General features: G+C 35.0%; 2 protein-coding genes and 1 pseudogene across 3 annotated transcripts; 2 read left to right on the forward strand and 1 right to left on the reverse strand.

Moving 5' to 3' along the window:
• The first annotated feature begins 32,819 nt into the window (after positions 1–32,819).
• LOC113318095 (cystathionine gamma-synthase 1, chloroplastic-like) lies at positions 32,820–37,179 on the forward strand. Its single transcript, XM_026566220.1, has 11 exons — positions 32,820–33,366; positions 33,566–33,669; positions 34,373–34,446; positions 34,547–34,718; positions 34,999–35,058; positions 35,152–35,355; positions 35,455–35,541; positions 35,811–35,918; positions 36,028–36,123; positions 36,229–36,347; positions 36,845–37,179. The coding sequence occupies exons 1-11, from the start codon at positions 32,904–32,906 to the stop codon at positions 36,966–36,968; spliced, it is 1,611 nt and encodes a 536-aa protein (XP_026422005.1). The 5' UTR covers positions 32,820–32,903; the 3' UTR covers positions 36,969–37,179.
• Positions 37,180–51,454: 14,275 nt separating this feature from the next.
• LOC113319552 (ribokinase-like) lies at positions 51,455–55,935 on the reverse strand. Of its 2 annotated transcripts, XM_026567808.1 has the most exons (12): positions 55,635–55,933; positions 55,464–55,553; positions 54,507–54,584; positions 54,249–54,323; positions 53,925–53,977; positions 53,584–53,734; positions 53,315–53,425; positions 52,929–53,055; positions 52,698–52,798; positions 52,160–52,298; positions 51,891–51,943; positions 51,455–51,772 (listed from the first exon to the last, which is right to left on the reverse strand). In XM_026567808.1, the coding sequence occupies exons 1-12, from the start codon at positions 55,833–55,835 to the stop codon at positions 51,689–51,691; spliced, it is 1,263 nt and encodes a 420-aa protein (XP_026423593.1). In that variant the 5' UTR covers positions 55,836–55,933; the 3' UTR covers positions 51,455–51,688. The 2 variants fall into 2 exon arrangements, with proteins under 2 accessions (XP_026423593.1, XP_026423594.1); XM_026567809.1 differs by lacking the exon at positions 52,160–52,298 and having other exon boundaries at positions 55,635–55,935.
• An 11,705-nt stretch (positions 55,936–67,640) lies between these two features.
• LOC113315881 overlaps positions 67,641–72,089 on the forward strand; it is a 4,898-nt pseudogene continuing 449 nt past the window's right edge.

Below are 72,089 nucleotides of genomic sequence, written 5' to 3' on the forward strand. Positions count from 1 at the left end.
AAATCAATTTGAGTTTTTTAGAAAAAATAATTGATTACAATAAATTTTCAAAACAATTATTTTTTGTTTATGAAAATAATATATTTTTTCAATTATGATTAAAATAAATAATTATTATAATGATTATCAAATGCATATAAAATCCATTATAATTTGCGTAATAAATTATAGACTGACAATCAATTAAAATAATAATTACTAAACAGTCCCGTAAAAATTGTCTATTTTACTGATTACTACCTAATAATAAACAAAGCTAGCCACTGATGACGGTCCCTAATTTATACTTAAGCTCGCCCGATCGACCTTTTGGTTAAAGGTCGTTTTCTAGATTAAGACAAGTGCCCCCCAGTCTAGGTCCACTGGAATCTCCCTTTAAAAAAAAAAAGATAGATATTGTTGGCCATAAGAGAAGTAGTGAGCATAGAGCAGTGGTCACTTAATGAAGCAACTCAAAAACGTCCTTAATTTGATTTCATCAAACCAAAGTGGTCCTTTGGCAAACCAACAAGGCAACAACCACTTGTGTCTAAAAATTGCTTTAATTTATTGATTCAAATGATGGTACCTAAAAGAGACACATACATTGTTTATAGTAAATGTATATTTGGTGGTTGTAGTCTGGTAGATGAATCTCCATTAAAAAAAAGGGAATAAATAGCAATATTGTTTAAATAACAATTTCTTTGCTTACTTATAACTTTTTTTTAATGATAAGAAAGAAAGATTTGATCTCTCATTGTTTTTGCCACTCCCCGCATTATCCAGAATTGTCACTCACGGAGAAAAAGACCGCACTTCCTTGATACGGAATTAAGCCAATTCTGGCCAGTAGGGGCTGCACTAGCCAAGAGATGACACTAATAAACCCATAGCTCTTCCGTGGGTTTTCGGATGGGGTTTATGGTGCAGTCTTGTTCATCCCTGTATCAGCTCTTGTGTTTTTTCTAACCTTTGGCCCTATCTCTTCTGTGAGATGGAGTCTTTTCATTTTTTTAATTATTAATTCTTTCCTATAGTATAGAAACTTTATACTTTCGGAAAAAAATTAATATTAAAATAATGGAGACTTTATCTCTTCTATGAGATGGAGTTTAATGGAGTCTCTTATTGTAACTCTAATGGAGTCTCTTTTTGTTGTTGTATTGATCAAGAAGGAAAAAAAACTTAGTTTCCATAAAGTAATATTTCTTTTGATTCTTTAAATAAAAGGATGGTATAAAAATGGAAACGTTCATCTGTTCTGTGAGATGGAGTCTCTTATTGTAACTCTTCCGTGAGACAGAGTCTAATGGAGTCTCTTATTGTAACTCTTCCGTGAGATGGAGTCTCTTATTGTAACTCTTCCGTGAGATGGAGTCTAATAATTAATCTATATATATATATTTGTTGTTGAAAAAAAATTCAGTTTCCGTAAAGTAATACTCCTTTTGATTTTTTAAAGAAAAGGATGGTATAAAAAAGCCTTGTTAAATTGGGATTTACTGTGATTAATTTGGTCCTACTATTACAAGACAAAAAAGAATAATTTGAAGTAACATGAATAACCCCTTATCCAATTATTTTACTAAATGGCAAAACTATCACTGATTGATCAGTGATAATTTGGGGGATTAAATGATGTTTAATTAAGTTAACCCTAAAATCAACTACCATTAGTTCATCATCAAAAATTTGAATTTTTTTTTTTCAAAACTCGATCCATAATCGGTCTATGTTAGTACAGTTGTAAACCGATTCTGGGTTGAGTTTTTTCAAAGGATGAAGTAAACCCAGAATCGGGTTTTTTCAATACCAAAATAAACTGATTATGGGAGTCGATGTTTACAAATGCCCACATAATTCGATTATGCCTTACTTTCAGAAACAAAATATTCATTACAAAGTTTAGAAAATTAGCGCATTACACATATATGAAATGATATAGTATGGGTATTATAGAATTTGACACATCAAATGTTCGTCAATAAACCTTCGAGCACGTCGGTACAACGTCGTATATTCTCTATGGTGGATGAACTTAGTTTCCGCATTACGAATTCTCCATAGCCCATTGAAACGTTCCAGTTGAAATTCAATGAATTCTTGAATGTTAGTATGCGAACTTTTAACGATGACATAATTATAAATATTATCGGATTGCTCATTTTTTCTCTAAGAGGAGCTTGTGGATGATGTTGGTACACCATATTTCTAACTTTAACATACTTTCGCATTGCACTTTTATATAGTTGAATCGGAATGCCAGGTCTTTCCATTTGCGGTTATTGGGATTCCTGGTACGCCCGTAAAAGAACTCTTTAAGTCTCTTCCAAAACATTAAATAAATTTCATTTGGACGTTCACGGAACGTATTAGCAAACGATAACGAGAAACAAATCTTCGTGCGGTTCCCACTCCATTTTCTAGGCAGGGGTAGTTTGGTCTAAGTCATGAGAATATATTAACCAGGTCATTATAGTGAGTTCACTACGATTTTTGCTCTCCTCAAATCACTTTTTCCTCTCCCTCTAACAAAAATCTTCAAAAAATGAAAAAAAAAGAAAGAGAAGAATTAGAGAAGACTCAGTTTATGAGGAGATGAAAATGAAAATTTGATTTTGTTTTTAAGTTATACTCCCTCCGTCCTAAATTATTAGTCCGCTTTGACTAAGTCAAGATATTAAGGAGGCCGTAGGAGTGTACAAAACTACCCCTATTATATGGTACATTTTTACTAACACCATGTTTGTTTACTCCTGACTCATCTGAGTCGTCTGGATCTGAATCATCTGGATCTGAGTGAAATCACCTGACTCATCTGGATCTGAGTCGATATGTTTGTTTTGAGTCAGATCTGACTCATCTGACTCGGAAATAAGTGAGTCAGTGGTTTGGTCCCATGAGTCAGGGGTATTTTGTTACCTGACTCAAATGAGTCCGAGTCAGGGGTTATGTCTGAGTCATACGTCGAGTCAGATCTGACTCAAAATGGAAAACAAACGGTCTGACTGCTGACTCGGTCCGAGTCAGGGGTTGACTCAGATTCAGACGCCGAGTCAGCTGCAAACAAACAAGTTCTAAAATTAAAAGGAGTATATGGAGTATGTAAGAAAAATACATTGGTAATTATAATATATATAGAAATATTTAAATAGAAGATAAAAATAAAAATCTTTATGGATTGATTTATTAGATTTGTTTCCCTATTGAGAAAGATATCATTTAATATTTAGATCCGTGATATTTAAAATAATTTTATAATTTTAAAAGTTTGAAGGATATATTTGAGAGTTTTACTAAAAAATATGACTATAAACGGAAGCTGGACAGTATTTTAGGACAGACGAAAATAGAATAGAGGACAGAAATTTTAGGACAGAGGGAGTATTATTAAGAGTTAATGGGGGTAAATTGGTAGTGTTAATATTTTTAAGGGGATAAATTGATAATTTCATCAAATTTAGACACTCCTTATTATTTCTTCCTATTAGATAGATGAAGTAATTCATAGACCCAAATTAGTCACGGTAAGTCCCAATTAGCCGGTTAAAAAAGAAGGGAGTATTAGAGCAACCACAATCATAAACGGGACTAAAGACCAAACGCCATACCAAAAGCTAAATTTATTTGGCATTTTCAGAGGTCAAGCGTAGTGGTGAAAGACTAAAATTTAGTCAGGCGAACAAAATAACAACGTATGAAATGGAACGGATATACAATGAGCGTACAATGGTCAGGCGTTGGTATTGTGGGCGTATGTATGGGACGAATGTATTTTGAACGCCTGGTGTTGGGCGTGAGTATTACTAACGCCTGGCAACAGACGGAAATGAAAGACTACGCCCAATCAGCAGACGGAAATGAAATACTACGCCCGATCAGCAGGCGGACTTATAGCAAACGTCTTGTTGGGGGAGTAATTATTGTATATGTTGGGCGGTGATAGTATATGCGCTTGATGTGAGGCGCTAATAATACTCTCGCCCCAATCAGGCGCTGATAATACTCTCGCCTCAATCAAGCTCCCTTTATATCACCGCCCCATCTCAAGCGCCCTTTTAATAAACGCCCCACTGTCAAGCGGCCCTTATACTTACGCTTAAACCATACGCTCATTATATCTTCGTCCCACTATACTTGGGTTTGGTCTGGGTTGACGACTAGTTTTAGTCTCAAACCCTAAAAATCCAGACCAAATATGCTTATAGTCTGTTCCACTACGCTTCCAATCCTGACCAAATTTGGGTATAGTCCCTAATTATGATCGTGATTGTGGATGCTCTTAGGTTTCATCATTGGTTTTTAAACTTTTAATCACCATAAAAGCACCGTAGTGTTCAAATTTTTGTTTATCACATGGACGTTTAGACCATGTCAGATTCAGTTGATATTTTCCTTTCCCTAAATAAAAGATTTGATCTCTCGTTCAGTCATTTGCACGTGGTGTTGACGTGTATTCAGAATTTCTGATCCTTTAGCTGCAAGAGACGATAAGAGCATACGACGGTTTACAATATTTTTTTTTTCTTTTGTAAAAATGTCGGTATGATTTTATAAAATATTAGAGTGCCATAACATGATTGTGTCCTCATAATGGAGAAAGAAACGAAACCGTTTCCGTACGTGTTGATGATTTTCTTTTAATGTGTCGGATTACTTTGTCTTTTCTGTTTTTTATTCAATATTCAGCTAATAAATATGATTTCTGTCAGAACCCAATAGAATTTTGGCACGTACAATCGTACTAAGCCTTTCAACTGTCCACTTACAATCAGGTGGTTCAGAGACATGTATAAGCTTGGACCTTGTTGTGATCGGAAGGTATTGATCTTTGATGGGGCCACCTGCACAGCATCCCAGATTTCTGTTACCCTCCCTTGTTCGTGTGAGTGCATGAGGTGAGATTATGACTTGAGTCACACCCTCGTCCAGATTACTTCTTTTGCCGTCTTCTTATTCGATGGAGTCACTTAATATAATTTAATTAGAAAAGGTGAGTCTGTTTGATCCTATATGGCTTCTATCTGCCGCAAAGTTTGCTATATATTATTGTCTGACAAATATTATACCAGTATAGAGGTTAAGGAAACACTTAAATTTTGGGAAACTTATCGGTAAAAAATCCTCGTAAAAAATAACGAGAAATTTCCATGAATAACCTGATCTGAGTTGATAATTATGACCTGGATTCCACTAATTTAGGTATTAATTGATTATGAATTAATCAATAATTAATACTGTAAAATTATATTTCCTTTTAAATCAAATCCTGTCGTTTTAAAACAATACAAGAAATTTAATATACTGCAGTATCCAATGGTTATGGCATAAACCCCTACTAGTGTCGTGATAACTTATGTAGCAAGAAGTCTATTTTGCACCCAATCTTTATTGATGCAATAAGAGATTACACCTTTTTGCCACACTCTTTTCATATTGTTACTACAGTTGTGTGGCAAAAGTTTCATTTTGCAGCAGTAAATTTTAGCTTTTAGCTGTAGCAAAAAAGTACTGTGGCTAGATATTTGCATTCGCAACACCTATATTGAAGATGTGACAATATATGGTGTAGCAACAGTTAGATTTTGTTGTAGTGTTTTTATATAACGGTCCACGAGTTATAACCCCAGAGGTGTCACCATCCTTCCACAAAAAACCCATCAAAATAAAGGTAACACAAAAACCCCACCAAAACAAAATTAACACAAAAACCCCATATTTAAATGTTGGTTTCATCAAATTTTATTTTGGTTTCATCTATTAATTTTTAAAAATTTGGAGTTTTTGTATCAATTTTGTTTACCATGGAGTTTCAATGGATCCCAACATTTGAGTGGGGTTTTTGTACCACAAGTTCGGTCACCTTGGATTTTTATGACTAGTTTTGTTTATATAATTATATATTCTTTTTCATGCCTTTTATTCTTCATTGGCTTGATTAATGGCCGAACCTTAAAATCTAGTACCAAAATTTCCATCATACAGCGGAAGTCCTTTATAAGCGGCATGCATTTGATCGAGTATCCTATATTATTGACAAAAATGAATCAAAAAGTATGGATCAAAAAAAATTGTTGTAACTAACTTTGATCCTAAATTGATAAGTAAGAATACAAGTTTTAAGAATACGGAGATACTACATATGTATACAGTCAAGATAACAAGACCCATTGGAAAACAGAGACAAGGTTTTCAAGCCCTAAATTTCAGTTATCTTAAACTTTCAATCTTAATGGAGTTATCATAACCGATCAGGAAAAAAAAATGGAGTTTTACATCCAAAAAATAAAAAACCACCCAATTTTCATGGAAATTTCAATTTTTTGGCTGCATTGAAATTTCGTCGACATCGATCGGTAGTAGTAATATGAAAAGATACAGATGAAACTATACTACAGATTTGTAATATAAAATAATTTAATTAAATAGTTAAACAAATCTTTGAATTATTTTGGAACAATGACATTAGGGTGTTACAGTAATGATAAAAATGGAGAAGAAGAAGATGAAACACGAAGATGAACGTGAGGAAAGTTAAAGTAAGCTAAGTACGTGATTAACAAAGAATAAGGGCAATAGTGGAATTCAAATCTCTCAGATAAAGAGAATTACACTATTATTGTTCCAACAACTGGTTACTATTTCCTATGTGAATATCGGACAAATATACCCTTATTAACGTGTATACGGATATACACGTTAACAGGACGCAGAAAAGAATATAGCGCTCACTCTTAGTGTTACTTGTAGAAACTAGAGAGCTTGCTACGTTTTCCCGTTTTAGTCTAGACTCAAGAGAAACATGTGATCCGAGCGTTTGAATCTTGGTAAGAAATGCAATGACATGTTTCCAGTCAGGGGCACCAAAATTTTCCAGGCTGGGGTGCAAAATTTTGATTTGGTTTTAAGGAGTGCAAAGTAGTAAATTTAGGCATGTGAATTATTCATTTGGGCCCATAAAAAATTTGGGAGCACGCTGGGCTTGGGGTGCAAGTACACACCCTTGCACTGGATTAGCTCCATCTTTGGTTCTAATACAAGTGCCACTGGTTTTCCAAATATTTCAAAATTTGTCCTAATGTACATCATTTGTTGTTTAATAAAAATTCAGTTGACATGATAAATTTTGGATATATATCGATATACAAGCTGGAACGCATAACCAATGCGTAGCTATCATCTGTAACCTTTTGATGGTAGCTTCTGCGAGACCATTTTGGGTGTGTACATGGGGTTCATGATGCTCTACGTCAATTCCATTAGACATACAGAAATCATCAAATCCTTTAGATGTGAATTCTCCAGCATTATCAAGTATGACTTGATCGGATGATCAGGGTGGTGAGCCCTTAGTCGTATAATTTTTGCTATGAGCTTTGGAAATGCAGCATTTCTTGTGGACAATAATGCAACGTGTGACTAACGAGTCGAAGCATCAATCAGAACCATAAAATACCTGAATGGTCCGCATTCTGGATGTATGGGTCACAAATGTGACCTTGTATTCTATGTAAAAATGGAATATTTTGTTTGTTATCTTTAGCATATGATGGAGACCATCCTGTCTTTGTCGAAGAACAAGCTTTGCAAAATGAGCGATGTGCCTTCGATAAGGACATTGAAGAAGAATGAGACAGGGGGTGCGCTTCAATTACTTTGGAAGACGAAGGTTGTGCTTTTCTTACTTTAGAAGGCATAGATTGCGTATCATTTACTTTAGATAGCACAATGTTACGCTGCATTGTAATAATATGTTTACCCATTTTCTTTTTCATTCGAAAGAAGGGATCTCCGTGTGAGTTCTTTAAAACACGGATCATCATATCACGACCTGGGTTCCCTAGTCGATCGTGCCAAAGCTTATATAATTCACTGGCCAACAGTTCATCATTGGTAACAACATGGGATTCAATAATCCTAATAATGGTTATGTACAATCCACTAGATTGACTCATTAGTTTCTCTAAGATGCGCTTCCTTCCGCATTCACTAGAGGTCACGCATATGTACTCTATTCCATTTTCACAGTGAGTTTCCAGGTGATAACCATTTGCACGGATACCTTTGGAACTCAACAAAGTGCGGTGAACTCTTGGTGCATATAGAGCTTCTGTGACTTTAATCATCGTACCGTTTGGCAATAAAAATTGAGCAGTACCTCGCCCAATGATTACTTGTGATGACCCAATCATCGTAGTCACATATGTATTATAAGGAATAAAATCAACAAATAATTGTCTATTTCTTAGGATAGTGTGGGTGGTTGCACTATCATCTAGACATTCAATTTCTCCCTGAGATATTCCTACAAGTACATTAGGCAGGAAGGTTATTAAAATGAACAGTTTATCTCATTTTCTTTTGAGAAACCTGTTCCACTATAATCACATCCTTTTCATTCTAATATACATGTTAAATAATAGATTATCATAAAAGGAAGTAAAATTCTATTGAACATAATAGAAAACAAATACTCATAGATAATCCACACACATACCATAAAGATGGCAAGAACATGTTTAACAACAACACCACTTACTCAAACCATTAAACAAACGATATACTAAGAAAACATAAAGTACCTCAAAGCATCTAACAACCTATTAAAATAACATAGTCTAGCAAGGCAAGAAACTAAAAGTTTAGGCACGGGAAAAGTCAGGAACATCCGTTTTTGGGGCAAAGTCCTCGTTTCCCAGGAAGTCTGAGATTGTGAGGTTGACGTCAGGGGCTACATCATTTTCTTCCACATAGTTATCCTATTGTTCGAAAGTTTCCCGGTACTCTTTGTAACTCGCATCTACATTGGCACTAGCCTTGCAATGCTTGTACCAATGTCCGGTAAATCCACACCTAAAACAAGGTGCATCTTCGTCTACGACCTTTTTGTTAGCGGTATTTTTAGATGTTTTCTCGAACTTAGGATCATCATCACTATGGAAAGAAGTTCCTTCTCTATGCCAGATATTATAGTGACCTTTACGTCCTCGACCTCGATTATGTCCCTTATGTCCTCTTTCAAGAAAGGTGTTATCTCCACGTGGGTATGGATCATGGTAATGTGAGTTAGAATGTCGACCATCTTTACTTTGGGGGTTCTTTCCTCTATTGACCTTGCCATGGTTAGCTTCGGGAACTTTTTTTTCTCCGACAGCTCTGGCATTGTTATTGACAAGAATCTCATTGTGCCTTTCGGCCACTTGCAGTAAGTTTATCAACCTGCTGAATGTGGTGATTCTTTTTTTACCCACCTCTAAATGATACTGATTCACTAGTATCATGGACGAGGTGGGAAAGGTCGATAGGGTTTTCTGAATCATTTCTTCATCAGTTAATTTCTTTCCACAAAGGTCCATACGTGCCTGAATTTGCAGCATGTCTTTTTGGAAATCATTCACTTTTACATAATCGAGGAAGCGGATTTCTTTCCACATGAAGTTCAATTGTGGTATTAAGGAATCATTAATGTTCCCAAAATGGCTATCTAGGGCATCTCATAGCTGTTTTGGTGTCTTCAAGTGATGATAGCCCAGCGTAGGTTAGGATCGATGTGCCTCTTGAGGAACATAAGAGCATGAGCTTTATCTTTTTCAGTTGCCGGAGGAGCGTCGTCAGATGGCTTGATTGTGGACGTGTAGTCCTTTGCCACAAAGGTGGTTTCCACATCAGATACCTAACAGTGGTACTCAAGTCCTGCAGAGTCCAAAAGTTCGATTTCTGGTCGAATTGGGTCTATCTACATAGCCAAAGTAAAGGACATTAGTATGGTGCTCAAATCCTTCTGAGTCCATAAACATGACAAATTCTGATACCATTTCTCATGACCAAATTTCTTTATGGCCAAGATGAATACACCAAATTTCTTTATGGTTGTATAGGTAACATGAATATGTCATAGTCCAATTTATGGCCATACCCCGTCAACAAAATTGTCTAACCAAATTTCTTTATGGTTAACAAAACAATCAACCAAAAAATAGGCTTGTTAAAAAAAATATAGGCCCATTTATCATTTTTATATGCATATAAAATTATTGGAATTTAAGTCGCAATTCGTTTGCGGAATAAGAATAAATTTTAATTAATATTTGTGACATGCATGAGTAATATCAAACTAAAATATACTATAAGCATAAAGTATATGTCAAAAATTTACAATTTTGAGGAAGGTCTAAAAAATAGTATAACATACAATAAAAATATGTGTGGTAAATTATAAAATTTGATGGGATAACATCATGAATGCATACATATATAATGGATATTTGATAAAAATAAAATACTAGAATACTCATGGCTTAAAAGAAAAATGATTAACATACATATGTATGCATCATGGGTATAATATATTTGCTAACAAGTAGAAACAAATAAGCTATAGTTAAAAATAAACCATACTTCTGTGTATCACATGGTTTCAATTAGTTAAACTATAGATAAAAATGTCACTTTCAAGTTAGAAGACAAGAATGTGATCATAAAGAAACAAATAAGCTATCACTATCAAGTTGAAAAAACAACTAGTAAAAATCAAATGTAATATTTTCTTTTAGCTTTTGTTGTAACTAAAATAAAGAATAAAAGCTAATATTATCATGTCATGTGATAAATGAGACAAATATATCACTTTCAATAATAGTAAATAGGTACATGATAATAAAATGAGTGGATTAGTTATACCTTCTTTTGGAAAAGTCCTACTTGTTTTGAGAATGAAGCTGATAGACGCATTTATGTGTCTAATATAGCCCAATTGTATATAGTATTAGTACCCATTTTTGTATTTATTATGTTATTTTATTTATTTGTAGGAGTTTTTGAAAAAATAAAGTTTTGTGGCGAAATTGGCTAAAAATGCGGCGTTCGGAGCTCCGTTGATAGCGTACCGGAAGTACCCCGGAGGTGTACCGGAGGAATCCCGAAAAAGTGCGGAAAATATCCCGGGAAGAATTGCTAAAGGCACCCCTTGGTTGGATAAGGGCACCCATGGCTGTTTACACCCCAAAAATGATGTTTCCACCCAAATTGCTAAGGGGACACCACTGTTTGCTAAAGGGGACACCACCTTCACGAGTTCAAAAAATGAAATTGGCGGGAATTTTCCATGCATGTCTACATGATTTTGATTTGATTTCTGGGCAGCTTTAAGCGAGATTCAATCGCTGGAAATTATTAGACTAAGCCTGTTAAGGCTAAACAGGCCGAATGCAAGTGATTTTAGCGATCAAGTTGGGCTGGAATGACCGGGAGAGAAGATCAAAGTCCAAACAGGGGAGCTGTTTTCACGGGAGAATATTTTGGAAAATATTGGATTCTGTTGGAGGATATACGTGCGTTATCTCATGGGATTCGAATATATCTAAGCTAGGAAAGATTGAGAGAGCCTTTGGAAGAGTTTAGAAGCCAAGAGAAGCGAAAGAAAATCAAAACAACGTGAAAGTTCTGCTGCTGCGTTCTCTAAAGAACACTAAGAACAGTCCCGCGAAGACAGTCGTTCTCTAACAGTGAGAACGACACAGCGTTGTGGGTCGCAGGGTGAACAGTGTTTGCGGTGGAAAAGCACAGCAGACTTATTTTCTGCAGCGTCAGCGACATTTGTCATTTGTCGTTTTCTGTAATTTCAATAATTTTTCATACTTTCATCATTTGTAAACTATCTTTGGGCATAAATGAAATCAACTTTTGAGCATATTCCAACATGATGAGAGGCTAAATTCTCGCGCAACCAGGCAATGGATGAAGCTATTCACACATGAGTAATGGGTAACTGTTTCATTTTCTCTAATATTTAATTATAATTCACTCAATCACTGTTTTTTCAGAGTTCTTAAAAGTTTACATAATTTTCCTAATTAATTGTACTCCCTATGCATAGATTAGAAGCCAACAACTTTCTTTTGGTTTGAGTTTGAAGGATTGATACTCAAATGGTTAGGCAAGGTGCTGATAACGTGTTTAAGTTTGTTGTATGGAGAGACAAAAGAGAAGGAGGAGAATTAGATGTGTTTCATTCATTGATTAATCTCATATAAATACAAGAGGGAGATAAATCTAGCTATTACATGTATTAGCTTGCATGTGAGATGGTATTACATGTGTCTAGAAGAAGGGAGGTGCATAACATGTGTCCAAGGAGAAGTAAGGTGCTTGACATGTGTTGATTGAGTTAGAGGAAATGTTACATGTGTCTAGCATGGAGAGAAGTTTCCCATGCATAGTGACACATGAGGGTGGTCAACCACACTACCAATAATATTTCTACAACATAACTCAATTTAACGAATTAATATGAATTAATTCAATTCATAAACAGTCAATTAGTATGCGTTTTTCTTAGTTAATAAAATATTGTGTGTCATGCAATTATTTTACTTTAAATTTTTTCATTGAAATTATTTTTATTTTATAATTTAGTAATTGTACTTATACCTTAATCCCACTTGGTAACGATCCCATGGTTAGTTCGATTTAGAACTTTGACTATTTACCAAGTATGTCTTGTTGAAATGATTTTTTGACAATTATTGTTTCTGTAAGATTATACAAGGTATGTTTGTATATATTGATATTAAAAATATTATGGTGTACTCGTTACCCTCGTCATTTCGTATGTATTTATCTTTTTTAGGCACAATATTCGATAAATGGAGTCAGAAGATAAAGAGAACAGATTAATAAAGTTGTCAACCAAAGAAATTTGAGCTCTATCATATAAGAGAAGAAAATAAAATAAAGGCACCTCATTTTTTTTCATTACTAAGTACGATGAAATTATACGACATTCACATAATTTAATATGTTTTTGATCTATTACAGAAGATACACATCCTTATTAACTACAATGCAGGCATATTAATATAAAAACACATTATACAATGATATACATAAAATAGATGATGTAAAGTGAACCTTATTATTGTAATATAGTAATGTAACAAAATGTAACAAACACAACAAAAAAGAAATACCAAACTTCAAATTAATCTTAGAACAAAGAAGATACAAAATATTAGGTTCTTCTCTATAATATTTAAGATTTTTTTACCCAAATATTACTTATAAGTCACAAGATTAAAAAGTCATTTCTTCACATCACCTCCGTTCCGACAAAAGGGTAGAATGGAAGAAGGTTGAACCTTTTCTCTCTAAAAAAAACTAAAAACGAGTAAATCTAAGACTTAAATACATATAATTAAAAATAAAAAGACAGAACAAGAAATAAACCAAATAAAGAGGGGCTAAAGAGAGAACAGGACATATAAGGCCAAAAATGGTACTCGATGAATGCCATTATGCATTATGAATGCCACTATGCATCATTTGATAACGATTATATATATATATATATATTATCTTTTTCAAATGTTTTTCTAAGGATTAATGACTATATGAAAGTATATCTATAACACACTGTATTATTAGTACACATAAGAAACATTTTTATATTCAAATATTAATGTATAATTTATTGAAGCAGATGTATAACCAAAGATATGAGGTTTTAGAGGAGAAGTTTAGAATCCTGAAACGATTTAACTGGCGTTTCCCAAGTATTACAAGCGGGTATATTATACAAATATACAAGATAGGAAACAAAAAAAAGGACAATTGAAAAAGAAGTGGTAGAATATAAGCTTATGCCCTCACCTCCATTCAAAAATTGATTGTGGTTTCTTGCTACTTTAGCTCTTGATTGGACATAGAGCAGAAAAATGTACATGTTTTTTTTTGGTCAATAAACAATTTCAATTTATTCAAATCAAAATGTGATTATATGATCGCTTACAAGAATAACAAAAACATCAATTACAAGATAATAAGAACCCTAATATAAATGAAGATATCAATTACAAGTACATCGCAAAGAGAAAGAGCCATATACCGTAAAGATACCCAGTTTTTGTAAATGTAGTAGGTTTTCCTTGTTTTTCTAAAGCATGAAAAATGTACATCTATTAAGCTGCTAAAACCTATGTCATCAACAAAACAAGATCCTCCAATTGATGTTACTCCCTTGAGTATGGAAAAACGTATTTTTTTCGTATAATACCAAAATATTGATTTACATCCCAAAACTGATGATTAAATTATAACCTTGAAGATAAACAAATAATATTATATTATCATATTCTAAAATTTCTAAGTACTAATTTATAAATATTGAGAAACTATCAAAATTTTACTTGATCTCCGTTAATCTACTTTACATTCATGTCCGTTAATCTACTTTACATTCATGACCTTTTCGGATATTGATAGCATTTTGTCGATCTTGACTTCTTAATTCAACATTCCCCCAAATAGTAGTAGAATTTACTCACCCAAATACTAGAATTTATTGTGACGATTCCCCTCTTACTACTAATTGTGTGGAACCCTTTTGTCATACTTAGACGCTTCTCTCTGTCCAATGATTCTATGTGACTTTATGTCATTTGATGCTCTCTATTCCTGGGTAACATTCATCATAAAAAGAAATAAGATACATATATGCATCTGACTAAATTCCTTAAATCAACATTTAACTAATCAAATAAGGGTATCAATTGGAGTCGACACCTACCATGACCTCACAATTCGATTTCTCGCTGCTTCAGCCAACGTACTGATATCATTGTAAGGTAGCCTTCTCGCCTCTTCATCCACCGTAATATCATTTGCATACTGCCTATATCTGACGTTAGTTTCAAGTTTCTTTCTCGCCTCTTGATCCAGCATAACGTCACTATCAGATCGCCTATTTCTGACAAATATTGGTAACATTTTTCAAGTTGGTTGAAGTTCATGTTCAGTCATCTTAAAATATAACCACTTGAGTCGATGATCATATGTCATCTGAAACCCAAGGAGTGCATCATCACATACAATTTGGAAAGACTTCAAATATATGGCAACCCACCGTGGAAAGACTTCAACTATATGACTCTCATTTCCAACCGATCATTACATGCCGAAGACCGCGTAAGACCAAGAAAGTAACACCCTACACTTTCCAAAATCAGTAAACATATGTACATGAACATAATAAACAAAAAGTTATATTAAAGTTTGAATATAATAATAATATATATTAAAATTATAACTAGAGTCGTTATCTTCTATAATACAAAACAACATGGGCTTTTGAGTTTTGGACGGATGGATAACGTTTTCAGAGACAAACATTACATCCGACCATCTCAGTCTCATACTAGCCAAAGACATATGACAGATGTAAGAGTTGTAACTTCTTTTCATCATGAATGTATATTGATTATCTAGATTCCCTCGTAATTATGTTCATAAATAAAATGTGTAAAAAAAAGTTAAGACTATCATATATATTTTTGTAGTTACAAACATGTATAATTCATATTATTATTTATAACAAATTAGCCACCCTCCATGAACCAATAAAAAAAAGAACAACAATAAAACCTTTATCAACAAAAAAAAAATCCATTTGGGAACCCTCAGTTAAATATGATAAGATACCATCAACAGAAAAATTGAAAATTGATGGGCATATATGTTATTTCAAATTGAGTCTAATATTGAACAATGATGTAATTTTGAAATAAAGGTGCAAAAAAATTATAGTTGAGTATCTTTTCCATTACAAAGTTAAATAGATTAAGGAGCAAATGCTAGTGCAGATTTCGCAAATAAACAAACAAACAAATTTATATAACTCTTTAACCTCCCACGATCTATGTTTGTAAAATGAAAGACATATTTAATAGCAGTACTAGTTCTAGAGACAAGAATACAAACATAAGAGTAATAATCGCACTCAAGATAGCAATATCAAACTTTCATTCGACAACATCATGTGTTCAACGCTTAGTGGGAACTTTTAAGGAATTTTAGGTGCCATAGCTACCGTGCACGTTTTCTAAGTTGAAACCACAATCGATGAAGGTAAGAATTTTATTAAATTCTATATTAAATGAAATGAAATTTCAAATTTTGCAGTTATCAAAATTACAAATAGGGTCTTCAAATGGAGGAGGAAACATATAATTTTTCCTGTAAGTACACCACCAATAATTTAGAAGACTTAGATCACGTAATACACACTTATTTATTAATCAAGGAAATATCGTTACATTATTGGTTATTTCTAGTATAATAATAAGTTATATTGATTTTTTTTAAGTAACAATAAAATCACAAGTAAGGGTGTCAATAGATGTCCAAAAACTATGATATTCGTTTGAATTCTCATCCTAAATATCAAATATTCGAAACAGTTCTTGAACTCGGATATTCGTATTTTATCTGAATATGTAATCAACTGAATACGGATACCAAGGTAGCTGCATCCGAAATATCTGTATCCAAAGTTTTATGTATAAAGATATAATTTGTAAACATAAAAAGGTGTATATCATATTTATTTATTTTTATTTTTCTTTATGTTTGTTAAAAAACATTTATAAATATCTTCAGATATCTTCATCATACTCAGTTTTTATTATGTGACATTATTTTTTACAAAATTATAAATATTTTATTATTATTTTTCTTATGATTTCAGATCTAATAGTTATCTGATATCCGGATAAAAATTCGGATACGAATTCAAAGTAAAAAAAAAACACGACTTTTAGATTTGTAATCGAATTTGGATAGTATGTAATATTTTTGGATTCGGAAACTGATAGTGCCCTATTCGCATCCATATAGATCCGTTTACACCCTTAATAACAAGTTTACTTCTCTTATCCCTAAGATTAATTGCTTACAACTCCTGTCGACTTTACTAAGATAAATCTTTGCAATATTTCTTACAAAGTCATTTCAAAATTACTACCTTACTATCACTTTATTATTTTAGTATAAAAATAAGAAAAATTCAACGAGCGATAGTAATTCTTTTCCACAAACGGAGGGACTATTTGCTTATAGACTCAAATTTTTTGAAATGACGAGGGTATCAAGTACACCACAATATTTTGATATATACCTATGCAAGACAGACCTTATGTAATATAATACAAACAAGCATTGTCAATGACATCATAACAACAAGATGTACACTTGGTATATAAAGCAAGTTCGAGGCCGAATCAAACTATATGGGATCAAAACAAGTATTTGATTAAAGTACAAGTGTATTTACTTTTAATATAAAGACAAAGCAATATAACTTGGATATAAATCATACAACACACAATATTTTGTTAACGAGAAAACCGCAAATGCAGAAGAACCGTGGGACCTAGTCCTTTATTGATACTCTTAGAATTAAGTCGTTATTTAAAGACTATTAGAACTTCGTATAGTTGAGACCAAGTAAACTTGAATAGGAGAGGGTACCCAAATATATCTCAAGCTAAAACTTTTCCATCTATAAATCCTTTCTCCGAAAGTGATTGTCTATGGACTGAGTCGAGACAATACAACTAATCGGTTCACAATTCGTGTGATTGTCTATGGATATGAGATCGAGATAATACTACAACGAAGTATGTTTATCAAGTAAATAGGAATTAACGTTTGTGTAATTTAATTTAAATTATAATTGCGGAAAATAAAAGTAAATGACACATCAAGATTTTATTAACAAGGAAACCACAAAAGCAGAAAAACCCCGGGACCTTGTCCAAAATTGAATACTCTCAGGATTAAGATTCTATACAAAATCAAACCAACTTCTTATAGTTGAGCCCAAGCAACTAAACCTATAGTTCACCTAGTTCCGTCTGTATTCCCACGCCTCCAACCTGTAATAAGTCACGTATTTGGAACAATTTCTTTGGTTCGTATTCCACACAGTAAAGGAACAACAAATCTGTTTGGTATCAAGTCTCTTCAACCAAGTGATATGAGTTGGACAAAGGCTCTTTTGTTTATCTCAATAAACTCCTTCGTTAGGTTCTTAGATCTATCTTATTTTCAACTACCAAAGGTAATTGTTAAGATTTTGCAATTAATATTTTTAATCCCAAAGAATTGTATTGATGCCTATCGACTCAACTAATCAATCTAATCTACCAAAAGGATAAACCGATTATAGTTGGATCCTCTTTTACCGAAACAAGTATTGTGCACACCAAAGATTATAAACCCAAGTCAGAAATCTTCAATCTCTTCTTTGTCTTCAAATTTTCTTAAATCTTCCATAAACGCCTGCACACAACAAATTGAATCTCTTGTAATCAATCACGTACAAAATGGATTCTGTTAACAATGGATTATCACAAGATCGTCTTTAGCACTAACAACAGTCTAAAGATCTCTATCGAAACTTCGAACTAGTTTGAGTGAATCTTATATCAGAAGAGAAGATTTTTAAGCATAAACAAACTAGGTGCAATCAAAGTTCAACCACCGTTAGTCAATCAAATCAATCGAAAACAAAAGATAAACCGTAATTATATAGTTTCCCACCAACGGTACTAATAGAGCTTCTCAATCCCAAAAAGACTTTAAACTGAGCGGTTGTAAGAGATTTCTCCTAATTAGGTTACTCTCCTTCCTGAATAGGCGACTTCACCAGTAACAACACAACCGAGGAAGTTTGTTGTCACGAAGGATTAGTTTGCTAGAAATCCAAAATTCAAGTATTTATATACAAGGAAGTTTGGATACCAAGGAATTTGAAAAACCGAAAATATTCTCAAGATATGCAATATAATTTCCAAATTCGGTTTTCATAATTCCTGGAAATGCTCTGTCCAAAATATTGATCGAAAATCTCCTTGGAAAATCTCTAACTAGTAAATACACATTACTAATTCTTATTTTCCATATATAAAGTTAACAACCTTACATAAAAGATTCTTCACTTATTTAATTTCGATCCTGAGATTTTCTTCCTTTATCTATTAAGGAATAACTTTGAACAATAAAGGATAAGCATTACTGCAAGTGTTCAACGTGTATAGACATCCTTACTTTGTAAGTTCTCTTTCATACTTACCACCTTGAAATCGATTTTCCACACTTCCAAACAAGTTTAGAATTGGTTCATTTGACTTTCAAGAACTATGTGATTGATCAATAACACTCAATTACAAATTATGGGTTTAACGGTTCTACCAAAACAAGTTTCGGTTCTAGCTCCATGTTAGTACTGTGCATAGTCACACTAGCTTTCCAAAATTCGGTTGACTAGGTACTAGGATCGGTTCCCCACATATATATGGTATCTAAATTATATGTGTTGCACATGTCCATAGGATCGGTTATCCTTTGCCTAAAAAATTGTTGCACATGTCCATAGGATCGGTTCCCCTTTATGCTATAAATATTTTTGCACCTCATACAAGGATTGATTCCCCTTTGTGATGTGTTGCACCTCTTACTAGTATCGGTTCCCCTTTACCCAGAGTCGGTCTAACAAATACACAAACTCGATCATACCATCAGGTGATTACTTAAGATTGGTTTCACTAATAAAAGTCATACCAATACATAAGTCAGGTCTTTGTGAATAGTTTTACCAAGAACACAAACAAGTCATGAGCAGTTATACTAATCACACATATTAATTGGTTGTTCACAAGATATGCAATGAATAACCGTACCAATAACGCCTTGCGATTTCCTTTTTGATTTACAAAACAAGTTCATGAACTTAATTCCTTAAAACATATGTAAAACATTGTTTCCTAGGATGAAATCCTCACCTCATACCCATGCATAATCAGAATAACATTCAAACGATTATGTCGATGTATTATCTACAAAGTTTAATGGTTAAGCAATAAAGCTCGTATTTTATTCCTTAATACTATGTCCATCTAGAGTGTTCATGCTTCGCAGTTATGTTTTCAGTATGCACGACTTGAAAGATACGTTAGGGAATGAAACAGTTCAAGTCAAATATCAGTAACCCCAAGTGGAAGGATGACGTTGTCGTTGTAGCTTCTTACTTCTTCACTTCTTAAAGTCTCCGCAATACTTGTAATGTCTCATATCCTAATACTTTCAAGCTAACCTATACGAAGTTGACTCTAGTACATAATCAAGCGACTCTTAAAATGAGTTTTTGGTTCACTAAAATATGACAATCAAACTTGACATACCAATGCTTGGTGGATTCAACCGAGCTATGCTCTAATAAAACTAACTCCAAGTTACTCATTTCCTCCAGTCTCCCTACGTCTACAACCAATCTGGTTTAAGCACGTGAATCATAAGATACAGTTCAATATATTAAGTTGATTCACCTCCTTTAAAAACTTCAAGCAACCAACTCCTTTGGATTGTATTATGATACAGTAATAGACTACTCTGTTTCTGTAATCGCTCTATAAATCTCAGGAAATAAGTCAAAGATATAGTTGAGTTCAGAGGCTCTCCCGTTCAATATAATTTATTTTGTATCGGTTACATCAACTAAGATCTATATTATCTAAATAATCAATCTTACTTTTAAACTAACAAAGTAGATATCTAAGAGAAACACAAGATATATTGTCGATCTATATAACAAGCTTAAAAATTCTATACGAGACAAAAAAGCTTGTCAGATACCAAACAATCAAGTGTGCATAAAGTTATCACAAAAATCATAATTCCAAAAACAAGTCTTATAGTCTTCAATCTTCAGTCTTCAAAGTACCTACATAAATATCTTGATTTCACTAATGATCAATCACGCATAAAATGGAGTCTGTTAATAATGGTGATCAAGTGTCATATCTTCATATCTTGACCCAATAAAGTTGATCTGAAATCGTTGATCCTTGAACTAGTTCGAGTGATCTTCATATTAGCATAAGAGAAACATCACATAATAAATAAATAAACTAAAATATCAAGGTTCAACACGTCGTTAGTCAATCAAATAAATAATCTAGAACTAAATAACAATACGATCTAGTTTTCCACTAACAGTACTACTAGAAGCTTCTTTAAAAAAGTCTTTAAACAAATCTCGCGTACGAAATTTCACCTAATTAGGATATTCTCATATCTGGTGAGTATTAAGAGAATACTTCTAGTGGTATTCTCACACAAATGACAAGTTTCGTGCATTCGGGGATAAGTTTGTTAGAAACGCAAACAGTATTATTTTTAATGACAAGGAAGTTTGGTTAACAAGGAATTTCCAAACCCGAAAATACTAAAGATATGCAATAAATGCTTATTTTAGGTTTTGTAATATTCCAACTGTAATCTATCTTGGATAACAAATCAATATTAGCTAGTATATAATGTACTTACAACACATAGTTCCTAATATCAGAAAACATAATTAGAATATTTCGGTTCGGGATATCACCTTGAATATCAAGAAATATACTTGAAAATTAAGTAATAATAGGTTAGCACATGTTCAAATATATTATGCCGACATCCTATTAACTTTACATATTAACCAAACTATATATCTGATAGCTATGCAAACCCTAAGTTAATAGCCAAACCGGGGACATTTACTTTTGGTTAATCATAAGGATTGGTCTTGCTACAGATCCTTGTGAAAGGATTGATCGTGCTATAAGTCCTTTGGACCGGTCCTAATAGAGATCCTTGTTTAAGGGATTGGTCATACTAAAGATCCTTTGATTGCTTTCAAATACGAAACAATTTTCGAGGGTCAACTTCCTTAAGCTCTTGTAAATAAACATATTCTTCTAGGTTTGGTATCAACCTAAAAAATAAACAATCTAACTAGTAATGAATTACCCAATAGTGTTATGTCGAATCTTCAAATTCTAAATAACTAAACTATACTTCGTAACTCCATATACCAAAGTTTTATAAAATAACTAGTATATCATTCCTTGACACTTTGATCATCATGAAATGATTAAGTCAGCAACTAGAGATTCATAAATATACTTTGTATGTTATTTTTTCAATCTAAATGACTTGAACGAAGCGTAGATAAAAATTAAACATCAAGTTTGTGTTACTAACCTCGAACGGAAGGATGATATGTTCGGTGATGCCGATATGTCTTCCGGTTCTTTAGAATAACACGAGCGAGTCTCAATATTTTTAATATTCATAATATAACCTAACAAAGTTGACTCTAGTAATCTAATCAAGTAGCTTCGAGTTTCGCAGCTAAAATATGACAACCAAACTTGACACAACTAAGCGATGCTCAACATCTTCGCTTAGTAAAATCATATATCCTAACCAGAATGCAATTCTCTCTGGTAAACTTATTACTAGTAATATTAGTACTCATGAGCACATTGAATTTATGTGGAAATGCTAGTCTAAGAAATAATGGATTGTTAGAGCGCTGCTCTATCGAACTCACAAGTTTTTCCATTTCATTGGTTGTCAATGTTAAATGAACAAAACTATATCTTGATTTATTGTCTACTAAGTCAAGTCTCGGACTAGGTGTAAAAGTTGGTAGCTGAGTATCATATATCATTGAATAACCCTCGAAGACTAAATATCGGCGAAGACATTCGGATAACTTCATCAACAAGGTATGTGAAGACTAAACCATTATATTTACTCACAAGTTTTACCATTATATCTCTATGAGACTATGTCTTATAAATTCTAGTAGGTTTATTACAAAGAAGAAATTTCGAGTCAAGCTTGTCTTGTTGAACATCCTAAATTATGATTCAAGCAATGGATATTCATTGGTCCTTAACAATATTAGTTCGAAGCAAATTATTGTTCAAGAATTAATTTTCTAGATCATTTAAAAATTTCCCAAGCAATGATATTTATATCTATGACATATGGGAAGGTTTGAAACATCAAAGAGGGAAAATTCAAAACTATTGTAATTTAGACTCAGCGTAATTTGGTGAACCATTTCGCAAACCATAGATATCCGATTTTCTGAAATACAGAAAGGTTGGCGAACCAATTCACAATGGGACAGTTCATCGACCTGGTTCAAAAACCGTGGTGATATGAAATTAGTGAAAGGCCGACGGTTGGCGGACCTAGTTCACGAAACATTGACATCTGAATCCACGAGTCGTTGAACGATTGGCGAACCCAGTCCACGAACCGTAGATCCCTGATTTATGAACATCCCAACGATTCACAAACCATCTCACCAACTGTTCTAGTGAATTTTAGCGGATGCTCAAAGACTTATTTTTTTAAAATACGTTTAACATTGATATGACTCTCATAAATACCTTCAAGATATCATTGATTACTAAAACATGTTGTGTATGTAGATCTTTTTTAAGTCTTACATGTTTAAATGAACACAATATTGCTTATTAGTTCATAAGGCATATCCGTAACTGGACCACTGTATACATTATTTTATGTAAGTTCAAGACAAACTTCTCACATGCTTACTTGAAATCCTAATCAGAGTTTCATGTAAATAGAAAAATGTTTGCTTGAATCTCAAGTTATCTTAGCTTGAATTATAAGCAACCCTCATTCTTGAAAATTTATAAATAGAGACACTTATTCAACTTGGAAAAGTCAATCCGCCCCTGACACTTCTGTGTCCTAATTGATTTCTAGAGTCGTCCCTTATCGACCAAAGTTTCCTCTAAGAAACATAATTAGGTCTACTGAAAGACTTCACTTAGGGATTCGTGAAGCCATGTACGACTATCTTTACCTTGATAATTCCTGTATCTTGATCTTGCTTTTGTGTTATCGAGGTTTTCTTAATCTTTTTCAGGCAAGATAGATAGAAATTGCAAAGTTCTTTTCGTCCCAGACTTTGTGATTCCTCAAAATAGATATTTGAATACTATTCTTAATTGATTAGTTCACGATTGTTCTTGGGAGGTGGTTAATAATTTCTTAGCTAACTGAGTGTTAGTATTCCATATTTGTGAGGTTTGATAGCTTTGTCTACTGTAAACATATTCCCAAGTCCCGATCTTTGATATAAAAGGAAATCAAATATGATTATCTGTTATAGGCATATTGGTATGAAAAGTCTTCACTTAGGTTGAAGCAACTCTAAGGATGTAAAGGACGTCATCTAAGGGAATCACTTGAGTAGAGCCTTGCGAGGTTAAAGATACGTAAGGAGTACGACTACAACTTAATCACTTGGAGGTTGTATTTGGTCCCAACTACATTCCCGTCCGAAGTATGATAGTAGGCTAGTGTCTGTGACGGCTTAATTGATGATATTTTTATAGTGGTAAGAAAAGTTCGTTCAACATGTATGAAGAATTTTGTTTTAGACTTAAATTCTAATACTTAGGTAGCAAACTAATTGAAAATAATATCAAGTTAAAGAGAATATTGAGGCCAGGATTACTATTAACTAGTCTTCAATGTTATAAAATTCACACGTTCAATTTGATTCCAAAATATTACAAAAATGAATAACAATTGTAAATCGAAAGTGTGGGACATCAAAAACCCTAGGATAACCATGCTCCATCAATAGAAATCACAATTGATTAACAAAATCATTACATCAATTTTTAATCTAAGAAAATAATCATAAATAAAATTGCAAAATGGGGATTTGCTTCTTAACTGCAGACATTGCTTCTTAACAAAAATCATAAAATAAAATCTCTTGCAGACATTGAGAATTGGATGGGGATTTTCTCCTTAACTGTGTCAAAATAAGTGACTGTCAGGGAGTGATATAATGATTTTGTGGGATGAATCAATGCCTGGGACCAAGACATTTTAGATCCGTAGTTTGCTATCGCCTTGGTATTCCCTTGTTTGTCGAAGGTGGCCTCTATTCTTGTTGTAATTGACCGATGGATATTTTTAGTGATCACGCTCTTCATTGTGCCAAAGATGTTGGGCTCAAGTTTCTACACAACCTGGTACGTGATATAATTGCAGACATTTGTAACAAAGATGGCGTGCCTGTGCGTAAAGAAGTTTCCCTTGGGTTTTTGTCTGATGATAATAGAGACTTGCGCCCTGCTGATATTCTTGTTAACAATTGGGAGAATGACCAAGATGTATGTATAGATGTTACAGGCGTCTCTCCCTTCACAGGTGAAGGAATCCATGCTTTTATACCCGGCCAAGCTATTTCGAATGTTTTTTTGCGCAAACGGAATAAATACTTGGATCAATGCATTTTGCATGATTATGGTTTGGGTGTTCTAGCCTTTTCCACGTTGGGAGAACTTGGTGATGATACTTTGTGTTTTTGTAAGAGATTGAGGAATTTTCTTGTTAGCCATGATGATAGTAGTGGTGTAGGTAAATTTATTTTTTATAGATTAGATGTTGTTATTCAAAAGGGTGTTGGTGCTCAGCTTGCCAACCAAAGTTTTGTATGAAACTATTGAAGATTAATTACCACTAATAAAATAATAAGATCACTAAAATAAATAGAAAAAATATGAAGCACAACTTTTTCATTGAAAAAATGGCTTCCCCCGTCGCCTCGGCAAAGGGGTTTAGCTCCCCATGTTGTAAACACGCTCAAAATATGTATTCGTGGCTCAAAAGTGTTTACAAATGATGAAACGAGAAAATAATTAAAATCGAGAATTTGGAACGTTTATAAGCGTTGTAAAAAGTGTTGCAAAACAACTCTTACAATGTTGTTGAAAAATGACAGTTCTAAACGATGGTGTTCAGCAGCTGATGTTCTTTGTGTTCTTCAGTTGCAGCAGCAGAAAAAATCTACAACTCTCGATTTCTCCTCTCTAACTCTCTACTCTACCCCCTATCACTTTATATCCCTTTTTGTGATTCCCAACACCTCTTTTATACTCATCACGGACTCCAAATCTCTGTAATGACTCAAGAAAATCTTTTTTCCTTTCTTTGCAATTCACGGGAAATAATTCCCTAATTTAACTCCTACACCTGTCTGTTTTCCACCAACACACTCCAATATGATGCTACATGATTCAGACGACATTAAACACGCCACATGATAACTTCCCAAAATAACAAGAAATCTCGAGAATACCTCCATCGTATATATACTTCCATATTTTACTTCAAAATCACCTTTTAGCTCAATTTAATCGATTTTGGGGGATGATGCTGGGGTGGTTTTATACAATCTAGCAAACCCAATCAATTTCAGACACTGAGTCTCCATAAATCATGTCCGAAATTCGATGAAAAATTCTTCCAGTTAAAAGCACATATTTCCGCCAATTAGGTTTGGAAAATGAAAAAGAAGTTGAAGCGTATATCCACTGCGAGGGCGCCTTTATCGGTTGTCCTGGGGGTTCCTTTAGTAATTTTTGGGTACCTTTATCAATTTTATCTGGGGTGCCCTGAGTAAAGGCTCCCCAGAACCAAAATTGTATTGTACTTTGCTTAGACCATCACGTAAGCTAAATTCCTCCTTTGCACTTCCACCACCGGAATAGCTATCTGTCGATCTTCTAGCGTTACAACAAACAATTTCTTCATATAATTTATAAAAGTTTCCGCATTAACTTGCATGAAACTATTTAAATGCTATGACCATTCATTATTCCACCCTGTGTAGAATACTTCTTCTTGGACACATATCTAACGCTTGACATTTTTTAATCTGACACTACATCAAATCGGGCATTTTGTTACACAAATATGTGTGACTTCTTATTTAATATCACACATATAAGTGTAATAAAATATGATGTAATTCTTTTGTTACACATTAGTGGTCACACTAATAAGTGTGACTTTAGTTAATTTAAATCATACTAAAAAAGTATGTCAAATCTCTTACATATATTAGTGTAACAAATCTGGTGGTAATCTAGAAAAAAAATATTTATTTTTATTCCCCCACACTGTTTTGGATAGTGACTTTCCCCTACCTAGATTGTTTTCAATATATGTTTTCTAAATCTCCATTATATTGCATTTAAACTGTGTACAGGTTACAAATGCGTATACACTACAAATATATGCAAGTTAACAAAATTGAAAACCAATGAAAGGTTGTGCACTATAATTTACAACAAGCACACCATATCAGTGATATTTAGACCATTATTTTGCTATAATAACTTGACTATCAATATCTTAATAATGAACTAGTCCATCAATGATGTATACTTAGACAAATGACTATATTCTTTCCTTGTTTACGGCTTAACAAAGCAGATCAATCATATCTCCATATACGATTTAGGACGTGCAACATCAATGGCTCTCTAGATGCAGGTACTAATGAAGGTCTTCCTCCACATTCCGTACAAGTATAAGAATGCAAAAATTATACAAGTATAAACTGGGAACAAAACCCGATCAATGTTACATCAGATGAGAATCCAGTTTTTTTGCCAGGAAAACCAACCTTGGCCTAAACTGAATATGTTGCAACTGATGTTGATGATGTATCACTAAGTTGATCAATTGTCCTGCTATAAAAATAAAGTATGTGTGTTTAAATCGACAGTGACTATACGGAGAGCTCTCAGTGGCCTTTTAAACAAGCTCATGCACATGAATTTATAAATTAAGATACCCAGTCCAAACATAGATATTGTTAAAATTCGAACTAGTGACTGTAACCACTAGAATAAAAAAAGAAAAAAAATACAAAATCAATTGATATTGCAAATTGGCTTTGGATAATTCACATTTCCTTGCATAATCACAGAAATAACCAAGAAATCCACAAAGAATTTGACTTGCACCTCAATCAAAACATCTAATACTCAGCTAACATTCAAAATTATAAAAAACCATAAACAATGAAGAGGGAGATTGAAAGATACCAACGACTCCTTTATTGTACACTGTATGTCCCGTGTATCTTTTTTCTCATCCCTTGCTTTCTCTACATACAAATTTAACACCAGAATAAGCAAGCCTCGAGAAATATGTGTTGGCACTTACATAATTGCTAACAAGTTTGCAAAGGAGTAACAATGATATATACTAAAATAGTAACAAGACTATAAAATACCACTAACAACATCCACTTACATCCACTAACATGTTACATACGGGTTATATCAAAGATACACATCTAGTTCAGCCAAAGTTCAGATGCATAAGACTTTTATTCAAGAAAATATATTGGAATGCAGGTATTATGTAAACGTGCCACAAGGTAATGTATTGTGTACTGACCATAGGGCTCAAGTGACACTAATCCCTTCAACCAAACTAATCAAAGCATTTTAACATAAATGTCCAAGTTTGAAACAATAGAGACTCATTGATATTCACCCTCTCTTCCCAGTGTTTCCGCTGTCAGAATAAGCCAAGCAGAATAAGAAAGTAAACAACACTAACCATCACGTGAAGTACATCTCAAACACACATAATGCCTCCAACAAGATGTAAATGGATACTCATAATGCCTCCAAAATATGCTCAATCTTCATATGCAGACACCAATTGAACCTGCGAATGATCTTCTCTCATAAACGAAAACACCTTCAATATGAATCATGGTCAGATCAAGTCGAATCTTTCTTGATGTCGTATCATTCTTTGTACTACCTTGATCGACTCATCATATTTACAAATTATATTCTTTTTCTATGAAGCAGGACTTTCACTTCTTTAAACCTCATTTTTGAAATTACCAAATCACTGCCATCTTTATCCCTGCTCACCGCACCACTTATTGGGAAATTGAGGTTACGTTTATCTCAAACCGACATGTTTCCACAGAAGTAAATTCTATGAAATATATTTTTTTAGATAACTCGCTCGGATCCTTTACTTATATCTTTATATTATCACAACTGATAATACTAACACGAATATAACGTACACGAGAATAGTTAATCCCACACTACCCTTCGTAGGCTACATCCATGGACAAAACCAGCTCGATAATATTTCATTATAGTAACTAGTTATCACATCGGTACATATCATATAATAAACTAGTTATATAAACAACTAGAGATAAACGACTTAGAAACAACAAGACATGTTACGCAGAATTTACTTTTTCTTTTGTTCTTATTTTTCCATAAACCTCCACCACCATGGATGCTTAGAATTTAGACAAGAACATGAAGGAAATCATGGATTCTAGCTTCTCCATATTAACCTTAGAAATCCTAGATTTCGTTCATACCCGTTTTTCCTACAAGTCAGTCTTCTCACTTAGTTTTTTTCCCATCACCAACCATTGTAGGACACAATATTTTTGATCCTCGATCACTCTTGTCAAGAGGATTGCCAAAAGGATGCTTTCTACTCATCATATAATCCCTCTTGTATAGTAGTTACATCCTTGCTCCACGAGTCTTAAAACTCCTAAAAATAGTTTCAACCTTAATTAGAAAAACCTAAACTTGGAAACCGTATAACTTAGGAAACACCCCAACAACTTGTAAAAACAACCATTGTGGGGTTTCACGGACACTTTGTGAGCACATAACTAAATACAGAAGTTCTTGCAATTAAACACCAAAGTTCGCCACAATTGGTATTTTAACTAATACACACTTGCATATATACTCTAATGCGCACCCCAAAACTCATAAAAATGTTTTTAGCAAATTAAAAATGGCCACAAAAAAAACTTAGCCCACCCCAAAACTCATAAGCTTTAAATTGGAAGCGCAGATTTAACTAAGGAAATTACAATGCTTTAAATTATCCTCTGTTAACTTTGAAAATTTGGAAACAATCTTAGATACTTAAGTCAATCAATTATAATATGAGAATAATACTATATATACCAACCTACCCAAATCTAATATAAAGTTGAATGTAGAAAAATATTGTATTTTTAAATGTTCTTATGTTATTTGGATCATAAAAAAATAGTCCAAAATCCTGAAAATTTGTAGCAACCTCCCACCGCCTAAAAAATAATGTTATTCTCCATTGAAATACCCACTATGGTAATCTTTTGAATATGTTACTAACTTCAAGTACCTTTACACTTTTATCCCATTTAATAGAGCAGTTAAAAAAAGAAAAATTATCCCACCCGCACATAGATTTCTAGTTTTGGCGCTATTGTAATGAATTTAAGAATCACAATTTCAGAGATATTCAAGCATTCATTCACAATAAAAGTAGGAAAAAATAAAAGTAGAAAAGGGGGAGAAATTAAAAAAATAAAAGTAAACGAAAATTAGGTTGAGGCTAGAAAGCTTCTCTATTTCCTTAAAACGATTACGTGCCCACAATGATGTCGTATGGTTAATTGGCATTCGTCTCTCAGGACTACAACAATCTCCTTCTCGGTTGATGCAACACTTCAATCAATCAAGAAAATGAATATGCATATGTAATCTCTTTTTGACACTTTAATGAAAAAAGAAAGTAAGAATTCAATCGATTGAAATTGGAAATCAGTTGAGGTATTTAAAGAGGAAATGGTGACTGAACAAAAGAAGAGGAGTATGTTAAAAAGAGGCACCATGTATGGTCCTTGAACATACTTCACCCATAGGAAGAAACCTTTAAAAAAAATGCCAATATGGGAAGGCACCGATAAGAACTGTTTTGAATATGAATTTAGATGGTTAATTGCTTCTAACCCGCTTAGCATGCTATTAGACACAAACAAAAGTAATGCGACTTGCGCCATTCGTCTTTAAAGTTTGGGAATATATGGATCATCACATAATTTCACATTTAACTGATTCTGGAATTAACCTACAATTTCAACACACAACACAATCGAAGAATTAACAAAATAACATGTCTATCGTGTGTTGTAAACTTAGTTGTTATCAACCACTATTAGGTAACTGTAACACAACATTTGATATGCACTAACTTTTATTTTTTATTTTTAGTCTTTCTATTTTGAGGTGTATTTTATCTAACATTTCTTTTTTTTAATAAGGTTTTGTGATTGAAGAAGCTCTTTTAGTCAATGTCTGCATTTATTTGCTTATGTAGCCTTCCGATTTTCATGGCGATAAAAAATATGGTTGTTGACCATGAAGATATGGATGCCAATAATGAATGGTACATATATCCTCTCAGGAGGACTCTAGTCAAAAATTTATACAAAACGAATTACAGTTAAAAACTAGAAACAAAAAAACTCGCGACCTAACCACAGTTAATTGTCTATAAAAACAAAGGAATGGACGGCTCTTCAGTAGTTCAGTGGTATTAAGAGGCCGATTAAATCTTTATCTTCAGCTTCCTCATCATCAAGTTGTTGCAACCTCCGCTGATGCATTTCTTGTTGTAGTTTAACCGATACATTATATTAATCTCTTCATTAGATCTTGCCGGTGATGATTATGAAATTTAAAATTGAGAATACAAGTAAAGAAATACGTACAATATATGTAAAAGTATGTGTGAGTAATTTGATGATGTATAATAGAGCACTTATCATCATCACTAGTGAGAATAGTGAAATAGAGCACATAAAAATAAAAAATAAAGCCAACCCGCATATAGTTTCCTCGTTTTGTCGCTGCTGTAATGAGTCTAAGAATCACAATTTCAGAGACATTCAAGCATTCATTCACAATGAAATTAGAAAAGAGAAAATAGGGAGAGAGTAAAAAAAATAGAAGTAAATGACAATTAGGTTGAGGATAGAGAATTTCTCTTGTCCTTAAAACGATTTCATCTCCACAATGATGTCGTATGATTAATTGGCATTCGTCTCCCAAGACTACAACAATCTCCTTCTTGGTTGATGCAACACTTCAAGAAATCAAGAAAATCAAACTAAATAATGCATATATAATCTCTTTTTCACACTTGAATAAAAAATGAAAATAAGAATTCAATCGATTGAAGTTGGAAATCAGTTAAGGTATTTAAAGAGGAAATGGTGACAGAAAACAAGAACAGGAGTTTGTCCAAGACAGGCACCATGTCTGGTCCTTAAACATACTTCACCAATATGAAGAAACCTTCCAAAAAAAGACGATAATATGAGAAGGCACAAATATGGACTGTTTTAACGTTTTGAATATGAATTTAAATGGTTAACTATTTTTAATCCCCTTAGCATAAATAATCATACTTACGCCCCTTCGTATTTAACATTTATGCATACATAAATTATCACATAATTTTACATTCAACTGATTTTGGAATTAACCGATAATTCCCACACAATACATAATGGAAGAATTTATAAAATAACATTTTTATCGTTTGTTGTAAATTTAGTTACTATCCACCACTATTTGGTAACCGTAACATAATCTTTAGTCTGCGCTAACTTTTTTTTGTCTAGTCTTTTTATTTTTAGAGGTGTCTTTTTCTCGCATTACTCTCTTAAAATCCTGGATCAGCCGTTTGTGATCGAATTTTTTTTTTCTTACCAAGAAAAATAGAGAGTCAATAACTGCATTGATTTTGCACATGTAATCGCTTTAATTTTCATGGCGATAGAAAATATGATTGTTGATCATAAAGATAGGATGCCAATATCCGATGGTGCACACACCCTCTGGGGAGGATTCTAACATGTACATTGTGTGTCGTAAATGTAGTTGTTATCGACCACTATTAAGTAACAACAACACAGTCTTTGATGTGCGCTAACTTTTTATTTTTTCTAGTATTTTTTTAAGGAGTATTTTTTCACGCATTACTCTTTTAAAATCTTAGTTTTGCCGCTTCTGCCCTTGCTTATAAGTGTTTGTGATTGAAATAAATATTTTTATCCTTGCGACGACCATAGCCACATTATCTACTTCGATTCCCTCGACTTAATTTCTCATAAGGCTTGTTGATGTGTTAGCACGGTAATTTGTTCAACTAATGTAATAGTACTTCTGATTGATGATTATCTTGTTAGATTTCTAATTAATTAAATATTTAATAAATCCAATTAAAAAAAATATATACAAAAACAAAAAAGAAAATGAGTCGGTGACTAAGTTGATTTTGCTCCAATTTTGATGCCGATAGAAAATGTGGTTGTTGACCAAGGAGATAGGGATGCCAACATTGAGTGGTGCACATACCATCTGTGGAGGACTCTAGTCAAAAATTTACTCAAAACAAACTACAGTTAAAAACAAGAAACAAACAAACAAATTCGCCACCTAAACCACAGTTAAATGTCTATAAAATCGAACGAATAGGCGGCTCTTCAGTAGTTCAGTGGTCTTCAGAGGAGGAAGGGAGAGAGAAACTAAAACCCTCACCAGAAGAAAAAAAACAAGAAAAGAAAAATGGCCGTCTCAGCAGGATGTGCTAGGGTTCTACCAGTTTTTGAATGTAGATCAGATCCAGATTTCTCTACCAACCAAAACCAGCAGAAATCAAGTTCTAGATTCATTTCTGGATCTTTCAATGGTGGTAGTGGATTATATTCATCGTTGATTCTGCGGTTTCCTCCTAATTTCGTAAGGCAATTGAGTATTAAAGCAAGAAGAAATTGTAGCAACATTGGTGTAGCACAAGTTGTAGCTGCTTCCTGGTCAAACAACAACAATACCAACAAGGTTCCTAATGTATCTGCCATTGATTCTGCTTCTGCTGCTTCTGAGATTGAAGAAATTCCTTTAATTGATGATGAAGTTGTAGCTGCTGTTGATGGTGGTAATATTTGTAATAATGGTGTACAGTTGTCTGGTTTGGCCGCTTTAAAGGCCTCATTTTTACGCTCCGATGGGAGCATCACAGTTCATGCAGGTCCCCCCTTGTTTCTCTATTAATTTTTTTCATTTGAGGTTCTTAGATCGGAAAAAAAAATCTGATTTTTATGTGTTTTTGTGGTTTTAACGAATTTTGTTCATTTGGGTTGTATGTATGTATCATTTTGGTGAAACCCATTAATTTTGCCTTTTAAATTTGATAAAATCTGAGTTGTTTATATAATTTGTGTGTACAGGAGAAAGATTAGGTCGTGGAATTGCTACAGATGGAATCACTACCCCAGTCGTCAATACTTCTGCTTACTGGTTCAAAAACTCCAATGAACTCATTGATTTCAAGGTCTCTATTCATTTTACTGCACTTTAGAGGTTTTATTTATTATGCTAGACTTCTCTTGGTCAATATTGATGTGAATGTGATTGATTTAGTTTCTAACAACTAGATGTCGCTGGTATAGTGGTATCCAGTAGAAGATGCCGGTATAAGTGTCATTCTTTTTTTACTTTTTGAATTGTTGTTTAGTAACCACTTTTAGTAAGAGGGGAAGTAGTTTTCTATTTTGTTGTAGTGTGAAAATTTTAGAGGCTATGTTTGAATTAACTCAAACCCTTGGTATCTGGTTCATGGGTGTAGTAACTGATTCATCCATTAGTTCCTAACTAACTTAATTGCTGCTTATATATCTTACATTCCTCGCATACTCATTTCAGATTAATGTTCAATCTAAAATAAATTCAATTGTCAGTTCATGAGATATAGAATGCTTTGGAAGTTGATTACGGCTATACTAGCTCCAGTCAATGGAATTTAAAGAATCCCAGTTTGTAATGAAATTTTATCTTCAGTTCCTCAGATTTTCATTTCAGATTAGTTTTTCAATCTGAAAATATGCAATTGTCAGTTAGAATGCCTGGAAGTTGATCACAGCTATACTAGCACCTTTCATTAAAATGACCGACTTATAAAAAATCTAATGTTCTTATTTAATGCCAGCTGCGTTTTTAGTATTATTTGGTTGATTAACTTGTTGTTGTCGTGATAGGAGGGACGCCATAAAAGTTTTGAGTATGGGCGCTATGGAAACCCAACCACAGTAGTTGCAGAAAACAAAATAAGGTTTGTTTTTGTGTGATAAGTGTTAACAGTTTTAGCTACTGGCTAAGTGCCATTTTTTGTAATGGGATGCTGAATATGTTTTGTACATTTTACTCGGCAGTGCACTTGAGGGGGCAGAATCAACTATTTTGATGTCATCTGGCATGTGTGCTAGTACGGTCATGATGTTTGCATTGGTAAAGAAGGGTGGGCATATAATAACAACTACAGATTGCTACAGGAAGACGAGAATTTTCATTGATGATTTTCTTGTTCCCAACATGAATATAACGGTATGTTCCCTTACTTTTTTTGTACTTTTTTTAGTTGGATCCTGCTTGTGCTGATGCAGTTGGAGACAATATGCTTCCTAAATTGACAGTTGATTGTGAGGGTCCTTAAGATCCACATTGTGTTTTATTTTAATAAGTCATGTCAGTGGATTTGGTTGTGGACAAGATCTGGATTTTCAGCTACTTGCCGTATTTGAACCTTTGTCAATTTGATGTTCTGTTCCAGACTTCTTTTTTATGGTTTTGGAAAGTATCTAAATTTATTATCTCCCCGTTGCAGGTCCATGTAATCGACCCTGCCGATATGGATGGCCTGAAATCTGCACTGGAGAAGAATAATGTAAGTACTCAAATAGGAGATTGTTGTTTAATATTTTCTTGTTTTGGACTGGGGGACATGATCGTTTGATACTTACTGGCATACTCTGTGCAGGTAACACTTTTCTTCACAGAATCGCCAACTAATCCTTACCTCAGATGCGTTGACATTGATTTGGTTTCAAAGCTTTGCCACAGCAAAGGCACCCTGGTTTGTGTTGATGGTACTTTTGCTACACCATTGAACCAAAAAGCACTTGCTCTTGGTGCAGACCTTGTTCTGCACTCAGCAACGAAATTCATTGGAGGACACAATGATGTAAGTTCTCGAGTAACCTTGTAAGTTTTGACATTTGGTTGCCTTATGTTTCTTTAGAACTATAAGAAGAGTAAGTGACAAATCAATTTCTGTTTTCAGGTTCTTGCTGGTTGCATTAGTGGTTCTGAGGAAGTGATTGCTAAGATTCGCAAGTTGCATCACGTTTTGGGTGGTACTCTTAACCCGGTGAGCAATTTTTTACATGCTTTTGCAAAAAATTCGCATAGGTTAGAAACCTATGCCTGCAGTATATATCAATTCGTTGATTTGTTGTAGTCCAGAATTTGGAAATGAGCTTCATTGATTCAGACAGTTAGTTTGACCTTTAGTGTTTATTCAGCTTGCAAATAACGCATAGTTGAGAACGATACTAGGCTGTTCATTTGTTCTTACAAGTTAGTTCAGTTTGCAAATAAGACTTGATTGAGAATGATAATCATGCTCTGTGTTTTCAGAATGCCGCTTACCTAATCATTCGAGGCATGAAGACACTGCATCTTCGTGTACAGCAGCAAAACACAACTGGATTGAGGATAGCCGAAGTTTTAGAGGCACATCCTAAGGTACTAATTTTATCGAATTTTTAAATAATTAGAACCGAAAAATAAGTACAATAATTTTTTCTTTCAAGTGGGTTCATCTTGTAGGATGCTAACGTGATCTGATCTTCAGGTGAAACGTGTTCATTATCCCGGTTTGCCCAGTCACCCGGAACACAAAATTGCCATGAAGCAAATGACTGGGTTTGGAGGAGTCGTCAGTTTTGAGGTGAGTGCTAAAACCTATGAGCTTGATGATTATCTGAGCTATTTGCATTTGCAATATGCTGGTTTCCAGGTTTACTTACATGATCACGACATGCAACTTTTGCAGATTGATGGAGATTTAGAAACCACCAAAACATTCATCGATGCACTGAAAATCCCATACATCGCCCCTTCCTTTGGAGGCTGTGAGAGCATTGTGGATCAGCCTGCAATTATGTCTTACTGGTACGTCTTTCATTTTCTGCAAATATTTGATCACCTTAAATTGGTTGGCATGGGAGTATGATAAGTTTATCTTCACCATGTTTTAAGTACTTGAGAAAACATAATTGTGCTGCTGAAAATATGTATCACCTTAAGAACATGGTTGGTTGATTCATTTTTGATCCAAATCAAAGGAAAACTTTATACGAGATGGGCTAAAAAGTCTTTGCGAGACCTCTTTAACACGCTTTCCAGTAAGTTTCTTATATTGTTAGCTTAAAAATGGAACCATTAAGCCTAGCCTCCAAATACACATGATGCTCAAAACCCAAAACTGAGGAAAAAATGCTCTGAAGAAATACAATTGACTTATAATAATAGCTAGTCACCGAACCTTTTGATGATGAAATGCAAGTTTTGACACGTAATTCTATTCTATTTCAGTATGTACGTGCTAGTTAGCAGAAATTGGTTTGTTGATTACTTTTGTGGTGGTTGTTTTATGTTTTGTAATGCAGGGATCTTAGCCAGTCAGGTAGAGAAATGTTTGGAATAAAGGATAACCTTGTTAGGTTTAGTTTCGGAGTTGAAGACTTTGAAGACCTGAAAGATGATATCCTTCAGGCTTTGGAAGTTATATAGATAAGAGGGAAATGCTGAGGGCCATGAATATCATGTTTTCTAATCAAGTGTCCTAAATTATGGGATTATTTTGATTGAGCATTGCTTTTATTTATGCATGTGTTGGTTATTTGATTGAATAGTAATGGCAATTATGACTGATTTTGATAAGGAAGATGAGTGCTAGTAACTTCTCTTTGTCTCTTCTAGATCATTGAATAATTATTTCTTACTTGCATTTTTTTTTTCTACTAAAATTTATGATGAGGTCTTGTACAAGTGGTACATGGCCACACTACAACTAGACATTGGATCTTTATATAACTTACACTCTAGTTACATTAGTTGACAACTGAGTAAGTTGTGCAAGACCTGGAATTGAAATGTAGACTACAGGCTGTACACAGTTCTCAGACAACGAAATCTTGGAGACATACATTTCAACGAAATGGCTATAACTCTGGATGTTGCACAACACATTATAAGCAGAGTACCCGGGGTAGAATGTGAAGTTAATTAGCAAAGTAGAAATAGAATTCAACAAAAGAAGAAGAGAGGCTGAGGTTCCTTAAATTTGTGGAAGTGAAATTAAACCAACGAACGTTGGCCTATGTATTTTCTTGTACAACCATATTCACCGGATAGAATGGAAAACACACAAAAAGCCCATAACCTCCAACTTTTTGAGGGCCTCAACACCGAGTCAGGGGTGAGCATGGGCCGGTATGAACCGGTTTTTAACTCATCTGCATCCAATCTAATTGATTACGGATTTCAAATGTCACACCCGCATACAATCCAACATCCAACGGATTTGTATCCAATGGCCGATGAGCGGATTGGGCACGAATAAGGGTGCACAGGAACCGAGCCGGACCGAGGAATCGTCCCGGAACCGGCGGAATCGAGCCGTTTTCGTCCCGAACCGAGGACTGGGGTACAGGTACTGGTCCAGAAAATAGGAACCGAGGCTGAGGAGGTACAGGTACACGGTCTTGTCTAAGTCCCGTACCGTCCGGACCGAAAGAACCGACCATTCGTAGCCGTTAGATTTAGGGGTACTGAACTAATAATAGCCGTTAGATTAAGGGGGGTATATAAAGGATCTTAACGATAGGGTTTCTCATTTTCGTTTTTCTTTTCCGTCTTCGACAGTTCGACTCTTCCCTCGGAGTCTGAGAGACTGAGATAGAGATCAACAACGATAGGGTTTATTGATTAGTTCTTGAGTCTTTGATTCTCTGAAGTCTGAACTCCATTGATCAACAACGAACACGGAACACCGAACAACATCTCTCGATCCAGAAGAAGAAGGAGAAAAAGTCAGTGATTTCACTGATTTGTGTAAGTTTTTTACTTTATTTGATTTTTTTCTTCTCCAATTTTAATCCTAGGACTATGGATTTCTATATGAAGTCGAGTTCTGGATGATCCTTGGACTTTTGAACTTTCACAGGATAAGTTATCAATCACGTCAGGAAGAAGACGAAGGGAAAGGATTCAAGGAAGAAGCTGAAGGAAACCCACTAAGATAGTTTTTGTCCGACTGCATATTTTCGGTAAAAATTTTGTCACCAGGATTATACATACCCATATGAAGACAGAATCACTTAAAACTTTTTCTTTTCTTTTCAAGGTTTCTAATTATGACTTGTGATGTCTTTGCGTAGGTTGGTCTGATATTTATTTATGTTTTCTCTTTGGTGTTTTTGCAGATCAGTGAGGAAGATTGTTAACCTCGATAAGGCAGATGCGCATGTAAGGATTGAATGTCAAAGCCATAGACTCATAGTTGAGGATCCTGTAACTGTTTGTGCATTGCTCGAGGTATGCTTTTTCCTTTTTCCTTTTTTGTTGTGTTGGCATCAAATTTTGATTGAGTTTTTAGTGTGCATAAAATTCAGTGAGCATGTTCTTCACAAGAACAAACTTGTGTAAGCATAAAATTCAGTAAGCATGTTTTTAGTGTGCATAAAATTTTGATTGAGTTTTTTGCTTGTGTAATTTGTGTGTGATAGTAATTATGGGCTATGCCATTTGACATGATTCAAGGAAAAATCAGACTGCTAGTCTATTAGACTAGCCATTTGACATGATTTGCAACCAAATGTCCATGGGAAGGATCTATTAGACTGCTAGTCTGATTTTATTATGGGTCAATGTGGCTAGTGATCACTAGAACTTTGAATAGGTTGCTGCAGGTCATATTAGTCCATTTTAGACCCCAGAACTTCAATGCTGTTACTTCTTTGTCCCTGTTCCAACTTTGTCTTCCCCACAAAAACCCATGGCTTTATGTTAATACTGCAGTTTTGCATTATGTCTAAAATTGTTGTGGCTTGTCTATTTGTCTGATATGCGTGGAAGTCCTAGGTAACATATTATATTATTACTTGTGTTTGGCAGTAATAGATATAGTCTAATAGTTACTAAGTACTAACTAACTGCTTTTTTTTTTTGCAGCGTTACTTGGTCCTATCAACACTGATGACACCACAAGTGCTGCTGACATGAATTAGAAGATCAAGATTCAACACTACTGCAGCACTAGCTGCACTACTAGACTACTAGTTGTTCTTTTTTCAGATTTTATCATTTTCAAGACTTAGTGTGTGTGTCTGTGACTACTGCCTACTGCTATTTTTTTTCCAGATTTTCAAGACATTGTGTTGTTTGGTTTGCTAGTAATATTGCTGCTTATTAGTTGTTGCTTTGAATGAGAATTTGAGATATATTGAAAAACAGGTCAAAAATAGGTACTTATATTGAAAAACAGGTAAAAACATGTGTGTGGAAAAGTACCCGCAGGTACCGGAACCGAGGTACACGGTACCGGTACCGGTCCTAAATCAGGGAACCGACTCCTGGGAGGTACAGGTACTCGTCCTCGGCCTCGGCAAGAACCGAGCCGAACCGTACCGTGTGCACCCTTAGGCACGAATAATCGAATGGATTTGTTTTAATCAAAATTTATAATGAGAAAATAAACCAACATAGACAATTTCTTATAGAACCTACACATTCTATATTTTGTATATAAATATAAAAGTGGTTATGAACATCGAACACTTTAAGAATTCCTAAACAATCAATTTATTTTCTAAAAATTATTTCAAAAATTCCATATGCATCCAACCCACTCGCAAACGGTTCAGGCATCTATCCACAAAAATGTGGTTAGTCCCGGTTAAATCCGTGGATTACGGGCTAAATATTCACCCCTAAGCACTGTCAGTTTCGGGGAAATTATATTATTCTTGTTGTTAGGCCCAAAATATTTTTCAGTTTCCATGACATCCAAAATTATCTCAAATTATTAAAATCGCTACATAACTCATTATACATCATAATTTTTCAAGGATATAATCAATAAGAAGACTTGTATATAACATATCACAAAAATCGCGCCTTAGAATTTTAAAATTTTTATCTCGTTGGAAAGCTTTTAAAGAGATCTATACGACGAGCACAAACACCAATATCAATTTTTTATTTTTCACGAAATAATCGAAGGTGATCATCATTTTAGGTAAAAAATTCTAAAACTGACTACATATTCATTTTATAGCCTCCACAAAAAATGCATAACACAATATGCATACACCACAAAAAATGCATAACACGTCATACAATCATATTTTTATTTATGCATTTGTTATTTTGATTATGTAATTACTAAAACACTGTATATGCCCACGGCCGTCTCAACGATTTCAGAAGCTCGGGGCGAATTTTGAAAATGGGTCTCTCTTTTTTAGTTATAAGCGCATAGATGAAAATGAAAAATCGATGACTAAATTTATTGAACAACCCGTATATATAGTAAACGAGTATATATATATGAAAAAATGATTCATAGTTTATTCATAGATATTTTTTGATGGGAATCGTTCTCATGATTCAATAATCACTGTGTGGATCCATAAGTCTTCTTGTGTGAGAAATTCTAACTATACTAATCATAAATTCGTTTGGGGTTATTTTGGTTGTGTATTCCGATAAAATTAATCATGGGTTCTCTCGTGATTAGTTTAATTGAGAATTTTGGATACAAAATCACTTTTGTGGTTTTTTGTTGTCCAAAGAAATCCTTCTTTTTTTCGTAAAAGTAAGGTAGCTCTTGTTGTTATTTTGGGAATGACATCAAATGAGGGAGAGTTCTTTTGAACTTGCGCTTTATTTCCATATCTTTCTGAGGAGTGCGGCTGTGGAAATTTTTAGGGGTTATCTTATATCTTTATAAACTCCTTGATGAATGCATTTAGCTTAGGCTTTATGATTGCATCTAAACAAATTTGATATGTACTTTTCTTTGGTCTCGAAGCGTCTCCGTGGAAATTTCATTAGGATCCCGTTTTTGTACTTTTGCCAATTTTATTGACAAAAAGGGGGAGAATTAATATGTAGTTCACACTACAAATACATATGGTTTTTGGATCATTATGTAAAGGGGAGTGGTTTTCGTGTTGAGACGAAAGTATTGATTAAGGGGGAGTGATACATATCACCATAGTATTGTTGTCAAAGTTGTGATACAATTTAACTTTGATACTGCGTGAAAATACCATGTCATTGTATAATAATGATCAAGAGCTTTTGTTTTCTCATTGTTATGGCTTCGGATCTTCAACAACTATGATGCTGAACTGAACATCTATAGAATCATGGGAGTACTTGGAAAAGACGAAGTTTTCAAGTAATGTTTAAGCACCAAGGAGAACAAGCATGTGGATGAGAAGCAACAAAGTTTTATCTATTTTGTAATCCATATGTATTTATAGTTTTGTCACTAAAATTGACAAATAGGGAGACTGTTAGAGCATTGCTCGGTCGAAGTTGCATACGTTGCTATCTCAAGCATGTTTGTCAATATTAATGATCAAAACTATATGTCTTGATTTTTAGTCTACTTATGGCCGAGTCTCGGTCTAGGATAGTTAAGTATAGTTGAGCTCCAGAATCCATGGCGATTATATTACGAAGACGAAGAACTACTCAAGAAACCAGTGGAACTTCATCCGACCAAAAGGTATGTGGAGACTTGAACTAATCTGTCCCTAAAAAGTATATCTACTCTATCTCTTACTCTTGAGACAAAAGTCGTATAAGTATGATAGTTTTCATACATACATAATTGCAATTTCGAGCCGAGTTTACTCGCCTATCTTTTTCTTGAAACATGTATTAGTAAGATTTTGCTTTAACCATTTTCCTCATTACCCGTGATGAAATTCATGATGACGTTTCAATCTTGAAAATATCTTTGATGACGATAGTCGTGAATAACGATTGTTATAACATTATAGAAGAATGTTTCAATGATTGAAATGTAGATTTTAGATTACGTAACCAACTATAGATATAAACACATATAGTGTGTTCGCACATTAGTGTATAAATCCATGTACCGGAAACCAAGTGCGTGCATATGTGTGCATGCGATATTGGTGAAGGAGACAGGTTCGAAAACTTCTGCTGAGTTTGTAAGTTTGCAAACTGTTAAACCAGTCACCTTAGGTATGCGTACCCGTATGCGTACCCACGGAAATTTTTTACCGAAAATTTCTGTTGAGTTTGTGAACTCAAATCCGGTATCTATGGTACACGTACCCATACGTGTACCCAAGATGGTTATATTTCTCAAATCGGAAGTTCATTAACTTAAACAATAAACCAATAAGGAATGCAATCTTTGCAAACCGTGGTTATATTGTTCATGAATTGATTCAAGTTAATCAAACCTATTTTGTTTCAATTGCGTCTATGCATAAAGACCTAAGCAATTGAACAACTCTTCAACTAGTTCTTTTGAGTCATTTGAACTAGTTATGAGAAAGATGAATACGGTTAATATGGAAGTGCTCATATGGCTAACCATTTGTTAACTATTTGTGAACTAACCAAATGTACACGTTTAGGTATGGTTAGTCAAACCTAAATGAAATACATCTCATTTTTGTGTGACAAGCTAAGTTTCGATCTAACGGTTGAAAGATATTAGCTTGGATGAATCATATTTTTCATCTAACGGTGAATATTGAATGCTTTGTTACCAAGATAACTTAGATTGCAAATCCTGATTTGAAAACTATATAAAGAGGAACTCTAGCAACTGGAAAAACTAATCCCCACACCTCCTGTGTGATACTAGTTGGTTTTGCTAGAGTCAATTCTCCTTTAACCTTAGGTTTCTTCTCGAAACCCTGTAGGTTAACGACTTAAAGACTTCATTGGGATTGTGAAACCAGACGAAATTACTTCTCTTGTAGTTGAGCGATCTGATCTTGCCATTTTCTATCGTACGAGTTCAATTGAATAATTGGCTTGAGATTATATATCTGTTAGGGAAATATAAAAAGAAATCACAAACATCTTCGTCTCATCGTTTGTGAGTTCGCAATATCTAGTTTCGCTACCATACGATTTCGATTATTGTGAGGTGATTGATAATTCTAGGCTATTCTTTGGGAATATAAGTCCGGGTTATCGATTCGTTCATGTTCACCTTGATTTTTATCAAAAGACGGAACAAACTCATAGGTTTATCTGTGGGAGACAGATTTATCTATTATCGTAGACTTTTCTGTGTGATACAGATTTTTTTTATTAAAGTCTTCGATTTTGGGTCGTAAAAACTCTTGGTTTTGGGTGAGATCAGCTAAGGGAATCAAGTGCGTAGTATCCTGCTGGGTTCAGAGACGTAAGGAGCGTAATTTTACCTTAAATCAGTGTGATATTTATTAGGGTTCAACTACAGTCCATACCGAAGTTAGTTTGTAGTAGGCTAGTGTCTGTGGCAGCTTAATACAGTGTGGTGTTCAATATGGACTAAGTCCCGGGTTTTTTTCTGCATTTGCAGTTTCCTCGTGAACAAAACTTTTGGTGTTTGTGTTATTTCTATTTCGCATTATATTTTGTTATATAATTGAAATATCACAGGTTGTACGTTGTATCTGATCAATTGTGAAATCCAACATTTGGTTGTTGATTGAAAATTGATTGATACTTGGATATTGGTCTTTGTTACCATCCAAGTTTATATATCTTGTATTTGATAAAGACTCACATATTTATATTTGTTTGAGTATAGATCAAACCGAGACATAGAGATATTAACTCCTTGATATACTTTTTATTAAGATTGGGTCAGACTGTTTTGTTGATTCTCATAAAAGTATTAGAGTTAGTCCATACACATTGCTAATCGAAATATTGGATGAAGTTGTTAGACCCCCACATTTTCACTTTATAAATACCACTATAATTCTCACACTAAATCACACCAAATCAATTGATTTCTTATTTCTTCTACTTTACATCAATTGATTTCTTATTTCTCTTCTTCTTACTATACTTCTTTGATTTTTATATTTATCTTCTACTGCTCAAGTTTTTATATTTTAGTTTGATTCAAAATAATTTTGTTCCACGAGAAGAGATTGATCTTACTGTTGCCTTTATTTATGTTAGTATTGATGAAATTGTGGGTACGGGACAAAAAACCGCTATGTTTTGGATACGTATTCACCAAATTTTTGTCGAACGCAATAGGAATCCTAATGGAAGAGACTAGTCATCCTTAAAAAGTAAGATGAAAGGTATAAAAAAAGATGTCAGAGAATTCTTTTCCATTTTTAATGTTATATATCGTCAAACCAAAAGCGGTGCGAGCCACGAAGATTTGGTAAGTTCTATTATTGTTGTTAAGTTTTCCATATAGTTGGTGATGTTTTTAATGAACAAAATATTTCATACAAAATTTTTCAGACAAAAGAAGGTCGCGAGCAATTTCAGTTTCAAATAGGACAACCATTTAAGTATGATGCATGTTATGAAATGTTTAGAGAAAAAGTCTCGGGATTTAATTATGAACTTATTGTGGGCCAAAACAGTGAATTGTTATCAGCGTGACTTTGTAGCATTCGAAGATGGTATTAAAGTTCTTCCTAATAGAGAGACTCGTTAGAATTACAAGTATAATGCACGTCCTATAGGAACAAAAAAAGCCAAAATGCAAGCTAGACAGAAGAATGATCGTGAGCAAGGTATATTTAGAGAAGGTGATGAGGGAACATCTTCGGTTAAGATGGGAGAAGATAGGATCTATCAACATAGTGCTAGTATTTTGGAGTATCTTAAGGAAACACGATTAAGGAAGGAATGGAACAAGAATCCAAATACCAAACAATTTGGGACTATATTTAACAACCGCGTTATGTAATGGAAGAACAACTCGATTTTCGAAAGCTTCAACAACAAACTAACCAAATGCATTAACAACAAATGAATTTAGATCAAGACAATGCAATAATGTCTATGGAACTCAGTTGGTTACCTCCCTACGAAACATATTATCGACGCAAGCAAAAGGAGATCTTGAAGGGGATGAATATAATCAGCATTGAAGATTCAGAAGATGACGATGTAATCCATCTATAGTTGTTTTATCTTTTATTGATTTTAGTTTTTTAATTTCTAATCTAGGTTTAAATTAAAAGTGTTGTCCTAAATTTCTAGTTAGTATTGTTGTTATCTTAATTTTAAAAGTGTTGTCTAAATTAATTTAAATTTTTGTTTGAATTATTAAAAGATTTGAATGTGTTGTAACAAAACGATTTTCATATTCAAATTAATAACTTTATCATCACTTCATTAAACTAATGTTCATTAATAACATAAAAAAGATTACAACAGATCATTCGTTTAAAATTAATAACTTCATTAAGCGTGTATCGATCTTCCCTCGTTTCTTAACATGGTGCACGATAGGCCTGAATACATTACATGTTATTATTTTCCTTGGTGTGAGACTCAACGATCAATGCCTCTTCGATATGATAAAACTGTTCTCCTCTCCAGGATTTATATGCATCTTGTGCAGCGGATCTGTCCCTTCTGTACCTATCGAGAAACTCATTATACATGATGCATAATTTCCTAACATGATTAATTCTTGAACAAATGTGGGATGGTTCATAATTAAAGCGTGGTTTCCTGCCCATCGGTTTAACGTAAGGACCCCAACCAACTTGAATCCAAAATATAGTATGATCTTTAGGATCTTCAGGAAAATCATCATTGAGAAGGTAAAAGTTTCTAATCCATTCCGTCTCTTCTTCAACATCCTTTAAACTTTCCCTCAGTTGGAATTGTTCTTGACCTCGTTTCTGTGCCTTGAGTTTTTCTTCGTATTTTGTCGCATCCGATGATGAATCTTTGGTTTCTTTTGTGGATTTTCGTTTGCTTAACACTTCATCCATCACATTAAAAAAATTAGTAGGTGATGAAGACGTTGTTACATTCGTAGTAGCTTGATCTCCTCTTTTGCATAACTCGTTTTCCGTTGCAGCAATTGATTGGGTGGTTCGCTTGCATCTTATAGGAATATCTTCGAATGAGTTGGTAGTTGATGATTTATTTTCCATTGAATAGATGTTTAGCTTTGATTTTCACCTCAAAGATTGATACTGCTAAGAAGAATGGGTAGATTTATACTGCTAAGAAGAATGGGTAGATTGATGCTGCAAATAAGAATGGGTTATCTTCCTTATATAGGAATCATTACCACCAGCCATATTTCTTAGAACTCGTGACCAACGAATTTATTTGTTAGAACTCGTGTACAACGACTTTATTTCTTAGAACTCGTGCCCAACGACTCTATTTCTTAGAACTGGTGTCCAACAGCTCTATTTCTTAGAACTCCAGCCCAATGGCTCTATTTTTTAGAACTGGTGTCCAACGAATATATTTCTTAGAAATCGTGTCCAACAGCTATATATTTCTTTCTATAAATATAGAACATTTTTTCTAACCAACACAAATCTCAATTCATTCTCAAATATAAACCTCAATCATGTATTCTAACAGTTCGAGTAAAAATGGAAAACAAATAGTATGTGTGGAAGCAACAAAGGTTTGTCCATGTTGTTTCATGGATAATCATAGTCTGCTTAAATGCTCATGGATATATACAAAATATCCCCAACGTGGTTGCACCGACACTAGGAAGGTAAAAGAGTCGATACTGGAGAAGATAAGGTATTTGGAATGTGAGTATGCTAAACGTACGGGAGAGGCACAATATTTGGAGGATGCAATGAAAGATGCAATAAAACAATAAAAATTTGACGAACTCTACAAGAACTTCAAAATAAAAGTAAAGGTGGAGTTTGAACGCAGCAAGGGGATTCCCTGTGAAAATGAGGGTTGTAATTTCTTTATGTAAATGCACCGGTCAAGTGCAAAGAAAACATATGGAAAACGTTACTGGAAATGCCTTGTCTGTGAAACGGTGGCATGGGCTGAATAAATGTTGTTATTTTTTAGTTTAATCAAGAGTTTGAATATCAATTGATGTAATGTGCTTTTTTTTTATAATTAGTATATGTTGTTGTAAGAGTTTAAATGTGATGAACATGATGTAATTTGCTTCAACAATAAATAATAATAGTTATTTTCATATTCATATGATTAACGATTACATTCAGCACGTGCAACCAGCATTTAAACCAAGAGGCGAACCTATTGAACGAGTTATGTCTCGTGAGGGTTTACAGAGAGATATACCCACAAAACCTATAGTTATTTAAATTCTTTACTCTTCATCTGATGATTCATAGGATGAATCTTCAAAGGGGGAAGGGTTATACTCTGAGAAACTGTTTTCCAAAATCACACATCATTTAAAAAATCTAATAGGTTTACCTTTCTTTTTTTTCGTAACTCTCGAAAGCAAAATGCTCCTACAAAAAAAGAAAACAATATCAATTTACAATTAAATTATTCAACAATTCAGTACACATACACAAAAAATTGTTGGATAGATAACCGGTAAGTTTCTTACGATTTTCGAAGGTACTGGTGACCTCCATAGATATAAGGATCTCTGTGTCGATACATATACTTTCACGTCTGAAGTGATAAAGTTTAAACTTATTTTCAGATACTTAACCGTTCTTTCATTAGGATTCCTGTTATGTATAGTCAACCTTTGCAGCAACTGCTCTAAAAGATTTTTGTTATTTAGTTGTTCATCTTTTTCTTCATTCTCTAGATGAACATCAACCCATAAACTAACTATCAATTCTTCAACCTCCGGAGTTAAACCCACCATAATTAAGAAAGAAAAGTGTTGTAGATAATAACTTAGACAAAAATAAGTGTTTATTTTTAAAGATGGAGAAGAGAAGAGAGTTGGTCGAACTAATGTGTTCATTGGTAAACAATATGTGAATCCTTTATACATGGTCAGTATACATATCCATATAATGTACAAAGAGATTTCATGGATAAGTATACTAATCCATATACTGTACAAAGAGATTTCATGGATATATATATATATCCATATCCTATACAAGGAGATTTAAATGATTTAAACTATATGACATCAAATATAAATGTATTCATTTGCATACATAAATGAAGCCCCAAAATAATTTAAAGTCTGGTATACCATATGCATGTAACATTCAAAATCTTAAAACACAACAGTGAAATACATTATATGCCTCAACATCATCATCATCATCAGACATACCCGCATCATCGTATGCAAGATCATCGTCACCATCAGAATCCTCATCATCATTGTCCTCCTCATCGTCATCGTCATAATCCTCCTCATCGCCAGAATCCTCATTGTCATCTCCATCATGTTCATATTCGTCCACATGTCCGTCTTCATATACATGTTCAACTGCATGTTCAAAGTCATGTGGGGTTTGATCATTGTAATCTCCATAATAATCAAATGCTCCATCTTCGTTTTGACCAGGAAGTACTTCTTCTTCTATGTTTGTATCTTCATAATCTCCTTCTGATGATGGAAGTACCACGTATTACGTATCTGAACCCTCCACACTAGAAAAGTCCCCTTCCTGGCCTCCTCTACCAGGACGCGCAACAATGTGCTTGACAATATAATTTCTTAGTTGTAGGTGCATTTCTAGGTTTTTCAGAGATGACATAAATACACGACAGTTATTGGTAGGTTCCGGAAGCGGAACATGAACAACTCTGCCCCAATCTGTATCCCGACGTTCATGCTCGATAATCATGTTGTGTATAATAAGACGCCATTTCATAATTAGGTTCAAGTCAGATTGTTGCCAATACTTACATGGTGATCCGACAATTTAGAATTTACCCTGAAGCACTCCAAAAACACGCTCGATATCCTTTCTTTTAGCCATTTGATACTTGTTGAATCTCACATACTCGGGAATTTCCAATGTATGACTAAAAGCTTGTACAATTGTTGCCAACTTTGGACAGATACCATCGGCTAAGAAATAACCCATATGGTATTGGTGACCATCGATGACATACTTGCATGGAGGTACTACACCCTTTAGAATGTTATCAAAAAGGGGTGAGCGTGCCAACACATTCAAATCGTTATTTGATCCAGGCATTCCAAATAAAGCATGCCAAAGCCACAAATCATATGATGCCACCGCCTCTAATACCAAACTAGTATGTTTGTTTTATCCCGGTAAGTTCCTTGCCAAGATGCCGAAAAATTCTTCCATGGCCATTGCATACAATCAACATTACCAAGCATTTCAGGAAAACCTCGTTCCGCATTCTCAGCTAGCAACCTCTGAGCATCTTCAGGAGTGGGTTCACGCAAATATCTTTCTCCAAAAGTCATGCAAATGGTGTGCAAAATCTTTTTAGATACATATATATTGTAGTTGCACTCATACGAGTGTAATCATCAACACTATCATCTGCCGTACTTTTGCATAAACATTTCAACGAAAACTAATTTCATATGCAGAAAATGCCCCATAGTACCGGTTGCATATGGACGTTGGTGCCATTTTGGATCAACTTCAAGCAATTTTCCTAACAATTTCTCGAATAAGTCCTCCCTCATGCCTAGACGTTGTTTGAATTGTCTTGAGGCATAACCGGTTCCAGGCGTAAAATAATCATTCATCATTTTGGCATCATACCACACTCGATCACGCGTTATTACACTACGTGTTTGTACCTCCCTAGATACCGGTTGTCTAATAATACGCAATCGTTCATCCAAACATAGTTGTGTAAACATTAGCAAAGCTTTCTCTTCTTCATCACTAGAGCTATCCAAATAAATTCCATATTTAACTCTCACATAAGCACGCATTAGATTCATTATGTACCTTTGCAAACAACAAACACCGTATCAATTTGTGTACACCATAGTAGTTTACCAACATTTCATTCAACATAAATCAAGACACACAACAATTAATCATGTATTTTTCACTAAATATGTGTTCTAATTATATTATTGAATTGCATACTACAAACCTAACTAACCTAAAAACAACAATTTCATCAAAATCAAAACCAAAATAATTTCAAACCCTAAAATTAGAATCACTCACCTTATATGATTTTTTTGGATGAAATTCGAAATTGAAAAATGGATTTGTTTCACCTTGAAGTAACAATGAAACACTTTTAATCTAAGCCAATTAATCACAATAAATCAATATGAAATTTGAAAAGGGATAAAAGGGGTTTGAAAAGGTTTTGAGAGGATGAAAAACTAGAGAAAAAAAAGAAGTGGGAAATCCGAGCAAGTTTCTGATGCCTTTAATTTACGAAACAGCTATTCAGTAACCGTACTGGTCAAATCAACGAATTGACTGATACGGTAACTGAGTAGCCATATAACACTATTTATACGGCTACCCAGTAACCGTATCATCTAGAGAAAGAAAAAAAGGGCACCATACTGAGGTTTGCCTTCTTTGTTCCATCACTACAATTGTTACAACATCAAAAGTTCTTATAGTAGGGATAGGATTTTTACTTCGGTGGACCAGGAAATAATCCACAGTGACAATAACATTAATCAAATTCTGTTTTAGAATCAAGTGTATTATTCTCCTCCTCCATTATTTCCCTTTTACTAGTATAATTTATTTAGTCCACGTACGAAACTGAAGTGAGATCTCTTCATTAATTAATTAAAATTAATCTGTCAATAACTATAAAAAAATGGTTTTTTTGAGATTAGACTTTTGGTCTGAAATTCATTAAAAGGGATTTGGAAGAGAAGAATCTTTCCTCAAATCACACCCCAAGATAACGTGGGTTTCTGTTTGTAGATGTTATTGTAATGCATTGTTGATGTCATTGTAATGCATTCCAAGTACATTTGAGTTTAGTGCAAACTGCGAAGCATTAAAAAGGGATTTTCATTTTGAACTTTGAAGTATCGGGGACATCCCACAGACCAACACTTGGTTTAAATAAGCCCTTAGCTTCGGAAAGTTCAATACGTTATCTCTTAGCACATTTATTGCAAGCAAGTTGAAACCACCCTTAAAGAGGAAGTTGGGGTCCCCTACTTTTCATTTATTGTGATGTTTTTTATTCTTTTCAGAGAGTCTTTTGGATTTTCAAGAATCAGTATTGCCTTGTAAATTTCATTGAAGAAAAAACGGTCAAAAATCACATTCCGCATTTCAGACATGGTAATATTTTCAACAGTTCAGTTCAAAAACATGTTGGTCGATACAGTTCAATCAATTTATTTCTCAGCTTCCACAGAGGTTCAACAAAGCAAACATACAACTTGCAACTGTTTGATTTTCTTTAAATCAACTACAGTAAAGCACGTCTTGAGCTTCTAAGGCTCAATAATGGTGCAGAAAGTACATTTGAGATAGTTGACAACTGAGTCTAGAGTGAAAATAAAAAGTTATTTTCATACCCAGTTATGTGACTTATGTCTAAAGTAAATGCGGAGTTATGCGTGGATCTGTGCGCCATGGAAGACCAGTTCGAGCTCCCAAGGCTCTACAACTTGCACCCGCCTGCAAATTGAATGCCAATTTATAAGTGAAAGTTTTCAGTATATTATTTCTTTCTCAAAATTTACTTCCACTCTATGGTAGAGAGATATCTACAAGCAGACAGAAGGCAGTCACATACCACTTGGGATGCAAAAGGCAACATTTTCTCAGGTGGCATTCCTGCACAGATGGCTATAGAAACAACAGAAACAATCATTTAATCAATCAAATATATCTGATTAATTTTCTAAGCACTCAAAACTTGATGAAAGGTATTGACCCTTAAAGTTGGTATGAAAGGTGACACAATACTTTTTACGAACACAATTGTAGCTTGGAAAAGCTCCCAAAACATCACAGGTGGTTTAAGATGCTCTAAACTTAAGGAAACAACTTGCTTAAACATACCATAAAGAGTTGCACCAATAAATGCATCTCCAGCACCAGTGGTGTCTATAAGCTCTGAAGGTGGTATCTTCTCTGCTGTTCCAACAAGCAGTCTCCCATTTACAGCTCCTATTCCTTTCGCACTCAAGCTTACAACTGACTGAATGTTTTGACGCAAAAGATGAAGGAATAAATAGTTTGAGTAGAAAAGCTCATGGTGAATTTGCAACCTACGCATTACAGAAACAAATATCACATGATGTTAATCTGTGACCTACCTTACTGGCTTGTTTAGGTTTAACAATATCTGGAAAAAGTATTTCACATAAGGTTTTGTCTAGGACCTAGCTTTGGCTTGGTAAAAGGATTGTTGCAAGGGAAATGAGGTCACCTTCGCAAAAATGAAAGCTTAGAAACTTCAATTGATTTTTCTCAGAAGACTATATAACATTCAATGGATTAATATTACAAGGAACTAGTGAATGGTTAACTTTATTCCTTGATAACTAAAGAGCCCATAAGAACAAAATTAGTTAAGACTTCAGAAACATTGACATACCTTGGATGAGATACAAGTTGGAATGGTGCTACTGCCATCAAGTCTCTGTTTTAGTAATTGAAGTGAGCTGTCTACATCCACTTCCTCTGGCTGAAGGCTTCCTGGAGGAGGTGATCTACTGCTAGTAATCAGAACTTGTAGGGTGACAACAATAAAGCTTACACCACTTTAAAATAAAAAGTGGAATAATTTAAACCTCCACAGGTAGAAACCAAGCGCGGATGTACTTACCATCGAGACTTCTCTCCAGCATTATACATCCATCATCTCCTAGGGTAACAATCACAAATTTGAGATTAGGCAGTATCAAGAGCATGGATACTAGTGCACTCGGAATTGAAGGGGCTTCCGTCCATGCCTACAAAAAGGAAAGTACCAGTTAGATAGTTAGGAAAATCTAGTAGTCAAATTAGGCATGCGATCTAACTTTAGTAACATTACAAGACACTGCAGATCACAATGTAACAGATAAACTTTTATTTGCAGAAACTGAACATCAAAAACTTTTATTTGGAAGTGGTTGCAGTTTGAAAGATGAAACCAAGACCAATCTTCTCAGGTCCTCACTATCTATCAAAAGTCATGCAAATGAACTCATTTAGATTAGTTTATCTTGCCTGGGGAAATTTTGCTGTGCAAACAACATAATCTGCAAAGTTCAGAAGTTCATCCAACCCATCTCTCTTTTTCTCCGCGTCAACTAAAATCGGTATATTCCTGCGTCTTGCCTGCACTGGAAAAGATCAAGCTCATTTGTCATTCAGGGCTGCCATTTGTATTTTGATCACTCGTAATCTAGGAATTCTAGAGGATCTATGCAATGGAATCATTAAAATTGGGGACAATAAGCATCAAACTAGCATAAAGCAAGAAAATTGATTATTACCTCCTGTGCTACAACCAAAGCAGTTTCATGCAACCTCACATCAGAATAGACAATCCTCGCTCCATCCAAGGCAGACATCAAGCTTGACTGTGTCATGTCATCGGGCACCATTGGAGGGTATCCAGGTGTGTGAATACAGGTACGGGTTTTCCTAGAAATATAATTCAATTTTAATCTATTAAAATAGTAAGATTCCAGATAAAACTATTTTGGGGTATGACAAGTGATTTGACGTGGACCAAATAACTCGACAATTTTGTCTTTCTTTTCGAAAGAACGGTAGTAACTTAACTAATATCACGTTTAGAACTTTGGACAAGCACTAAAGGTTACAAACTCACCTTTGGTTATCAACAATGATGTATGTGAATGGTGAATTTCCATCCTTCGAAACCTGCCAGTGAGAGAGCTCGTGTCAAATCTTGATCTATAATTGTGCGATATCTCAAGGTTTGACTAAAGTGCTAGTCATAAAAAAGAACTCGGAGATATTTGCATGATAATACACAGGATATGCTAAAAAAGTTACATCTACAAAATAGCCTCGAAAAATCAAACGGTGGTTTTATTGTTACAGAAAACTGCAGTACAATAGAAAGAAGACTAAAACTTCTGGTAAGCAACTTAAACAACATAATAAATGAACATACATATATCAGGCTTACCACAAGATGTGAGGTATCTACGCCATCAGCTTCTAGTTCTTCTACTATACCTCTCCCTTGAGCATCATTTGCAAGCTGAAGATAACAAGCACTGTTTTTACTTTTTTATTTCTCGTGTTCTAGTATGATATCAGTAAAAGTATTAATAATAACTTTTTCGAACCCGAAGCAAGCAAAACAAGTGGGCACAATAAATGATGCATAATAAAAATTACAAGGCTGATGAGGTATTACAAAAAAGGCAGAATAAATTTAAACCTTTGAGATCAGCCTTGAATTCAGACCCAGGCGAGCAGCACAAGTTAAAGCATTTCCAGCATTGCCGCCTCCTTGAACCTGCAAAGGTTACCCACATTTAGTATTCGAAAAACAAACTCATTCCTAGAAAAAAGTAACTTTACGATCCACTTGAACAAGAAAATCAATCATTATATTAAGAAGACAAAAGAAAGGAAGGGGTTTTCATTTCCTGATTGCAACAGCATTTGAACTAGCATTAAAAAAATAAAGAGATAGGATTCTAAACGAGCGTGGATAGTACATTCACTTTCCACTATTTTTTTATAGTTGGTTTGTTTTCCTGCTCATGATATTGACTGCCTTCATTGGCTACGTACTGCCATGTATGCGGTGAACTGCAAGTAAGCATTTGAAATAAAGAACCCAAAACAATCCAAATACCAAACACACAATGACATCCATCAATTGGGACGAATGCCTGGCATGTATTATGACTAGGGGAACGGCGTGCACCAAATGCATGTGCAGTGCAACTAGTTTGATGCACCAATTGCTACTCTCATTGTCATTTCTAAAAACACCTTATAAGCAAAGAACAATAACAAGATATATAGCTACTGAACTATAAATTTGAAATAATATTCAGTGGTGTTAAGCTTACGTCAAATCCCGTAAATTCAAATTTCCCGGAGCATGAAAGCGAGTGGAATTATAAATCCCGTCTCTTGTTTGCATGTAGAAATGGTGCACAAACTAGGTATTATTAACAATTGCACACTGTTTGTTTGTTTAAAAGCTAAATAGAGCAATGAATTGATTCTCAGACTACTGTTAATGAACAGCTTTTGACAATCTAATCACCAGTAAAATCACTTTCAATGAATAAGTAATTGAGGGAGAAAGAGGGGAAAAGGAAAAACCGGTACAGAATAAGCAATTTGTTTCTAAACAATTTAATATTCTTATAACTCATACCTTCAAACTGGTACTTCGAATTTTATCATCTGGGTTTGGAAAAGCATCCACTGTAGCCAAGTAATCCACTACCGTACCACCGACACCTACCTGAATCACATAGACCACTATTGACAAACCATATACATAGATGAAGAATGAATTAGGGTTAGGGTTAGTGAGAAAACTTACGACAATCCGATCTTGAGGAAGTGGAAGAGAAGAAGAAGTTGATGATGATGCCTGAATCGGATGAGATGATGATGACATGTTTTTACTGAAATTACAATCTCTACACTTACTAATTGAATAGGAGAAATTTAGACTTGAAGAAGGAAAGGGAGAAAGAAATGACGATGATGACAAATGCCTGGGAACTGTAGTGATTGACATGCTTTTCTTTTCTCTCTACAGACAGAAACGTTTAGTTCCTAGGAGGAGAGAGAGTTTTGTAATTCTATCCACATCTAATAGAATTTTCTCTCTTTTCATCCTTTCTATTTTGCGTCTCTTTCTCCATTTTCTAGGTTCACAGTTATCATTAGGGTTGTTAAAGGTCGACTCGATTTCTAGACAAACCAAAATTAAAACCAATACTATCGGTTTCTAAAAATCTAAATCAAACCAATCCATTAACTATTGGTTCGGTTTCTAAATAGTTTTACCCGGTTTCGGTTTGTTCCATTGGGTTAATGAAAACCCGACTGTATGTTAATTTTCTGAAACTCACAGTTCAAATCTTTAAAAAAAGTAATACAGTTGAATTTTTTTAACCTACCTGCATAATTTAATTAACACACACGTGTAGTTCATAACTCAAGTTTATAAGCATAGTTCAAAACATAAACATTACAGATTCAAAATACATAAACTCCAAGTTCTGCATGCTCCAAATTCCATATTCAAAGTGTGAGATGGACGAGGTAGATTAAATCTATCTGATTTTAATCAACCGCCTATACTTATCTGTGTGTACATATTTCATCATCAAACACGTGTATACAGGAAGACACGTGGAGAGCATGCGGACAAAGTCATCAAAACATGATGAAACACGCCCACAGCCAAGAAGCCCATCCCATCGACGTCGGATCTCTGCCCGAACAAAATATAAGGGCAGAAGTTAAAAGATGCATCGAAAACACGATATACTGCGGAGCACCAAATAACTCTCGAAGAGTTACTTTATCTCATCCCCAAAAGAAGCTAAGATCAACGGTGAAGAAAAGGCTAACTGACATGGATGCGACAAGGGCAGAAGACACTTGTCTGACACGAGCATGCGTCTCAACTACCCGCATTAAACACTCTGAGCAGTATACGTGTCGATCAACCCGTGGAACGAACGAGGATAACTCTGCGTGATCAAGTAAATCACGAGGATCTCCGCGTGATGGACATAAAAAACAAGAAGATAAGGTTCCAACGGCCCTCAGAAATGGGTCCCACACTCTAACCTATAAATACCCCCTCTCCACCAAGAGTGAGGGGATCGGAAAAACCAGGGAGAGAAGGAGAGAGAAGGGTGGTGAGTATAAGTTTGTCCTTTACAATAGATAGACCTATGTAAACTCCAAAGTCACTCGACTACCTCTGTAATCATCAAGTACATAGTGAAACAACAACCCCGTGGATGTAAGCCTTAGTGCTGAACCACGTAAATCCCAGTCTTATTTACATTTCAGCACTTTACATTCGTCTAATGTTCCATGAGTTTTACTTTGATACTTCGTTTCCTTTATCTTCCCCTGCGTAAACGCCTCTCGTGATATTATTAGATGAGGCTATGATAAACCCGAAGGTTTTGAGCCAAGGAATCAATGTAATTGTATCATCAGTGCGAGTATGTACTTAGAGTACGAACTTTGTTTGTGAATATATAAATTCCCTCGTGATTTACGTGTTCACATTATCGGTTTTTCATTTATTTTTTGTTCGGTTTTTAGGTCAAACCAAAACAGAACCAGTAATATAGTTTTTCAATTCTTTTTACCATAACCAATCCATTAGTAAATGGTTTGGTTTGGTTTCTTCCTTATCAGTCTGGTTCGGTCCGGTTCGGGCCGAAAAACCGAAACCATGTTCAGTCCTAATTATCACTCACATTATTCTACCAAATAATCCATTGAAACGGATTTTCTACATCCATGCCTCACCTTCTTTTTTTGTTTGATTTTTTTCCCCATCAATATATAAGAAAGAAAAAATTTAATAACGTTTTTCCTGGATTTATTATAGGTTTGTGATATGTAAACCATGTGGAATCTACTAACAGGCAGCGTTAATGGATCTCGGATATCACACAAGGGCTTGTACTGTTCGTCTTTTGTTTTATTTTGTTCTGTTAAAGTTTGTTATTAATTGTTTGTTTTATCGTGGACATGTGTCAACAACCACCACGATTCATAAGTTTGTTAATGATTCTGTAAAGCATTTTTCTTTTAAATGTTAATTGTATCCAACATGTATACATATCATGTGGATTAATGTTTTACTGAAGTGGTTGTTTTATCGGTGTATCATGTAACATCGTTTACTCCCTTCTTTTGGATTTCGTATACCTTTGCAGTCTCAACTATGGGAATTTGATTGCAGTCATTCTCAATTATTTTTTAATTGTTTTCGAATGCAATTAAAATACATTGGTTAGTCTTAAAAGAAAAAAAAAAGAAAAAAAAAAAGAAAACGAAAAAAGACATATCGTTTATATTTTTAGGGTATGGGTGATCAACTTTGTAAAAATAAAATGAAAAAAGACATATCATTTATATTTCTCTAATCAATGTCATAGAGATAAAAAAACAAATCCATCGAAAGATGGTCAACAATTCCTATTTTTCTAATGAAATTGTATTCATGACAAAAAAGAATGTTTTTCGGTGTTATCACAATTCGATTGCCTTTTTCGGTAGTTAATCACGTGCATGGTTCATTAACCTATGGCCAATTAAGTTTGGTATCTTCACCCATTAGATGAAGATCATGTGATTTAATTTTATATGGTTTTTGTTTTTTCTATACAAGAAACCATCTCTTAACCAAAATGGATTTTCCATATGCGATGATGATCGTTGTCGTATGCGTCAAAAATAATTTCACTTTCCTAAAGCATATAATAAGAAAGAGTTCGTTTCCACATAGAGTCAATTGTAGTTATTATATTTTCAATTTTCTAAGTACCCAATTGGGGGATTCCTGATTTTATAAAAGCAATATGAATTAAATCAAAAGCAAAGTAAATAGTATAACGTAATCAATAAGTTGAGAATATTGGTCAAGGAGTTCATCTTCAATCTTAAACACGTGCTTGCATACATGATTAGAATTACAATTTAATATATTTATCATCAAAAGCCTAGAGTATCAAGAGAGCAAGATAATCCATTAATTTCCTAAGTTCATCAACACACACATTAAAGTTGCGCATGTGAATTCTACCTAAAGAACAACCTAGCGCCTTGCGCTAATTAAGTTCAATTCCTAGGAGCATTAAGTTTTGGAATAGTTTAATCAATGCAATTGTCATACATTGCACATAACAGTTCGGACAATGGTCAAACTCTACATACAATTACAAGAGTGTATCACTACAAACCGTAATCATATCATGCTACTTGTATTTGGGGTTATCGTTCGATGATGAAACCTAAAATTTCCAAAGACAAGGATGCAAGTTCAATTAATTGGCCACTTAACTAAACAAGCATCTAAATCCCATCACAGTACATCAATCATGTGATTATAAAAGTAGTAGAAGTTTGAACGAAAAAAAAGAGAGAAATTTAATACATAACTCAAGCACAAGTTGTAGCTATAGGACTACATCCTTAACTCATAAAATTAAATTTAGCTAGTCATACACAAGGTTTGAAAAACAACCGTCTTCACCGAAAAACGACCGTTAAAACGGCCACACCCATATATCGTGGTCGTGAGGGTCCTCGATGAAAGTAAACAATTGTGTAGTTTGGTGTGGATTCTTTCAAACACACTCCAATTCTTCTAATCCAGACGATGTATTTGTTTGACTTAATATCTTTACTGCAATCTTCTGGAGGGATGGATACTCAACATCATAAGATAACCACCAACTTACAGGATCACCATGTTGAGCTGCAATACGTGCTGATGGTGATGCAAATTGACCTTGCGTCATTCACATTCTTCCTACCTACAAAGAAAAGTACAATTGTTACTAGAAATTCAAATTACTTAACTAAACATATTTGGATATAGTATTAGTAATTTTGTACCTCTAGCATGCATTTTGCTTGTTCTTGCGGCCACTAACTATTTTTGATATAACTTCAGTAAGACAAATTCGGGGCTCAAAAATTTCATTATTAATGAGATTAGTTTCTGGGTTAAAGATGTAATAAGGATTGAGAAAATACGCTGCTGCATGAATAAGAGAACTCAACTGACTTTTCCATTGTTTCTTTATTACGCCCACGATAAAGCATTTCCATTTGATCCCAAACTCGTTTGTATAGTTTCCACCTACGTAAAGAATATAAACATGACTATCAAATTATATGTCTTTCTTATATTAACAATAATCAACTAAAATTGTAGTTTTAGAAATATCTCATTTTTTAATGATATAGGTCATTTATTAGTGAGACAAAATTTTAAAATGAATAGGTCATCTATTTAGGGACAGAGAGAGTATTACAAAAAGAAAAAAAAATTAGTCACAATTGTTATAACGTACGTGAAAATGAATAGGTCATCTATTTATAACAGTTACATAGGAATTTCATATCATAATTTTTTAATTTTCTATTTAACCGTTTTAACACCCGTTTTTATGAAAAACCGTACAAAAACGCGTTTTTTCTCTAAATAACACGTTTTTTTGCCTAAAATATGCTCACACCCGCCAAAACGCGTTATAACGGTCACGCCTAATACCCGTGATCTGAGCCGTGACCCGTTTTTCAAACTTTGCTCATAGCTATGGTTAGGGGTGTAAGTAATACCCGAAAATACTCAGCCTGCCTGTACCCGCCCGAGCCCGCCTGTATCCGAAGTAGCCCAAAGCCTGTTATGGCCCGTCATGGGCCACCCGGCCTGGCCTGGATTAATTTATTGGGCGGTCCCGGGCTTTGCAATTAATTATGATGCCCGGCCTGATACCCGGCCTGGTACCCGGCTGAAAGCCTTCTATGTGCCATTAATCATTTAATATCCTCTTAAAAAGACTTAAGCGTTACAATTTTGTAATTGTCAATTTTGTGTCAAGAAAAATAAAGTATATAGTTGTTTTTACTTATAATTAATCTTTTCAAAACATTAATGGTAATATACTTTCTTATTATAGAAAGTTTACTGTACTCTAATTAATTAATTATTATAGGCTAAAATTTAAAATTTGTCATTGTAATTTAAATGTAAAATAATACTATCACTTACGGTATGCAATGTTAGAAAGGAAAGGATATCGTATTAAAAGTAAATAAATTTAATATCGTTCATTTGAAAATTTAAACTGAAAAAAAAATAGTGGCATGTCCGGCCCGGTCTGGCCTGCCCGTATAAAAAGCGGGCTTTGGGCGGTCTTTGGATAGCAAATTATCTACTTTTCCCCGGCCTGCCCGGCCTGAAATTGTTTACGGGCTCATAAATATTAAGTCTGGCCTGCCCGGCCTGCCCGAATTTACACCCCTAGCTATGGTTCATCAACATTATAGTAATTGAATTCAGAAGATGAAAGCAAAGCAAATCCTAGTAGCGTAAGTAAAAGCGGCTATTTCCAAAGCTCCAAGAATAATACGTGATATCAAAGTTGTATAAAACTTTTCCTTTTTGTAACTTTTTCTCTTTACAAAACTAGGTCTTCAAAATCCAGAGTCCAAGTGGTACACCAAGCCCATATGTAGAAATTATCGATGAAATTACTATGCTAAGAATTTTTTTTGCCGGAAGTCCCAGAAAGTGGTCGGAAGTTGACCAGTAAGGCATCGAAAAATATCTCTCGTGACCGGCAAAGTCCACCCAGTCACCGGTCAACCGAGTCAGCACCGTCAGGCTCAGTGAGTCACACCGAGTCAACTGGGTGAAGTGAGTCATAGAGTCAGACCATGAGTCAGCTGAGATCTCTGTGCTGAATCGGCTGAATTGCTTAGGCCTGAGCCATTTGCGCAGGCCAGAGTTGTGCTCCACAATCACTGTGCATCACCAGTGCACCCCCAGCTATGATGGCCCTGTATCTTTAGTGTTGCACCATTTATTTCTCAAGCCACAGCTCTAGCAATTCCACCAGCAACTTCATAACCCCACCTGCAATTGTATCAACAACTCAAATTCTTTCATATTCTTTTCCTTGTTATCGAATCCACCTGCAGTTCAGTCAACACAATACCTTCCTTCATCTCATCCTTGTCTCAGCACCAATTCCAACATGAATCAGCTACCCATTTCAACATCTCTTCTGCTCAATCGTCGGTTCATCCATCACCTGCTCAACTTGTTCTTGTGCTCAAACCATCAGCACAATCACCATGTCCTCCAGTTCTGTCTGCCTCAAGACCATTATCACCACCTGACATCTTCAATTCATTATCTGCAGATTCACTATCACTGCACATACACACAACTGCAGTACCCATTACAGCACTACCTGTAGCATCAACACTACCAAATCTGCAATCTCAGTGCCACGACCAGCATTTTAGCTTCTCAGCTCCAATCCATCCGACCAGAACCAACTGCATCAAACATCACAGACTCATTCTTCCCAGCTGCAACAACTTGAACTGCATTCAACCCTCATGCTCTACTGCTCTAGCTTTCCAAACTCAGTATCAGCATCTCAGTTCTTCTTTTCTTAACTCCGTCCATCTCACAGGAACAATGCCGCAGCCAACAACAGTAAACATCAACTCCTTTTCTGTTATCAGTTGCACACTACCACCAGCAAAGCATCTTCCCATCTGAGATGCAACACCACCTCTCAAACTTGCCTGTAATTTCAGCTCTCTCCATTCTCAATGCCCAACTCCAGATCCATCACCAGTTTCAACAGTACCAACCTAACATTCAAACCCTGTATTCAGCTCAACTGCAGAAACTCGTCTTCATCTCATACATGATCTCCATTCTTCACAGTTCAGTTTAACAACAAACCCTAAACCTCCATTGACGGCTGCAGTTCACAATCGAACTCAAAATAAAACACAACACATCTGCAATTTATCATTCTCGATCTAATCCAAACCCTAATAATTCATTGTTCTTCTTCTCTGTTCATCTCAGACCTCTACATGAGCAGCAGAAACCAAATCCTAACTTCAGAATCCTTGATTTCTTCTTGATTCAAACCGAATCCATTCCATTCTCGAATTGATCCAGAAAATGAGATGTTTCTTCTGTTTTCTCATTAAATTCATATCATTAACATCGCCTCTATCTCGAACTCTCTCGATTTCTCTCTGAGTAATGGTGCCGCCATTTTTCTCTCTCTCCGAGTTAGCGAATTAATGATTTAGAAATCACTCTCTCGATTCCAGGTGTTGGTAATAGCCAAAACTTCCATAGGCACCCAACATATTAATATGGGCCACCCAGTACTCTTCTTGTACTGCCACTCCTAAGGAACTGGCAAGCTTAACCGTTGATGTTGCTCGTAAACTTTTCATACGGCGTCGGAATGACCTCGTTCTTTCGCCATTGACTTCATATTTTTATGTTCTTCAAAATGATGAGAAGGAGTCCAAAATTTGTGCGAGTTCCACTTATTTTTGTTCCAAATGACTCCATTGCACCTAATAAACTCAAAAGCAATCATAAGATATATAATTTACAAGAAAGGTAGCAAAGAAAGCATAAACAATAGATAAATATCAAGTTGTTTATCACACCTATCAGATGACAAATAATATATTTTTTCCAATCGTCGGTACGGTTTTCGTTTATCGCAAAAATCAATTGATATTGACTTTCCCTTCTTCATCAATTCTATTGGTTTCTATTTCCTACCAGAAGCCATCATTAATCAACCACAAAGTGGATGGTTTTCTAAAACCATTATTAGGTTAACGACTTGAAGACTTAATTTGGGATTCATGAAGCCAGATCCAACTATTTTCTCTGTAGTTCATATTTTGATCTTACTTGTTCTATTGTATTGAGTTTTATATTCTCTAATATTTACTCGAGATTCATATCCGATAGGTAAGATATAAAAAGTAATCACAACAGTTTTTCGTCTCAGACTCTTGTGTGATTCTGGAATAACTTTTTTCTGTTAATCAGTTAGGTTATTGTGAGGTGGCTGATATTTCTAGGCTGCTCTTCGGGAGTATAATACCGAATTATTAGTAGATTCCTGCTCACCTTGATCTTTGTATCAAAATATGGAATAAAAGGAATAAAAGATAGGCATATCTATGGGAGGCATATGTTTATAAGTCTTCAACTTTGGGTCGTAGCAACTCTTAGTTGTGGGTGAGATCAGCTAAGGGAATCAAGTGCGCATAATCCGGCGTGGTTCTAGTGGCGTAAGCGACTGTACCTTAATCGGTGCGAGACTTGGTTAGGGCTCAACTACATTCCAGCCTGAAGTTAACTTGTAACAGGCTAAAGTCTGTAGCGGCTTAATACAATATGGTGTTCAAATATGGACTAGGTACCGGGGTTTTTCTGCATTTGCGGTTTCCTCATTCACAAAATTTCAGGTGTCTGTGTTATTTCTTTTCTGCATTATATTTGTTTATATAATTGAAATATCACAGGTTGTGCGTTGTTCAATCACAGTTGATAAATCCGACCTTGTTTGTTGGATGTAACTTGATTGAAACTTGGACATTGGTCTTTGGTACCGTCCAAGTTATTCTTACTTCAATCAGGCTCACAGATTTTTATCTATTTGATTTGATGATTGTATTAAGAAAGAGATAAAACTCTTTGATATATTTCTTGATTGAGTCTCACTTTTAAGTTGGTGCTCTCTGAATTATATTGGAGTTTAGTCCATACAGATTGCCGAACGAAATACTGGGTGTGGTTGTCATACCCCCGCGTTTTTAATCGGTATCTGAGTAGGCAAACACGCTAAGACCTCATAAGTATGTGTTTATAGCAATCTGGCTCTATGGAAAAAAGTGTTATCTCTATAAATGTACCACCAGTTTTTGATGGCTCGAATTACTTATGGTGGAAAATTCTATGCGTGCATTTCTACAAGCGTGAGATTTTCAATCATGGTTTCGTATTGTAAATTGCTATAATCCTCCATTAGTTACAGTAGATGGTGTAATTGTTGCAAAGGATATTAGATATTATGATGATGTCGAGATTCTTGTTGCAAAGCAAAATTATGACGGATTAAATGCTATCATCCATGCCATTATCCCAGATCTTCAACATCATGTGACTACGTGCACTCGATCTAAAGATGATTGGGATATATTAACAACCGTATTTGAAGGGAGTACCTTTGAGAAAGAAACTAGGCTTCAAAACCTAAATTCTGATTGGGAAAACCTTCGTATGGCCGATGAAGATTCATTTGATGAGTTTAATCACAAAGTGTCTGAAATTTTGAATGCATCCTTTGCATTGGGTAAGACTATTCCTGAAAAGGACATTGTGATGAAAATTCTCAGATCTCTACCAGCTAGATACGATTCTAAGAAACATGCCATCGTTGAGGGAAATAACCTTGAAACACTTTCCAGGAATACACTTGTTGGAAAGTTAAAGATCTTTGATCACGAGCATTCATCCAAAGCTGGAAAGGATATTGCTTTCAAAACACAAAAGAAAACTAAATTACTTGATAAAAGTAAAAGTGTTGGCAACTCTGTGGATGATCCTATTGAGATTAAATCATCAGATGAAGATCTTGATAATTCAGTTTCACTGATCACAGGATAGTTTAGAGATCTTCTTTTAAAGAGAAGTAAACGATTCACCAGAGATAAACTGTGATGGGAAGGTGAATTTTTCCTCCCAACGGGTGGGATTTCGACCCGTACAGCAAGGTCAAGCCCCGGCCGCGCCACTCGGAAATACAAATAAAGACGATGGAAATATACACTCATTTTAGAATTCAACCAATAATTGATACAATGCCAATGTTAAGAATGAGAAACAAAAATAACCATTTTTCGTAGATCACTTTGAATACCTGACACCATATAATTAAACAAATTAGAAGAAAAATGATAAGAAGCAATTATATTGACAAGCACTAAATTAACACTTCCTCATTTCCAATTACAGAATCGAAATGAATAAAAACAACTAAACGAGACATTCTGTGTAGTGTCGATGTCACTGTAGTTCATTGATAACCTGAGTTTGCAAAATATTCATCGGGCCAGAGATAATACTTGGGCTCTCATTGGAAAATGCATGGGCTCACATCAACTTCCCCCAGTGTATCCCTCGGCTCCGTTTCAGGAAAAATGGTAATTTCAGAGTATTATTTATTGACTTCTAAATTGACTGTCACTAAGACGAAGACAATGAACAGTTTACAACCCAATTAGAGAAAAAAGCAAAAAGTAATTTGCTTTTAAATTCCTCGTTCGTTGGCCCCTTTTAGTATTATAATAAAGTTGGATTACTATCACGGTTATTTTGTTTTTAGTACTCAAGTTTTGACCAATTTTGTTGTTTGGTCTAACATTTGTCCAGCTTGGTGTTTGGTACTTGGAAATGACGTTGATCCGCGTGGACTCGGTTTGACCTTGACGTGTCCACCAACTTTGCTGTTTGGTCAAACCGAGTCCACGCGGGTCAACGTCATTTCCAAGTACCAAACACCAAGCTGGACAAATGTTAGACCAAACAGGAAAGTTGGTCAAAACTTGAGTACCAAAAACAAAATAACCCTTACTATCACTGTGTATCTGCAATGGCTTCAGAGTTGATGATCTAGCTATTCGGAGCGGATTCTTTCTACTTGACGAGTAACAGGAAGAAGGTAAAAATACAATCTCTATATCCACTTTTGTGTTTCCTTTACTGATTGATTTGTCTTTTGAAATTTCCTTACTAGTTAGATAAAAACTATGATCAAGCCTTAGTTTCTGGGGAAACCAACTTCGGTAGATAGATAGGTTAGGAAATATTAGGTCAGGGTATTATCGATTCTCTTCAAGTGGAGTTTCTTAGTCTAGTCGTTAATTGTCAGGGTGATCAACTTATAGACGACCGTATATTTTACAATTCATTGTTCCTTGAATGTCCAAAAGCAAGTTCTTGGTACTAGGAGTTTCAATTTTAACTAAGAACTTGTTTGTTTGCAGCTGACTCGGCGTCTGAATCTGAGTCAACCCCTGACTCGGACCGAGTCAGCAGTCAGACCGTTTGTTTTCCATTTTGAGTCAGATCTGACTCGACCTCTGACTCAGACATAACCCCTGACTCGGACTCATTTGAGTCAGGTAACAAAATACTCCTGACTCATGGGACCAAACCACTGACTCACTTATTTCCGAGTCAGATGAGTCAGATCTGACTCAAAACAAACATATCGACTCAGATCCAGATGAATCAGGTGATTTCACTCAGATCCAGATGATTCAGATCCAGACGACTCAGATGAGTCAGGAGTAAACAAACATGGTGTAAAATGACACAATTGGTTGAAATAGTTAGTTCCAACTGATAAATAAGTTTGATCAGAGGTCAATCTTCCTTGCCGCTATTCGGGCAAGGGTCTGAAATTCTGGTCTTCTTTGAAATTTACTATTTTGGCAAAAGTATTTACTTGGTTCTTGGTTCGCTTTACTAGTTGAGGAACACTATGGAAGTCTCAGTTTTTGGGAAACCAACTTTGATAGATAGATAAGGTTTAGAAATATGATCGTCACGGTACCGGGTCTCATTAAGTGGAGTTTCTTGTCTAGTTGGAGTGTCCAATATCTATTGTCAATTGTCAAGAGTTATCAACTTAAAGACAATCATGTATTTACTAGACAATCATGGAAAAGCAGGTTCTTGTACTAGGAGTTTCAAATTTTCAACTGAAATAACATTGTTGGCGGATAAATAGATTGATCAAGGTCAATGTACTTTGCTGCTGTTGGAAAGGGTCCGAAATTATGCTCTTCTTTGAAATTCTCTATCAGATTTTGTTTAAGCATATTACAAACATGGTACATTGTATGAGAAGTGGAAATATATCTTCATCGTGATAATTTGCTTTATGTTGTTATGCAACAGGAGATACTACAGTGGAACCATATGGGAAGGACAATTCATATTTATGGATTTCCTTCTTATGTGACAGCAGAACTCATCAAGGACTTCCTAGAGGATTACACCGACGAGGGAACTGTGCATGCTATAGAAGGTACGATACCAAAAAATAAGAGGCCAAATCCAAGAGCATATGCAGATATACAGTTCGAAAGCACCAAGAATGCTGATTATATGTCTTTGTTGATTAATCGACCCGAACGCCTATACTTTGGAACATCTTATCTCAAAGTTTTTCACAGGGATCGAGATATCATACCCAAGCCTAGGGTCTCAATGTTCCATCTCAAGGTTCCAACTCTGCATTTTGGATGCCAGGTTTCAAATGATTGTTTTTATACTCTTTGCAAGACTAAGGATGTTTCGGTGGATTTTGGGTTCGGATTCCGTAAATTGTGCTTTCTCTTGTCTTATAAAGAGCCGCTGAAGATAAAGCCCGTCAATTATAAGCCTGAACTTTCTTACGAGAGCATTTGGGGAATCCAGTTGCGCCGACCGAAGAACTTAAACTCACAATTTCTCATAATTCAGGTTTGATATCTTTAAATAAGATCATTCTTCCTTAATGCTTGTTATCGCCGTCCTCCTTACATTCATCCAGCATATATTTATGTTAGCATGATCTTTTCAACGAAACATTTTCTCTTATAAAGATAAGCATGCAAGTTTCACAAGTTCTTGCAACTACAGTAGTCAAAACTTATATATTTCAGTGTATTTTCGTTCATCACGAGTAGTGGAGAGTGGATGGGGAACTGAACTCAGTTTACATGTCAAGGCAGTGGATGGCTTTCATCTCACTGATAGCCAGTTCTTGCGCTCTTTCTGTAGGTTCGACATGGGTCTGTGAAGTGGTTACCCTCTCTATTGAGATCCTATTATCATCTATCTAGGGAAGTTAATGGACTCTGCTTGGCCTCAATCTGAATTTGCAGTAGCTGACTTTGATTCAACTCTTTTTCCCCGAGTTGACATCTGGTCAGGCAGTCGGAGTTCACGAGGCAAAATTCAGCTTCTAGGATCAGGCAGGATGTATAGTCAGAGAAGCTTTTAAGTGTTTTTATGGGATGCAAAAATTGGTTTTTGTTGCAGTAACAGTGTACTCAGGTTGCTTCCTTTAGTGGAATTGAATGTCATCCGGATGAGCCATGTCTGGTTACAGTAGTTATCTTCCCTAAATGAGATGCAACCAATGGTTTTACTTCGTACAATGTCACAGATGATAATCGAGACTCTCTTTTTCCAATAAATATTGCCTTTTAAAACAGTAACTGTCGTCACTGTACCACTTATTTAATAAAAGTTAATGTTTGCAGATGGAAGGTGCTCCTAGAATTTATGGGGAACCACTCTCGGTAGGAAATCCATGCAGGGATTTACAATATTTTAAGCATACATTGGATGATCAGTGGGTAAGAACTACTGATTTCACTGAACCTTTTTCTATTGGGCAGTCCTCCGCAATGTGTTTGGAAATTCCATATGGCTGTAAGCTTCCAAACTTCCGTGAAAATTTCCATTATTATACAGAAGACGAGGGTTGGTTCAGAATGCAGCGCGGTTCTACAGTTTCTCGAAGCTTGGATCTAGTTCCTGTTGTTGCTCCTCCTGATGGACATAAGCTGCCATATGATATTCTTTTTAAGGTCAACTCCTTGGTTCAGAGTGGCTACCTTTCTGGGCCAACGCTTGACGCAAACTTTTTCCGTATGGTTGACCCTCAGTCTCACTCTGTCAACCATATAATATGTGCCCTGGAGAAACTGTTTTACTTGAAAGATTGTTGTTATGAACCTGTTAAGTGGCTTTCTGAGCAGTACTTGGAGTACTTATCAGCAGACCCTCCTAGATCAACTTCGATTTCCTTGTCTGACGGGCTGGTATATGTTCGCAGGGTGCTAGTAACACCCTTGAAAGTATACTTTCTGGGTCCAGAGATTAATGTTTCCAATAGAGTTTTACGCTATTATCGTGAACACATCGATAATTTTATCTGTATTTCTTTTGTTGATGAAGACTCAGAAAAAATCCGTTCAACTGATTTATCTACACGTGCAACAGTGAATGATGAGAAAAAGCAAACTTTGCTTTATGAAAGAATACTCTCTACTTTGCATAATGGGGTAGTTATTGGTGATAAGAAGTTCGAATTTCTTGCCTTCTCGGCAAGTCAGCTACGTGATAATTCTGCTTGGATGTTTGCTTCAAAAGGTTCGCTCAGCAGCTAGTATCAGGGACTGGATGGGTGATTTTCGGGAGATTTAAAATGTGGCGAAATATGCAGCAAGACTAGGACAATCTTTTGGTTCCTCGACAGAAACATCAAATGTTTCTAGGGATGAAATGGAAAAGATTAATGATGTCGAGATTGAAAGTAATGGAACTGTATACACATTTTCTGACGGGATTGGAAAAATTTCTTCTGAATTTGCTCATAAAGTGGCGAGTAAGTGTGGTTTGAAATGTACGCCATCTGCCTTTCAAATTAGGTATGGTGGATATAAAGGTGTTGTTGCTGTAGATCCAAGATCAGTGAAAAAGTTATATTTGAGACCAAGCATGCGCAAGTTCAAGTCAAAGATAACCAAACTAGATGTTCTGTCGTGGAGCAAATTTCAACCGTGTTTCCTCAATCATCAAGTAATCAGCCTTTTGTCTACTCTAGGCGCCAGTGATTACGCATTTGAAAAGAAGCAAAAAGAAGCAGTCGATCAACTGGATTCAATTTTAACTGATCCATTAAAGGCGTATGAAGCACTTGAGATCATGTCCCCAGCAGAAACCACTAATATCCTCAAGGAAATGCTTTTGTGTGGTTACAAGCCTGATCAAGAGCCATTCCTTTCAATGATGCTTCAAACATTCCGTGCGGCAAAGCTGTTAGAGTTGCGGACTAGGACAAGGATATTTGTTCCAAAGGGAAGATCAATGATGGGATGTCTAGATGAAACAGCGACCTTGGAGTATGGACAGGTATTTGTCCAGGCTTCTCGCATTGGTCGCAATAAGCTTTGTGGGGATTCATCCTCTATGCTCAAGGGGAATGGACCAGCAGACACGATTCTTGTACTTGGGAAGGTAGTTGTTGCTAAAAATCCATGCCTGCACCCTGGTGATATGCGTGTCTTGCAGGCTGTCAATGTGCCAGCATTGCACCATATGGTAGATTGTGTTGTATTTCCTCAAAAAGGGCAAAGGTGAGAGCATTTTTTTTATCATTTTGTTTGACCAAGAACTAGTACGAGAATGATAACTGTATCTTTCATTACAGTACCAGTAATTAATCTTGTTGATAGTTTGTTTCCTGAAACATGGGGTACAAAGTAGATCTGTTACCTAATTAGGGTCCATTTTTTAGATAGCATCACCATCCTAAGTCAGCTGGTTTTCATTCCTTAGACCTGAAAACCAGTAATTGCTCTCTATTTATCAAATGACATCATTATCTTCCACTCCAATTATGAATACATGAAACCAAGTCTGCAGCATTTGAAATTTTGAATTGAATTTTATACATATGCAACAATTTTCGTGAAATCTTTCTAAAGCTCCCTTTGAAGGTTTGCTGATATTATTTGAAATTTTGACGTAGACCCCATCCAAATGAGTGTTCTGGGAGTGATTTGGATGATGACATATACTTTGTCTGCTGGGACCAAGAACTTATTCCACCTCGTCAAGTTGAGCCCATGGACTATGATGCATCACCTGCTATCGAATTAGGTCACGATGTTCAGATTGAGGTATGGGTTATTTATTTTGTGATTTTCGTAAACAATCTTGTTGCACATTTAGATTTAGTCATTCTTGTTTTCAAATTGTAAAAATGTATTTTGTCTGACAAAACAAACAACATTTGTTTCTCTTTTTCCCTCTATAGTATGTAGAAGTTGGCACAACAAAGTAAAGACATTCACCATGACTATTTTTGTATGAAAACTTTCATTTTTGTTATCCCGTATTTGCTTGATTATGTATAGTTTAGTTTTGAAAACAAGATATCCATGCCTTATTCTAGTTTATGCATGGTTGTTGATGTGTTGTTACAGGAAGTTGAGGAGTACTTCGCAAATTACATGATAAATGACAGCTTAGGAGTCATCGCCAATACCCACACCGCCTTTGCTGATAAGGAGCAGCTGAAGGCAGAGAGTGAGGAATGCATAGAACTGGCTAAGCTATTTTCAATTGCTGTCGATTTCCCTAAGACAGGTGTGCCCGCAGAAATTCCTCCTCATTTACGCGTCAAAGAATACCCAGACTTCATGGAAAAGCTTGATAGACCGACTTATGAGTCAAAGCGAGTGATTGGAAAACTCTTTAGGCAAGTCAAAGATATCGCTCCCCACACCAGCCATATAAAATCCTTCACTTTGGAGGTGGCAAGGAAATCGTATGATACAGATATGGAAGTTGATGGGTTCGAGGATTACT

This window comes from Papaver somniferum, chromosome 10 (genome assembly GCF_003573695.1).
Source record: "Papaver somniferum cultivar HN1 chromosome 10, ASM357369v1, whole genome shotgun sequence".
Lineage (NCBI taxonomy): Eukaryota > Viridiplantae > Streptophyta > Magnoliopsida > Ranunculales > Papaveraceae > Papaver > Papaver somniferum.

Coding starts and splice junctions, on each gene's coding strand:
- LOC113318095 (XM_026566220.1), top strand. CDS start 32,904: ATGGCCGTCTCAGCAGGATGTGCTAGGGTTCTACCAGTTTTTGAATGT. Junction 34,447..34,546: donor GTTGCAGAAAACAAAATAAG/GTTTGTTTTTGT, acceptor TTTACTCGGCAG/TGCACTTGAGGGGGCAGAAT. Junction 34,719..34,998: donor TTCCCAACATGAATATAACG/GTATGTTCCCTT, acceptor TCCCCGTTGCAG/GTCCATGTAATCGACCCTGC.
- LOC113319552 (XM_026567808.1), bottom strand. CDS start 55,835: ATGTCAATCACTACAGTTCCCAGGCATTTGTCATCATCGTCATTTCTT. Junction 52,799..52,928: donor GCTGGAGAGAAGTCTCGATG/GTAAGTACATCC, acceptor CACCTCCTCCAG/GAAGCCTTCAGCCAGAGGAA. Junction 51,944..52,159: donor TATTGGTGCAACTCTTTATG/GTATGTTTAAGC, acceptor TTGTTTCTATAG/CCATCTGTGCAGGAATGCCA.